This window comes from Canis lupus, chromosome 6, assembly GCF_048164855.1.
Source record: "Canis lupus baileyi chromosome 6, mCanLup2.hap1, whole genome shotgun sequence".
Classification (NCBI taxonomy): domain Eukaryota; kingdom Metazoa; phylum Chordata; class Mammalia; order Carnivora; family Canidae; genus Canis; species Canis lupus.
Genome location: NC_132843.1, coordinates 30111427 through 30172374, shown reverse-complemented (window position 1 = coordinate 30172374; position 60948 = coordinate 30111427). Strand labels below are relative to the sequence as shown.

General features: G+C 34.1%; 1 long non-coding RNA gene across 1 annotated transcript; it reads left to right on the top strand.

Annotated features, from left to right (window-relative positions):
- The first annotated feature begins 11239 nt into the window (after window positions 1–11239).
- On the top strand, window positions 11240–43897 carry LOC140635178 (uncharacterized). Its single transcript, XR_012032516.1, has 4 exons — window positions 11240–11308; window positions 30899–31069; window positions 38621–38806; window positions 43719–43897. It is a non-coding gene; the product is annotated as an uncharacterized lncRNA (long non-coding RNA).
- The last annotated feature ends 17051 nt before the right edge of the window (window positions 43898–60948 follow it).

Genomic DNA, 60948 nt, shown 5'->3' with positions numbered 1-60948 from the left:
ATACATATGAGGGAACATGCTGCTTAGACAATTCTGTAATTAGCTGCACACTATTCAAAGATAAACCACTAAATCCCCTATTTGTTAATAAATGTGATACTTATTGACAGATCTTAAATGTCTCCAACTTTGTTAGCCATTTATACATATATCACCTTATTTACTTCTCCAAGCAGACTTGAAGTTTGGTGTCTTATTTTCATGTTATATTTGATATAACAGGATCTTAGAAAAATTCTGAAAATTAATCAGAAATTTGATCAGAATAGTAAATGGTGGGTTGAACTTGAAGTCAAATCTATCAGAATTCATTGTGACACTATGTCACACAATATGCTACACCAAACGAATGAGAAGGAAAGGCTATTTCCTAAGTTTTTGAGAACTGTAGTGGGACAGATGTTTTAGATTCATAATGTTAGGTGCAGCTCCCATACCAAACCAAGGAAAAGAACATGATCTTCGAAATAAAAAAATGTGATCTTTGGATTTCCAAAAGAGGTTGTGCAAGAGTACAGAAATACTTATATAGTATTTTAGGCTTTACAGATCTTTTGCAGATAAGGTATCTTGTATTGTTTGTCCTATGTTATCACATTTGATGAATAAATATTTATTAACTTTCATAAGTCCCCAGTGGAGCAATAGGGATATGTAGTTAATTCAAGAGTGCTTCTGCTCAGTTTTATAGTTCTTCTGGATCCAGGGCTTTTATTTCTACCAAGAACATATCAAAGCAATTAATGACTTGATATAAAACATGACTCTTCTCCATTGACTTTCATGCCAAAGAGAGAAGTCTGTATCACTAGCAACTCAAATACAGAGTTAGACATATTTGTGTACACCTCTATATTTTAAGCTTTCTTTACAATTTACATTTTTTTCTCCTTTTTCAAGAGATGGGAACAATAAGTTTTTTTTTTTTTTTTGAACAATAAGTTTCAAGAGATGGGAACTAACTTGGTAAAATGGCACTTCCATTTATTTACACTGAAAGTTCCTCAATCAAACTTCAAGTCTTCACAGGATAGAAATAGCCTTCTTTCCCTTCAGTTATATGTATTCCCTGCAATTCTGTTGCCTATTTTGAAATATAGTCCTATTTTTGCGTACTAAGTTCTATTATCCTCTATTTTTCCCTGCCTCCTTCACAAATAGGGTGCCACTGTGCTTTCTCTGAAACTTCCTTACATTTGTCATTTCATTGATGTAAACGTACTATTAGTCAATTCAACATTCAAGGTGAGTTCATAACGCTGACTTACAGAAGAACATTATAGTATTTTCTATATCATTCTCAATCATATCCTCATTTTTTCCAACATTGTACATTGAAATACTCACAATGATGCATAGATCCTTTTCCTGAGAGGTTACAATGCAGAGTGAAATAAGAATACTTTCTGGTAATATATTACTTGTCACACAGTGATTTCAAAGCACTTTGTTAACAAAGAAAGATTATTACCATCAATTTAATGGGAACTGAAACACATAAGTTAAATTACTTTTTCAAAGTTGAACAGAAAGTAAGTTACTACCTTATGAACATAATTCATGTTCCTGTCATTACAGTGTTTAATTCTATCTAGTGGAACACACTTCCTTTCAGGCTGTCTTCTACATAACAATTTACTGCCCACTTGGCAGAGCGGAGGCTCAAATTCATGGATATGAGAATCCACTGTATCTAGGCAGAATTTGGTTTTATCTAATCATATAGCATCATGACTGGCTAGGTGGAGCCAAAGTGGAACTGCTTCACAACGTGTGGAACAGCTCACACTCTCTAATGTCCATAGTTTTCAGAAAACAGACTGAATACAGGGCCATTTGAGAAATTTGGGGTAAAGAGAATAGTCAAAAACTACATAAGAAACTAAACAAAGTCAAAAACTAAATTAGAATGAGTGCTTGCTAAAGCACTCATTCCATTGCCTGCAAATCAACACTAAACTAATTTTGATATTACTTTCTTCTGTTATGTGTATAAATATATGCATGTGGATTTTAAACATTAGGATTATAGCTGATTTACAATATATATCTTTTACATTTTTATTTAGTATTATTTTTTGAACATTTAAAAAATATTGAGCCAAACAAAACAAAACAAAAATAAATAAATAAAATAAAAAATATTGAGCCTTTTTCACAATGTACAAAGGGCTCTTAATTTTCCTATGTATGTGTATATGTGCATATGTATACATGCAAATATATACATAATTTACTTAAGCATTCTGCTATTATTGGCCATTTTTGTCAATTTTTTTTTTACCATTTATAAAAAAAACTTTAAAAATCCTCATATATATGTCAAATTATCTCTTCTTTTGGATTGTTCCATTTTTAAAATATTGCTTAAAATGCAAGCTATTTTGAGATAATGGAGACATTTTCCTAAATTTTTTTTTCTAAAAAAAGAGAGTAAGAGAAAGAAAGAAGGAGAGAGAAAAGTTTATACTTTTAAAATTTATTTTACTTGGATTTTATTTTTATTGATGTACAGTTACATGAATCCAAATCTCTAGAATTGGAAACCAGGTGTTAACATTTCTTACATATTTTCTTTTCAGGTATTAACATTTTTCAAAACATTCTGAGTTGATTCTAGTATGCAAGCAGCATTGAGCACAAATACTTTATATAAAACCATAAAATAAAGTTACATATACACAAAAAAGTAGCTGTGTAATTTATTTTCATTTTTAAAACATTATTGATATTAGTATATAAATTTTCTTCTGTTGTATACTTTTTTGGGCCAGTATCATTGTGTATAAATAGGTTTTCTTTTTCAGTTTTTATTTCCCCATTGGCATAAGTCTTGTTTAAGAGAAGGCTCCTTTCTCACTGGTAGTTTTTGTAATTGATTTCTGATTGTGTAATCGATTATCTGTACCTCCACTCTGGTAACCATTAGTCTTTTTTATAGTTCATAGTCTGTTTCTTGGTTTGTCTCTCACAATTTTTTTTTAACTTTTTCCCATATGGGTGAAATTATATGGTATTTATCTTTCTCTCACTGACTTATTTCACTGAGCATTATACTCTCTAGCTCTATCCATGTCATTGCAAATAGGAAGATTTCATTTCTTTTTATGGCTAAATAATATTCCATTCTGTATATACACCACATCTTCTTTATCCATTAATCTATCAATGGACACTTGGGTTGCTTCTATAATTTGGCTATCACAAGCAATGCTGGTATAAACATAGGGGTACATGTATCCATGTGAATTAGTGTTTTTGTATTTTTTGATAAATACTTAGTGTGGTTACTGGATCATAGGGTAGTATTGTTAAATTGTCTATATTACCCAAAGAAATCTACACATTTAATGCAATCTCTGTCAAAATACCAACAGCATTTTTCACAGAATTAGAACAAAAAAATCTTAAAATTTATATAAAACCTCAAAAACCTCAAATAGTCAAAGCATTCTGAAAAGAAAAGCAAAGGTATTTTTAGAGGTATTATTATACCAGACTTCAAGTTATACAATTTTAGAGGTATTATTATACCAGACTTCAAGTTATACAGTCAAAATAGTATGATACTGGTACAAAAATAGACATATAGACCAATGGAACAAAATAGAAAGCCCAGAATAAACCCACAATTAAATAGTGAATTAATCTTTGATAAAGCAGGGAAAAATATCCAATGGGAAAAACAATGTCTCTTCAACAAAGTGTTGGGAAAACTGGATAGCAACATGCAAAAGAATGAAACTAGATCGCTTTCTTATACCATACGCAAAAATAAATTCAAAATAGGTTAAAGACCTAAATATGTGAGTTTTTAAACCATAAAAATCCTAGAAGAAAGCATAGGCAGTAATATCTATGACATCAGCTGTAGCAACATTTTTTCTAGTTATGTCTCCTGAGGCAAGGAAATTAAAGGCAAAAATATACTACTAGGACTACATCAAAATAAGGACAGGAGAGGAAACAAACAACAGAACGAAAAGGTAGAAGATATTCACAATGACATATCTAAGATATTCACAAATGACATATCTAATAAAGGGTTAGTATCCACAATATATAAAGAATTTATAAAATTCAACACCTAAGAACCAAATAATCCAATTAAAAACAGGCAAAAGAAATGAACAGACATTTCTCCAGAGAAGACATCCATACGGCCAAAAAACACATGAAAAGATGTTCAACATCACTCATCATCAGGGAAATGCAAATCAAAACTACAATGAGATATCATCTCACACTTGTTGTAATGGCTAAAGTCAACAAAACAGGAAACAATAGGTGTTGGTGAGGATGTGGGGGAAAAGGAACCCTCTTGCATTGATGTTGGGAATTCTAGCTGGTGCAGCCACTGTGGAAAATAGTATGGAGTTTCCTCAAAAAGTTAAAAACAGAACTATGCTTTCATATTCTTAATTATTATTTTTATTTTCTTTATAATTTTACTTTAAGAATGACTCTTATTCTACAATGCCAACTGGCATTTTGCTTAGTGATTCAATAAAAAAAATCTTTAAAAGAGATACGGTATAAGAACAAAAATATATATATCTATTTTCATGTATTGATAAGACAAAAGTTCTTTCCTCTTACATTTATTATTAAAGATATTTAATATCTTTATTATTAAATACATTAAATTAAAGATATTTAATTCTATCATTGTGAGTCTGTAATTTATTTTGAAATTTAGAGAGATCTGTCTAGCGGTGACTATAATATAATGCCCTTAGCTTTCTCTTTCTTTAGACACTACCCTTTGGTTCCTTAGAATAAATAATGCAAAATGTGCTTTATTCTCTTCACACTCTAATTCTCTCCTTTTCAACTCAATCTTAGTAAATAAAATATTTTTCTTAGTCTTTAACTCTGTATTTTTAAATAGGCTTAAAAGTCTACTACTTATCAGCTTCTACTGGTATTTTTGACTTTCAGCTATTATAAATGAGGCAATGGAAAATCTTAATTCTACTTTCCATTTTTCCTACTCTTTCCCTCATTTTATTACCTGTGTAATTTCTACTGGCTGTTTCTGACATGACCCCAATCAAAAACTTCTTCCTTTCTTCCCTTGTCTCCATATAGATGTAACTTTCTGCCTAAATCCACCTATCTTTTTTTTTTTAAGATTTTATTTATTTATTCATGAGAGGCACAGAGAGAGAGAAAGAGAGGCAGAGACACAGGCAGAGGGAGAAGCAGGCTCCATGCAGGGAGCCCGACGTGGGACTTGATCCCCAGTCTCCAGGATCAGGCCCTGGGCTGAAGGTGGCACTAACCGGCTGAGCCACCCGGGCTGCCCTAAATCCAGCTATCTAGAGTTATTTTTGACCCTAAATATACACAATTAGTAGAACATGCTTAGTTTCTTTGTTTTTACTTTCTGTCATCTAGATTTAAACCTAGGTTAAAAGTCAAATTGGCACATTTAGCATATTGTTGTGTATTAGCACAAATTATTTTTTTAACTAACTCAAATGTACTGGCAACAAATACAGAATGAAAGTAATATGCTGAAATTTCTCACACAATGAGTGTCTTTGTTGTTGTTTTGTTTTCTTAAGTGGGATAAGATCTATTTGGCAATAAAATATTACCAACTCCTCAATATACGGGAGGTAGTAGAATTTTACAAAATCTTTCTGTATTTTGAAACAAAAGAGAATCATTCTAAAGAGAAATTAATTATCTTCTTTTGAAGTTTATTTAGGACCTTAAATTTATCATTAAAATTAAGCAAATAAAATTAAAATATAACAATAAAATGTATTTATAACATCACTAAAATTGATTGTTACATCACACATGAAGGAGAGACTCATTTCTGAAGTAACTCTAATGTACTGACATTAAAATGTTTGTTACATAGGCTACTTTGATAATATTATTAATAGGATAGTCTGACAATACAATTCAGCACAGAATCAAGTATGTACATGCAACTATTTGTGAACTAGCAAAAGGCAGGGATTATGGGAGATCTCTACATCCTGCTCGGAGAGACTAACGCTAAGAATGTTTACATTTTGCTTTACTTTTATTTGGTATGCACATGTGGGAAAATCAAGGAAAACCCATAGTTAAGAAAGAATCTGACACATACGCCAGGAAAAAAAAATGTTACGCATTTAGATTTGTTTTCATGTTATCATGAAATACATCAACAAAGATAAGTTTATATTGACACTTAAAGCTGAAAGCTATGACAGAAACACACACACGTACACACACACTCATACAGAAATGATGGCTCCTGCAGAAGCTTTTGCCAGTCTCACATTCCTGATAACAGGAAAAAATCATGAGTTGCTGGCTTCCTCTAAAATCAACCTTGAGGGGCAGCCTGGGTGGCTCAGCGGTTTAGTGCCACCTTCAGCCCAGGGTGTGATCCTGTTGACCAGGGATGGAGTCCCATGTCAGGCTCCCTGCATGGAGCCTGCTTCTCCCTCTGCCTGTGTCTGTGTCTCTCTCTCTTTCCCTCTCTCTCTCTGTGTCTCTCTTGAATAAATAAATAAAATCTTAAAAAAAATAAATAAAATCAACCTTGAAATTGCACAGAAGAAAGTTGATTTTGAGATATGAGAAGGGAAATATGAAATTTGTGTGTAGGGTAAGGTGGTTGCTTGCCACTGAGAGATGGAAGGAAAGGAGGTGACAAATGTGAAGTCCATCAATGAAAACTTTGGTCAAAGAATAAGAAAAGGAAGAGCTTTATAGCTGTGCTTATGTCTTCCCCCCAGGCTGCTGTTAGTGTGTCACCACTTGCCTCAATAGCCTAGAAAGAGGAGCATCAACTTGGATCAGGTCAGGGATGTCCTCAGAGCCTGGTTGGATTAGGGTACAGATTTCCATAGATTCAGAAATGCATTCTAGTTCTTGAGAGTTATCTTGTCCCCAGATAACAATTCTTGCAAGGCAGGAATTTTTGCTTATTTTTACTTTTATTTTTTGGAAAAATGAGTACTCTTAACTTCCTAAAGGCCAGCATTATGTGGTATGTTAGGAGAAGGAGACTAGAGTGTGTTGCTAAATGTGTAATGGTAAACCTCACACTCTAGAACCCAAGAGATGTATTTCCAGCCACTGGAGTTGATATATTCAGGGAACATGTTAAGATAGCTGAAAGATGCAATTGCTGGGTAAGAATAACATCAAATTGAATAACTATGCCATTTAAAGTACAATTAATGGGATGAATAAATAAAAATTTGAATAGTCGTTATCTATAAGAAGATAGAGAAGGCTACACAAATATGAATTAAGCCAAGAAGCAAGGTAGAAAGAAAAATCTACTGGAGATACTGGATACTCATAAAATTAAAAGAAACAAACAACTGAAGCAAACTCACAGAAGCTTTGAACATTGAATAGTTACTCTCAAGAAATGAATTTGGTTTGTTCAGTGAAAAAAAAAATAGAAGAAAGAAGCATATTTAATATTTATCATAAATAAGAAGGTAGAAATAAGTCCTAGTATAACAATAATGCCATTAAATAAAAATAATGTCTGGGTCCCAAATAAAAGCTAGAGAACTATATTTGCATTAATAGGAAAAATCTGAAAGTTTGAGAATTACTGAGAAATATTTGAAATAAAAAATACTATAGAAAACCAAAAATTATATATTGGAATAAAATACAAAAAGCAAACAACAAAGTACACTAATTTGTATTAAAAATGAAAAAGATTTGATTAAAAATATAACCATGAAAGGGTACTATATAGAGTAATATGAAAAATATAATCAGAATGACATCATCATTATGAACATATAAACATCTAACAAAATAACTTAAAAATGTAAAAAAAAATCTGACAGAGTTATAGAGGAAACAGACAAATCAGCAATTCTAGTTTGTTATTTTGTCATAAAATTTTTAGAACCTGATAGATTAAAGAGAAAACATTAAGTACACATTATTGGAATAATATGTTAAGAAGCACATACATTCTGCATATGTGTTGGGAACAAAGTAATATAATTTTACCGAACTGTATTTATGTAGGTATGTTTTATACATATATAATTTTTACCTAAGAGATTGCTCATTATGCCCAAGAATACATTGATCATTTATGAACATCAATCATGTCTTCAGTCATAAATGATACAGCAAATATACCAAAAATTAAAGTATGTTCTCTAACCAGCATGCAATGGCATTATTAGTTAGTAAGCATAATCTACCATTTAATATGTAAATGAACTTAAACTGAAATGTCACTACTAAATAATATGTGAGTGAAAGAAGAATTTAAAACTAAATTGTGAGGAACGCTTGCTTGGATGGTTCAGTCAACTGAGCATCAGACTCTTGATTTTAGCTTAGGTCATGATCCCTGGATCTTGGGATTCATGCATCCCCACCCCTCCACCCCTGCAACCCTTCGGGCTCCAGGCTCAGAGGGAGTCTGATTGAGGATTCTCTCCCTTTTCCTCTGCTTGCATATGCTCATACTCTGTCTCTCAAATAAATAAAGGAATCTTTTAAAAAAATAAAAAGTAAATTATGAAAATCTTAGAGTCAATGACAAAATTGGTAATGGTTAAAATCTATGAAAACATAGCTAAACCAGTAGTACTTATAGGGACACCTCAAATTTAGTTACAGATAAACAAAAAAGATTTAAAAATAAGCTAAAATTAAAAAAAAAAAAACTAAAATACTTAGGAAGAGAGAATGTAAATAAAACCGAATAGGAAGAAAGGAGATCATAAAGATAAAGGCAGAAATCAACAAAGAAGAAAACAAAAGGCTGATAATTTCCAAAGCCAAACTAGTCATTAAAAATAATTTAGAAAATCTAAAGGCAATGCTGCCAAGTATAAAGAGGAAAAAAAAAAAGAAATGATGCAAATGAAACTAATTCAAAATAAAATGCGAAATAACTTCTTCATATGCCATCAATAACAGATAATTGAAATACTATAATGACAATACATTTTCATACTGAGAAAAATTAGATAAATTTGTCAGAAAGTATAAAATGTTAACTTTAAAGAAGGAGGAACAATAAAACTTAGATATATCAAAAATTAAAGAAATTAAAATTTTAATCTATTACATTTCTTCAGTAAAAGCCATGCCCCAGGATTGAAGTCTACCAATTTAAGGAATAATAATTTTTTCCTCAGACAAGTTGTTCCCAAAGAAGCAAAGGGTTGTTCATCCTTTTGGTGAGGCTAATATAACTTTGTTTACAAAATTAGATAACAATAATTCAGAGAAAGAAGATTAAAAACTTGTTTTACTCCTGTATGTCAAAAATTCCTAAATAATATATTCCCTAAAATAATGCAATTTTGTACTAAAAATAATATACCAAGATGAAATGCATTATAGTCTAAAAACATGTATATAATAAAATAATAAAAAATCAATATTTATTTAGCTTTATAAAGATGTATATTTATTTATCTCTATGTACATGTGTATATACATGCATGAATCTATATTTCTATCTATATAAATCCATGTATATACTTATATCTCTTTCTCTTAATAGATAAATATTGATTCAGATATAGCTATCTACAGATCTATCTCTCTCTATATAAGTATTTATCTATCTATATGCATATATATTACACATACAGAAACATATATAGGATGGATAGAATGGATAAATTTACGATCTTTTTAAAATAGTGAGGTGTATTTATATACATTTTTGGTGTATATACATACACTGTTTATATATTTATATATATATCCATTAATGATTGTAAAAGAAAAAAATACATTATTTTTAAATGATATCATCATTTACTTATAAGATATGGTGAAATAAAAAACCTATTAGAACTAAGAAAAACCTATATTAAGGTAGTTGATTTCAAGATCAATTTGCAAAAGGGTATAGAATGTATCTACACAAGGAATAGCTAACTAGATAGATAATATAATAGAAAATAAAGTTGCTGAAAATAGTTAACAAATAATGCATAGACTTTTTATGGGGAACATATTAAAATACATTAAAGGATGTAAAAGACATGAATAAATAAGACTTAGAAATGATAACTTAAGATCATAAAGATATTAATGTATAAATTTAATACTTCTCAAAAGAAATTACAACTGACTTTTGAAGAATTTGAGAAACTTATACTAACTTTATGTGAAAGAAAAAGGTCCGTGAATAGCTAAGCCAATTTTAAAATAGATGAGAATGAAAGTAGACTTTATTCTATCCTATCAATATTAAGATAATATACAAAGCTACTGTAAAAAAGCAGACAGTGCAAAAATGATTCATCAGTTATAGAATCAAAGAGAAAATGTGGTATGTGTGTATGTATGTGTATATGTACGCACTGGGATGTTTAATGGGTGTCGTTGGAATTACTGTCATGATGTATGTGTAAAAATCAATATGGATTTCTCCTTTTTTATTAAGCTCAAATTCAGTTTAATTAAGTCCTATATGTAAAAGATAAAATTCAAAATATAATTAAAAAATGGTATAGTATCTCTAATTCGGGGGTAGATAAAGACATAAATCAGATCATAAACCATGAGTGAAAAATTCAATGGATTTAACTATATTAGACATATTGGATTTAGTGGATAAAATATTCAGAATCAACATACAATTGGTAGACTGAAAGAAGGTATTTCCAATGCATAAACTCAACAAAGCATCCATATGTGAAAAATAAAATGAACAGCTGCAAATGAATCAGAAAAAAGAAGGGAAAACAAACAAAATCAAAAAACTATTTGACATCCTTCAGATTGTTCTACATTGGGTCCCCAGATGATATCAATTTGGCCTTCTTCTAGAGCGAAAGGGAATCTCATGTGCTGCTGGTAGGAGAATAACATGCTTCCATTTAAGTTAGTCAACCAGCCATGCTTAGTGAAATATAGATTGCGGGTACTCAGCATTCTGCTTTTCATTTCCTGGAAGTATGCCCTAGAAAATCCCCTGCAGGGAGGCTATATATGAATTTATTACAACACAACTTGTGGTTACATGGAGTTGGTTACAATTGGAGTGACTATTATTATTAGAGCAGAAGAGGAGATATGAGTACCATTAGATAGGTGTTTGTGTATATATATATACGTAGAATCCATACATATAATGAAATATCACATGTTTCTATTTCCTAGAGCTGCCACAACAAAACATCACACACTGAGTGGCTTAAACAGAACTTTACTGTCTCACAATTCTGGAACCTAGAAGTTCAAAGTGCCAGCAGGGTTGGTTTCTCCAAGGTCTCTCTCCTTGGATTGCAAACAGCCACCCTCTTGCTGCTTCTTCATGTAGCTCTGTGTCTACATGCCCCTGGTATTTCTTCCTCTTCTTATAAGATCACTAGTCATACTGGATAAGGACTCCATCCTAACGGTCTCATTTTAACTTACTAATCACTTTAGAGACTTTTAATGACCATAATTAATAATTCTGTATTGTATAATTGAAAGTTACTAAGGGAATAGATCTTAAAAGTTCTTATCACAAGAAGAAAAAGAAATTGTAACCATGTATGGTGATGTTTGTTACTTAGACTTATTGTGGTGATCATCTCACAATACGTACATATATTGATTCATTACACTGTACAACTGAAACTAATATACATGCCAATTATATCACAATTAAAAATACCCTCTCCAAATATGGTTACATTCTGAGATACTAGGGGTGGAGACTTCAAAAGATACATGTTTATTTGGGGACACAATTCAGTCCATAATACATTAGAACAGTTAACATTAAATCCCTAAAAATATATTTGGCAACCTGGACAGAATTTGAATAGTGTTGAATAGTAAAAAAGTAAGAAACATAGGAAACATAATTCTATCAATAGTTAAATAAAAATTTTTATGAATTAAATATATACATAAAGAATTAGTATATATTTGGAAGGTATATTATATATATTAGTATATAGTTGGAAGGCATATATATATATACATGCATACATATATACATATATGCATACACACATATAAAACAGTGAGAGAGAATAGAATGAAAATGAAGATTAGGTAAAAAGACAATGGAAGTAAAACGTAGACCAATAGTGACTGCGTATCATAAAAAAGGAAGTTGATAAAATCAGCTCTCAAACTGGAGATGAAAAGTTGAAAGCTAACGATCAAAGGTGTACAGACATTTCTATTATGTTGTAGAGACATGCATTCGATTTAAAGGCTTGCACTTTTTAAAACTGAGTTGACATTGTCATAAACATTGTTAATTTTATTACTACAGGATCATTAGGCTGAACACAAAATTATTGGCATTATGTGAGGGGACAAAAACAGGAAGAACATAAGTTTTTTAAAAAGAATACTGAACTGAAGGAATGAAATACAGCCCACAGTAAATGCTAGAGTACTAGATTAAAAAGGTGGCTCTAGAAAAGCTAAGTTGACGTTAAATTCTATCAATTCAGGGATAAAAATTCTTGCAAGAAGCATAGGAACAGAACTTGGAGCTGGACATGTTTTCATCTGAGGGCTGGGACTGGGCGGTAAGGCAGAGTGTTACTTACAGGTAATACCAAGAACAGTGATATTCTCACCTGAATTGTTTTCTGATATCCTGGCCAAACTAAACGCATTAAATGGACCCAGGGGATGATCCTGAGCAATGTTAGACATGGTTTCATATCTGTTCTCTCCTGATGGATACTTACAGGTTGTAAATAAGGATAAATCCACACAAGCCTTTACCTTAAAGTGACCTTATTTTTAAGACAGATTTCTTTTCTATCCCTTTTCTTTCTACAATTAGACACAGAAAATATACCCATTGAGAGTCTCACCTAAACATCTGATTCTTTATGACCATGTGGAACAGTAAAACATATATAATAATATTTACTATTTACTCATTTATGAAATAAATATTTACTGATTACCCACTACATCCTTGGCAGTATACTAAGAACAAAGTTTAAAGACAAATAAAACTAGAATCCTGCCTTTGGTTTGGCTCATACTCTTTTAGAAATCTAAACAAACATAACGTTACACAAGTGTGAGAAACAAATAATGATGATTACCTAAATTATGGAATCACAAAAGAAGGAAACCTAACTCACAGTCGACAGAAGGGATGAACAGGGAAATCTGATGACATGGATGCAGGATTGTGTTTTGAAAGTCAAGTAAACATTTGTCCACAAAACAGAAAGAAAATGCTTGTGTATTCATAGAAGGGCAGCACATGGGAGTCACATCATAAACACATTTAATGTATATGCAATCAAAATACATGTGCAGCAAAAGTCAACAAAAGATTTGTTTCAACTATTGAGGGAAATCTGGCTGCACTGGATTTGTGGAGATAAATACAGTGTACATAAAATATGAATGTTGTACTTCATGGCAATTTTCAGAGGAGATTTTGGCAATGCATCAATTGTTGCTAAGTGTGCTGCATTTTGAGTGTCATATTTTGCGTAACGCCTATCTACACTGTATTTCAAAATGCCGAGAGCATGATGGGCAAGTGTATTGATGGAATTTAAGGAACAAAATTCAAGAGAGGCATATTCAGGGGTTTCATGGGCCCTGCTAATTGCTTAAGTTTCTTTGCTAATATTCAATGACAATTTTAATCGGTGTAGTGACAGAATCATAGGCATTGAAGAGAAACAAGCATGGATCTGTAAGTGGACAACAGATCACACAAAGGAAGGCATAAAGAAGGCATGAGGAGCAGTTAGATTTCAGTAACTCAGGAGGAAATCAGGAGGAGTTGAAACTAGGAAGGAGCCAAGGGGTTGGGCAAAGGAGACAGATTCAATAGGGGAATTTGAAAACACAATGACCAAGCATAAGGGGAGGGCAAGGCAGGCCAGGGAGGGTGAGTTTTTGGTGGCTGGCTTAGGAAATTCTGAATGTAGTATCATTCACAGCACTGAGGAGGATGCATTTTATTTGGGATATTGGTGGGAATCTAACTGGAGAAGTATCAGGATCTTAAAGTTTAGCCAAAATATAAATTTTAAGCTGTTTCATCTATACAGTGGTTGAAGCCACAAAAGCAAATGATATTGCCTAGAGAGAGTTTGCGGAATACTACATTTACATTAATTCTTATTTGATTTGAGAATAACTTGGTTATAGATAATCAATTTTATAATGTATTGTTCATGAAACAATCTTATCTCTCCATGACTCAAACATCTATGAAGTGTACTTTTTGTTTGTACTTTCTTATTATTCTAATTAGAAGCAGTATTGTGCAATAGAAATAGCTGTCTTTCCAGACATGTAGACGGGGGTTGAAATCTAGTCTGACACTTGATCTTTGGATGGGTAAAATGAGGTTAACATTATAAAACACACAGTACACAGTCTGATTAAAGTGAACACTCTATTAAATAGCAGCACACTTTGTTCTGGGTATTTTTGCCAATGCTATGGCCATGGGCCAATAACTGATACAGAATCAATAGTTATAGATTATTGAAGGATGCTGACTGCCTTAACAGGATGCAAGGACTTTAATGAATTCCAATATAAAGGAAAGACCAAGGGGTAAAAAAGGCAAATAAGGAAGAGAGTTGCAAATTTCCACTTACATGAAGCATTATTGTTTCTTCTTTTTCTTTGAACTTTGGGTTATTACTCAGAAGCAAAGTCAAAAAGCCTCTGATTAAAGCTTTCAGTGCCTCTGGAGTCTAGTAGGAAAAAATTATGCCAGGTTCAGTGGAAAGAAAATGGGTTTAGGAATCAAATCCTACTTCAGATTCTAAACTCATGTTAATACACTATAAACTAAGTGTCATAATTTCATTTTGGGGAGCCTCAGTTTCACTATCTGTGAAAGGGGTAATATACACTTCCTCTGCATATATAATTGGGTCCTGATGAGAATAAAAAATAAATTAATGCAAAAATGTTGAAAATTATAATATTATAAGTATATTTATATTTAAAGGACATATTAGCATGTGATGCTTAGTATCTTAAGGCAAAGTAAGAATGTCAACCTCTCATTTTATTTCATGCTATTAAATGTATTGAATCGTACTGTACTTGCCAAGAAATGAGACTGGCTGTACTTACATGTTATGTGCTCATTTCAATTTTTTTTTTTTTTTTTGGCTTCTTATCCTATGGTTTCTAAATAGGAATACTTTTTCATTCAGTTTTTATACACTTCTTTCATGAGAAACTGCACATTGAAATACCAGAATTCGTAAGAAATATATCTTTTTAAAGATTTTATTAGTAATTTATTTAGAGGGCATGCTCCTGTATGGACAAGTAGGGGTAGGGGCCAAGGAAAAGGGAGGGAGAGTCTTAAGCAGACTCTGTGCTGAGCTCTGAGCCCAACTTGGGGCTCAGTCCACGACCCTGAGATCATGACCTGAGCCAAAACCAACAGTCAGACACTTAATCAATTAAGCCACTCATGTGACCCTAATAAATACATATTCTTTTCAATGATTCAAAGATACTACTAATTGCAAGGTGCATTATTATTTCACGCTATACCAAGAAGAGGGGTGGGAAGCACTGCTACTTAAACTCCAATACATCTTAATCTTAACTTCAGAGTTCCTGCAATGTTAAGAAATATATACATAGGGTCTGTGATAAATAATAATAGTGTCTTGAACTTGTTCAATCATTATTATTTAAAAATTACTATTTTACATGCATTATCTCATTTCATCATCACAAGATATTGGTATTTCCCTTAATACCGAGGAGTGGAACTATAGTTTACCAAAAAAATGATTTTTTTTTGCATACTGTCACAGGGTATAGGATATTTTGAGAACAGAAACCCAAGCTTCTCCTAAGGAACTTTGTTTTTCTCTTGTACCATGCCATATAAAGGAAAAGAGAAAAAAATAAAATTTGAGAAATTATATAAACTTGGAGGTCGCAGAAATAGAATTTCTAATCCAACCTCTCCAATAATACAGAGGTCCATTCTACTTAATAGTTTATTTGCTGGCTTAGATTCAGCACTTCTACCAAAATCTATTTGACTTGGAAAATTGATATGACTCAGTGAATAGAGAGATTTAGGATCCCATAAGCCATGATGAGATCAGAATGCTAATAGAAACACACACACACACATGCACATATATCAATGTCTTTGTTCAGATGCATTTAATCATACTTTCTACACCTAACCATTAAAAGAAAAAGAAGTTGAAATGATGACAACATGTGACTCAAGAAATTAAGACCTAAAGGCATCATACAAATAAGACAAACTCAAATTATTTATATTTTGCTCACAGAAGAATTTTAGTCCTACCTCATAGTTTCTTTCGATACCTAGCTTGACCCTTCCTTCATTTAATAGAATATTAAAATTCCCATTGTTTCAATTTCAGAGGAAGAATGAAGTTAATAGATACCATGTTTCTAATTTAGTTTGTAGTAGTGGTAGATCTTCCCTGGGTAGTCAATGATGAGCTGGAACATCAAAGAGAACTGTCCCCTTGTAAAGTCTCTGTGAATACAAAATACATCAGGAGACCATGGTCTCTATTCTGCAGTATAACTCACGGTGTATCATGGTGGGTCTGACTCAAGTAAACCTCCAGGAATGCCTGGAGAGACTCATATCATACTTGTAAGTTTTTCTTACAAATAGCACTAATGTAGTATTTATGGTTTTATACTCACTGCATGGATAATCAATATAGATCACAATGTAGAACTTCCAAAAACAAGTAGGAGGTCCAATAAGATCAGTGCTTTTCAAAATTTAATGTGGATGATAGGGTTATTGCACTAATGGGTCTCATTCTTGTACCTCTCAGTATGCACATCCTTTGGTAGTACCCTCCTACTCTGATTCTGTGATTTGGTGTAGGGATTTTTTTGGTCAAAGCATCAGTACAAAAACTGATGCAAAAAAGACACTTGAACGTTTCTTCTCTCCCTGTTTTCTTCAACATTTACCATTAGATAAGCATCCTTGTCTTTTAGAGAATGAGATACCATGTTAAGCAAGGAAGTTTTATAGATTTTTGGTTTGTGAGACTGGGTGGCACAAATAGGCATCATGTAAGTAATAAGGAAACTGAGGGAAGAAAAATTGTAGATAACAAAGTGTGGTTGAATCATGTAAGGTTGAGATACTTATAGTATATCAAAGTACAGTCCTATAAAAAGTTGGTGACACAGATTTCCAGTTTCAGTTAGAAATGTAAAGAGCTGGAAAAAGCAGTACTTCTATTTTGTAAGCAAAAATAAAGACTGGACAACTTGCACATTCATAAGTTTTTTTTAGCCTATCAAGAACTGAGATTACAGGATAACTAAGTAAACTGAAATTTGGAGTAAGAGGGACTCTTACCAGGTGAAAAAGACCTGTTCATTCACTGGGTTGGGAAAAAACATTAGATGATATAAAAATAGGTAACAAGTTATAGTTAATAGTAAAAAAAAATTGCTAAAGGCTGAATGTGAGCTAGTATGAAAGTATAAAGTAATGGGCACCAAAGATATAGGTAGAAGGTAAGTTGCACTATTTTGCACACTTTTTTTTTTCCCATAAATCCAACGAGGTCTCACAGAGAATATAGGGAAAATGCTAAGTAGAAGCTCCTGCAGGGCAGGCACAGTTAGGAGGACAGTAACCACTGTCAACTAAACTCATCCACTCTGCCTCTCCTAAAGAACAAATATCTTAATAAACACAGTAGAGCAACAAAATCTCCTGTCTTAGGGTATATTTCTCATTGTAGTAGTTACAGAAAGTTACAGTTTTCTGTAGTTACAGAAAAAGAAAAGAAAAACAAACAAGCAAACAAAACAAGCACAATCTCTAGAGGAGGTTCAAGGGTAATTGTGAAGTCTTTAGTATCTCTATGATCCAGGGCAGAGTGACTTAGTAAGACCAAAACATAATCAGGACATCAGAAAAGGTCTTCTTTCTAGCTTTCTAGCTTTCCTAGGCAAGCTAACATGCATAACAACAGTTGAATATAGTTCAAGAAAACTACAAGAGACAGATTCTTTCTGGAGCATAGCTAAGACAAAAACCAAAGGAAAAGAGGGCAGATACTGAGGAAATAATGTTGGGAAAACAAACCCACAGCCTAAACACAAGTTCTTATCAGTGCAAGGTTTCTCACCCTCAGCACTACTGGTATTTTGAGCTGAATAATTCTTTGCTGTGTGTATGTGGGAGGGGGGATGTCTTGTGGATTACAGGATGTTGAACAGCATTCCTGGCCTCCTCTTACTAGATGTTAATAGCACCCGCAAACCCAGAGTAAAATCAAAAGTGTCTCCACACATTGCCAATGTACCCTGGGCATGTGTGTGGGGTTGGGGTTGGAGGGGGGGTGGACAGAATTCTTCCCCAGTTGAGATTCACTGCACTAGAGGACTTGGAAATATGTAATAGACTGAAGACAATCACAGCAACATTAAATATAAAATCCAACCAAGTTTCTAACTTGATTAACACAAAGATTTACATTGAACGGCTAGCAGAAGGAAAAGTGTGTTCTCCTCCAAATACCTATGATCCTAATAAGATGTCCAGCTTTCAACAAACCAGGAAGCACAGAAATAAGGTCATAACAAATTCACTCAAAACATGAAACAATTAGAAGAAGACGACTCATCTTGGAACTAAAGCATGAGTTCATCTTGTTCATCTTGTTAAAACAACAGGAGAAGACATTTAAACCTAACATTGATATTATAACACTGAAAAAATTTCTTCAATGTGATTATCACTAGATTCATCCGTTAAGGAAAGAATTAGTGAACTTGAAGGTAGGTCAATAAAAATAACCCAAATTATATCACAATGAGATAGAAGACTTAAGATACTATAATAACATAGCCCCCAAGAGGTATGGGACAATGCCAGATGTTAAAACAGATGTATAGTAACAGCCAGAAAGTGGGGCAAGAAAGAGAATGAGGAAAATTAATTGCTGAAAAATAACATCCAAAGATTTACCAAAATTAATTATAATCAGTAAACCAGAAATTGAACTAGCTTAGAGAATATCAAGAAGATAAAAACCAAAATGAAACAAAGGTGAGCAAACTATCACACTGAAAAAAAAATATTAGCTGTATCAAATTCAAACTGCTGGAAGTCACAAACAGAAAATCTTGAGAACTGATAGAGTAAAAATACTTATTGCAAAAGGAACAAAGATAAGAATTATAACAAATTCTCATGAAAACCCATGCAAGCTGGGGATGATGGAGGTACATCTTTAATGTGTTAAAGGAAAAATAAACAAAGAAACCAAACCAAAACAAAACAAAACAGAACAACAAATAACTTGTTAATCCAGAATTCTATAATCAAAAAACTATCCTTAAAATAATGATAAATACTTGCTTTTTTATTGATCTACTCTTATGTCAAGGTTAAAGGATACTTATTATGACACTGATCAGAAATTTAGTCCATAATTTAAAACAATGAGCATTGAGAAAAGAATAAGTTAATGTAAAATGAGTATAAAATTCATTCTTCTATTTTTAATTGATTTAATAGAGAAATGGGCTTTTCTGCATACTGTAAGCAATACTCTAAGAAGGTATTGTGTGAATTTTATAACATAGATGAAAGTTAAAAAAAATAACAACTGCACCAAGGTAGACAGAATTATGAATATACAGTGTAAAGTCCTTACATTACCTGTGAAGTGGTATAATGTTAGTTTAAAGTGGATATGTTAATTAAAATGTATGCTATAATCCCTAAGTGAACAATGAAAGAGTTTATTTTAAATAGATGTATAATAAATAAGGAAAGAAAGGAGATGAATTGTAATAAAAAAAAGTATTCAAATAACCCAGGATGAAGTAGAAAGAAAAAACAACAAATTCTTTTTGAACCTAAGATTTAATTCAAACATATTAATAATGACTTTGAATGTGAACTGTCTAAACATACAAGTTAAGAGATAGCTATTGTCATCTTAAAAAAATAAACCAAGCCCCAATATACACAGTCTGTGGAAACATGCATTATATATAAAATACCTATTTCATTTCATATCCATTTCATATATACTTTAACACTCCTCTCAAAATATAAAAGAAGTAGTTACAATCACTAAGCATATGGTGGTAAGAATAATTCTAAAATGGCCATGAATATCTCAATCTTTAAGTGTACAAATTCTGCATAGTCCCCAAGAATATGAATATGATAGATTTTGATTCCAAGGTTCAGTTATTTTATAAGGAACAGTAGACTTTAAGAAATGTAAATAGGCAGCCCTACTTAATAAAAGAAGTCCTTTAAATTTGAGAGTACCAGTCAGAAACAGAAAAGGTTAGACATGAGAATCATAAGCATGATTTGATGCAAGAGATGTTCTCCATTGCTGGCTTTAAAAATAGCAGGGAGATGGAAAAACATTCCATGCTCATGGATTTGAAGAATAAATACTGTGGAAATGTCTATGCTACCCAGAGCAATCTACATATTCAATGCAATCCCTATCAAAATACTATGGACATTTTTCACAGAGTTGGAACAAATAATCCTAAGATTTGTATGGAACCAGAAGAAACTCTGAATAGCCAGAGGAATGTTGAAAAAGAAAACCAAAGCTGAGTGCATCGCAATGCTTTTCAAGCTATATTACAAAGCTATGATCCACAAGACAGCATGGTACTGGCACAAAAACAGGCATAGATAAGTGGAACATAATAGAGAACCCTGAAATGGATTCTCAACTCTGTGGTCAACTAATCTTTGACAAAACAGGAAAGAGTATCCAATGGAAAAAAGATAGTCTTTTCAATAAAGGTCTTGGGAAAACTGGACAGCAAAGTGCAGAAGAATGAAACTAGACCATTCTCTTATACCATACACAAAAATTAACTCAAAATGGATGAAAGACCTAAATGTAAGATAAGAATCCATCAAAATCCTAGGCACAGGCAGCAACCTTTTTGACCTCTGCCATAGCAACTTTTTGTAAGACATTTCATCTCTAAAGGAAAGGGAAACAAAAGCAAAAATGATCTATTGGAATTTTGTTAAGATAAAAAGAAAGCTTCTGCACAACAAAACAAAAACAAAAAACAAACAAACCAAACAGTCATAAAAACTAAAAGGCAACCTACAGAATGGGAGAAGACATTTGCAAATTACATATCAGATAAAGGGCTAGTATCCAAGATCAATAAATAACTTATCAAACCGAACACCCAGAAAAACAAACAACTCAAGAAATGGGCAGAAGACATGAAAGACATTTCTCCCAAAGAAGACCTACACATGGCCAATAGGCATGTGAAAAAATGTTTCACATCACTTGTCATTAGGGAAATACAAATCCAAACCACAATGAGACACGCTTTACACTGGTGAGAATGGCTAAAATTAACAAGATGGGAAACAACAAATGTTGGCGAGGATGTGAAGAAAGGGTAACCCTCTTACAGTGTTGGTGGGAATGTAAGCTGATGCAACCACTCTGAAAAATGGTATGGAGGTTCTTCAAGAAGTTGAAAAAATAGAGTTACCCTATGACCCAATAATTGCACTCCTGGGTATTTACCTCAAAGATACAGATGTAATGGAAACAATGGGTCACAGTACCCCAATGTTCATAGCAGCAATGTCCATAATAGCCAAACTGTGGAAGGAGCTGAGATGTCCTTTGAACAGATGAATGGATAAAGAACAGATGAATGGATAATACCTCTTTATATATTTGTATATATATATATATATATATATATATACACACACACACAATGGAATATTACTCAGCCATCAGAAAGGATGAATACCTACCATTTACATCAATGTAATGGAACTGGAGGGTATTATGCTAAATGAAATCAGTCAGTTGGAAAAGACAATTTTCATATGGTTTCATTCATATGTGGAATATAAGAAATAGTGTTAAGAGATCATAAGAGAAGGAGAAAGACAAACCATGAGAGACTCTTAACTCTGGGAAAGAAACCAAGGATTGCTGAAGGGGAGATGGTAGGGGGATGGGGTAATGGGGTGACAGGCCTTAAGAAGAGCACATGATGGGAGAAGAATGGGTGTATATGTTGGCAAATTGAATTTAAGCTTAAAAAATGGTAGGGAGTATATGGCAAGGTATGTGGGTGGCCCTGTGATCTGAAAGTGGTCCTTAGCTGGCAGCCAACAATGAAATAGGGACTTCAGTTCAACAAGTACAAGTACCTAAATTCTGCTAACAACCTGAAAGAACATGTAAGTAGGTTTTTCCCCAGAGAGAGATAGAAAAATTACTCCAAGGAATAGTAACCAAAACTTCTATAATTTGATGAAAAACATTAGTCTAATACAAAAGAAGTTTAATGGATTCCAAGTAGGGTAAACACAAAGATACTCACACATAGATACATCATAATTAAAGCATTGAAAGACAAAGACAAAGAGAAAATATTGCAACCAGCCACAGCAAAATGGCTTATATACAAGGAAGAACCATAATAATATTAACATCTGATTTCTCATCAAAACTAGTGATCAATGCAAAGGTAAAGACCAAGTATTGAAAGAAAGGAAAAATAAAGTTAATCGACAATTCTATTACAGAAAAAAAACTATATTTCAAAAATGAAGGCAAAGGCAACCTAGGTGGCTTAGTCTGTTAAGCATCTGACTCTTGACTTCAGCTCAGGTCATAATCTCGGCTGTGAGACTGAGCTCTGTGTCTGGCTCTGAGCTGGGCATGGAGCCTGTTTAAGATTCTCTAACTCTCCCTCTGCCCTTTCCCAATCTTCCCTCTCTAAAGAACAAAACAAGACAGAAGGCAAAATAACATTTCCATATAAAAAAGATTTAGAGAATTTGTTACTAGAAGCCAAATACTAGATGTAGTTCTCTAAGGAAAAGTTATATAGTAATTAATACTAGATAATAACTTAAATCTGTAAAGAATATAAAACATTAGGAAAAGTGACTATTTAGACAATTATAAAGGATACATCCATATAGTTTTTTCTGTTTTCTTATTTTATTTAAATAACTTTGTATAAAACAACATATTTTTTTTAATTTTTACTGCAGGATTTATATAAAGATTTAATGAACATACATGTCTTAACTTGGATTAGTTTCAAATTAAGGCAAAGTAAAAAGATTACATACTGTAGGATCCATCTATATAACATTCTTATAGAGATAGATAATAAGTACTAGAGGACCATCATTCATTCCCAGGGTCCAGGGTAAGAGAGACAGTGACTATAAGGTGATCCTATGATGGAGTTTTTTTGGGCAGTTGAACTCTTTTGCATCTTAATTGTGATGGTAATGTGTGAATCTATACATGTGTAAATATTCTTAGAAGCATCCTAAGAGTAAATTTTATGGTATAATATAGAATATAAATTTTAAATTAACAAAAATATCTTCCAATAAGCATTATGCAGAGATGAATGTTATGGGTGCATATCTGAAAGGCCATCATCTGACACAAGTGAACAAAAGAATAGCAGTTTACTTCTAACGGGTAAACAAAGTCATCCAATTGAATCGTCAAGGATGGGGAGGGAAAGGAAAGATAGTCTTGACTTAAATAGCTTCATGCATGTGAAAGGCATGAAATAAAGATCTTAGGATATCCATGGAACTGTGAGTAGCTGGAAGGAGATGACAATGAATAAATAGGAGAGCAGCAAACAAGTGACAGCAAGCAAAGGTCAACTCAGAACATGAAAGGTCATTCAAAAGATCTCGTTTTATCATGAAAGCAATGTAGAAGTACTGAAAGGTTTGAAAGTCAGGGAGGAGCCTGAGGAAATCAATGTTACAAAATGACCAATTTGGTAAGAAACGAGAGTAATGAGGCATCAAATGGAGGGGGAAGATGTCAAGACAGAACTTTTTGTGATGATGTGAATGTTCTGTATCTTGAGGAGGGTGGAGATCACATGAGAGCATACATATGTCGAAACTCAAACTGTATGTTTAAAAATAGGTGCATTTCATTGTAAACTATACAATTTTTTTAAATTTTTATTTATTTATTTATTTATGATAGTCACAGAGAGAGAGAGAGAGAGGCAGAGACATAGGCAGAGGGAGAAGCAGGCTCCATGCACCGGGAGCCCTACGTGGGATTCGATCCCGGGTCTCCAGGATCGCGCCCTGGGCCAAAGGCAGGCGCCAAACCACTGCGCCACCCAGGGATCCCTCATTGTGAACTATATCTCAATAAAATTGATTAAAGAATACTATAGGGAAACTAAAAAGAACTAGCTACTCAAACGCATCACAGCATGAATGGATTATATAAATATAATACTGAGAAAAAAAAGAAATGTACAGCATATTCAAAAACACACAAAGCTCTCTTGCTATCTTTGTCACTATCTCTCTCAAATAAATAAATCAAAAATATTTTATTTATTTTTAAAGACTATTTATTCATGAGAGACACAAAGAGAGAGGCAAAGACATAGGCAGAGGGAGAAGGAGGTTCCTTGTGGGGAGCCTGATGTGGGACTCAATCCCAGGACCCTGGGATCACAACCAAGGCAGGTGCTCAACCACTGAGCCACACAGGTATCCCTCAAAATTTTTTTTAAAAGGGGTGGGCATAATCAGTCAAGCACCTGCCTCAGGTCATGATCTCAAGGTTTTAGGATTGAAGACTGCATTTGGTTCCCTGCTTAGCAGAGAGTCTGCTTCTCCCTCTCCTCCACATTTATGCTCTCTCTTGCTGTCTGTGTCACTATATCTGCCTCTCTCTCTCTCAAATAAATACGAAATCTTCACATACACACACACACACACACACATACATACACACACACAAAGCTAACCCATGGTTACAGAAGTGGAAAAAAAAAATTACTTTTGTTAAGTAGTGACTGGAAGAGTCCTACAGGGGACTGTGTGTGTGTGCCAGTGATATTTTATATCTCGAACTGACTGAAATTATATCTATGTATACAGTGTAAAAAAGTCATTGAGATGTACTCATAATTTATACATTTTATATAAATCTGCTATACATAAATCTTTTAAAAAATAGAAAGGCTAAAACAACAAGGATGGTAGGAGAACTCAAGAGGAAATATACAGATTGTGAAGAAGGAATCTAACTATATTACAGCTTTATAACATATGCACACCAAAAAAGATGGGAAAGGAATAATCTAACCTAAAAAATTTGTAAAACAGTGTTTTGACTAAATACTGTTATGCTAAAAAGAAAAAAAAAAGAAAACTGTACACAAGCAATTTACTCTGATTGGTACATTTTTTTTCCACAGAAGTCCAAGTCAGCAATTCTGACTACTTTATATGTATAAAAGTTTGGACAAGCAAATATGTTATAGATAATGAGAGCCAGGTTTCTCCTTGTAAAGAAAAAAGTTAAATATAAGTGAAGTAGAAAAGGCTAGAATCCATACTGAAGTGGTATGTCAGAGTGAGAGATATCAGAATGAACTCATATTTATCTTGATTGATAGACTAGATAGATGATAGATAACGTAAATACAGATTTATGTATGTACATGGTTAGTATGAATAAGTTTCCTAGCATGTCTAAAATCAGTATAACTTCAGTAGCAATGAGTATATCTCTTATACTCTAAATACCATTTACCAAGAAGAATCTAGGGCTCCTTGAAGAAATATTTAAATCTTGAATTTGAGCAGGCTCTAGAGAATCTTATGTGGCTAGAAAGTAGAGAAAAAGAAAGGATGGATACATGTTGAAAAGACACCAGGAAACAACAATGGAAGAACCCCCAATGGCCAAAGCTGAAACAATTTGAGCAATAGAATGATCACAGCATTAAATTATTACCTAAACTATATATCTACAAAACTACCTCAATATACACAACTGAAAATTGAATGAATAAATGAGTGAATAAATAACTAAAATATGATAATTCTTCCTCACAGAATTACAGTTAGTTAATAAAAAAAAGGTGGGAAGTAATTATTATTTAAAAAATAATCATTACAACACTACAGTAATAATTGTTGCAGGCAAGATCCACTGTGAAAGCTAAAATTAGTGGGTAAAACTTAAAAGACAAAACAGAATATCTTCATAGCTTCAGAGTATCTTCCCCCAAGTATTTTTAATTACTGTGGTGCTTTTAACATACATTCAGGGATGCCTGGGCAGCTCAGTGGGTGAGTGTCTGCCTTGGGCTCAGGGCATGATCTTGGGGTCCCAGGATTGATTCTCACATTGGGCTCCTTGTGTGGAGCCTACTTATCCCTCTGCCTGTGTCTCTGCCTCTCTCTCTCTCTCTCCTTCTCTCTCTCACGAATAAATAAGTAAAATCTTAAAAAAAAAAAGAAACATATATTCAAAACTTCTTTCAGAGTTCTCCCTTCAGGAATTGAAGCTTAATTCCTCTCCCCTTAAGTGGTCTGAGGAACTCACTTCTGAAAAACAATACATGGAAAGAGAAAAATAGTAACTTCATAGTGGAGAAAGCTGAAAGACACTCCCTTCATCAAGTGATCAAGGTGAACTTCATGAATAATAAGACATAAAATGAGACAAGAAAGGCACTTCATTTCCATGCTATTTTTTCCAAATGTCCATAAGCCCCTTTCAACCATGAGAAAATACCAGGCAAAAAAAAAAAACAAAAACAAAAACAAAACAAAACAAAAAACCCAAAAAAACAAAAAACAGGCATTCTATACAATAATGATCAAAAGTATGGAGGTTATGATAAGCAAATAGAGGTTGAGTAACTGGTCTAGAGTGTTGTGTCCTCAATTAGATTCTTATAGAGAAAGGACACTAGTGAGAACCTGCTGAAATACAAATAAAATCAGTGTTGAATTACCAATGCTTATTTCTCAATTGTGGTCATTTAACTACAGATCCATACAATGCCAACATCAAGGAAAACTGGGTAAGTGGTACCTGGGGCCTCTTTGTGCTATCTTTAAAACTCTTCTGTAAGTTTAATTTCAAAATAAAAAAAAAAGTTTAAAAAACCCAAAAGATAAAAATAAAATTGGCAACATAATTCTGGAAGGCAGAAGAAAGATCAGAGCTAGAAATATAAATTTGGGAGTTGCAATTGAAAGACAGAAGTTGAAGCTTGAAGGAGAAAGTAGACCACCTGGGGAAAGGATGCATGGTTTTGAGAAAGAAGAATTAGAAGTCTACTCTCCTGGAACTGTCAGGTCCTTTTAAGATTTTAGCACACTGGTGTTACACTATATGTTGGCAAATTGAACCTCAATAAAAAAATATATATTAAAAGTAAAAAAAAAAAAGAAATAAAAGTGCTAAAAAAAAGAAAAATAAATTCCAAAAAACTATATGTTTGAGAACATCACAGTCATGGTGCAGCTTTAAAGACTGCAGATACATTAACTAAATTTGACCTCAATTTCAGATCCAGAGAGTAACTTAAACTGTCATACTTAATTTATTTATATTTAAAATAAAGTGATTATTTTCCTATTTTAAGGGACTTTTGCCAAGGATATTGTAAATAAAGTGCTTAGCAGAGTGCCTAGACCTAATAGTCACAGAATAAATAATAGCCATTTTTAATATTCATTTTAAAAGACAGAAGTGTAGAGAAAGTAAAAGATATTTGACTTTGATTCCTTTGATAACTACTCTTGATTAATTTTGATGATAAAAATTGAGTAGGTTAATTTGAAGAATTCCAGGGGAACCAGAATCAGCATTCAAGGGTCATTAAAATAGATGTCTGTTGAGATGCCTCCTATCTCCTTAGCCATTTCTACTTGAGTTCTGTAGACTCTGTTCTTAGAGATACAAATCCTACTGATGTGGTTATGAGGAAGCAAAGCAATGAGGCCCTAAATATGAGTCAATGTCTCTCAAGGAATTTTGTTCTATTTGGACCCATTGCCTGATCGCTCCACTTATCTCACCTCTGAAATTACTACTTTGAGCAAGCACAGTTTAATGTTGGAGTGTCTCCAAATCACCAAAGCTTCAAGCCTCAAATAACATATTTGCCCTTCTTTAATTATAGATTTTTAAATTAAAGGTTTATAATAGCAATAGGGCCTCTGTGTAGTTGTCTTGAACCTGACAGATGTAGTATATATAATGACAAGATTTATTGCCTAAATAAACAGTCAAGAAAGCCTATAATGAACTGCAGCAATCTAGCCAAGATATAATGGGGACATGAATTAGTGCCTCATTCTCCCCCTGAAGGCAGCATTGGTTTTGTGCTCCACAGAAGAAGGTGGTGAGAATTATTATTGTTATTTAAAATGGAGTAGTAATGACTATTGATAGAACTAGAATTTGACACTGAAATTTTTAATGAAAATTCTTTTTAAGTATTTATTTCAAGTTTAGTGAGTAGCTGAAAATACATTCATCTGTGTACTAAAGTTACTTAGAAGATGGGTAAAAGGAAAAAAAAATCTTCCCTACTTTCAATGTCATGTTCTAATAATTTAACTGTAAGACATTCAGACACTCAAGACTGAGTGTCAATTGACTGGAAAGAGCTTCCTTTTGGTCAGGGAAAATAATTCATACATCAATGTTATCTTAAGTGATTCCTTTGAGTGATGATATGTAACCACCTGGGAACAAAGATGTGAACCCTATCCGACTATGCTGCACATTTATAACTATTAGGAGAGCTGAGCCATGATTGCATATTGTGTGCCCTGCATAAAATAAGTCCCCAAACTTTTCTGAAAGTGGCCTAATTCAGTAACATAAAGTTCCACATACCTTAAAAGTCCTCAAGAATCACAATGGCAGAAAATAATACTTTTTGATTATAATTCATTCTATTATAAATTTGTAAGTTTCTACCAGGTACAAGTATGAAGACCAAACAGACTGCAGTTCTCCTATTCCCCTGAGTTCTCTACCACAGTATCTCCTATATCAGAACTGTGCAGAAATTTACTCACAGATTGACTGGATAGAAGCTAGGGCAGCAAACACTAGAATTTTTAAGTTCTAAAGTTTCATATTCCATTCATAGGCAAACTATGTTATTGTGGAATCTTTGAATACAATCAGAAGAAAATTATTCTCTCTTCTTGCCACCATGGACTTCTTCCATTTCACTTTAGTTTCCACTAGCCTATCTCTGTTTTAAGGTCAATTTCCATTTTTCATTCAGTCTCTCTTTTCCTGGTTTCCACATTCTCACAAAGAAGGCATGATGGAGGCAAAGCTGGCACAGTTAAAACTAATCAAAATGCTCCTGAATTTCATTTACCTATATAAATATTCTTGCCCCTTGAGTATAGGTTGTTTAGAGTTTTGCCATTAAAAAAAACCTCCTAAACAGAACCTTTATTGCATAATACAAAGTATGGTTTCTGTTGGCAGACTGTAATTGAATACTGGCTCCTCCCTTCACTAATTGTGTGACTTGGAGCAATTGCATCTGGAATCTTTCATCTTTAATCTGAGAATACACATAGTATCTATCTCAGCTATACTGTATAAGAGGATCACATTTATAAAGATATAAAAGTCTTATGCGAATGTCTAAAAATACACAGGAACACTCAAAAGATTAGCTTTTCAAAAAAACTATATTTTGTTTCTGTATTTGTGTTACGTTGTTTGCAAATGACAGAATAGCATTAAAATTGACTTAGAGGAAGGAAGGATATTTATAGGGTCATATAACTGAAGAGTTATATAGGATAGGGAGTCACAGCTTGACATAGGGTTTTAAATAATCTCATCAAAATCTGCTTTTGTCTCCTGTATGCCAGGTCTGCATCCTCTGTGAAGACTTTATTCTCAGTGTATTGTATATAGTCACAAGATGGCTGCTGGCGGTTCTCAGGGCTCAATCCAGGACTCGATCCTTCCCAGTAGAGATCAAGTGAAAAAAAAAGAGTAGGAGACTGTGTTCCAATACTTCCAGCTAAACCTGTCCCTAAGGCCAACCTCTGAATCAATATTGGAAGCCAAATAAATGCACGCTTATACATACACTTCATGTAATCTGCCCCGAAGGTAGAGTTTAGGCCTTTGGAAACATATGGGGAAGAAAAGCATGGTCCTAGACAGAAATTAGGGAGGGATTACCCAGAGGAGGATGAAAGCTGCTAGGGTGCAGAAAGAGTTGATGTCCATGACAGCCTGGAAGTAAGAACATAACCACCTAGATATAAGATCATAGTCTCAGTATATGTGTGTAGTTCATTAGCACAAGATAACAGAAATTTAAAACACTATAAAAATGATGACCAAAATAATAACACAATAAATGCTGACTATATTTTGCTTTTACATTCAAAAGTGCTTCACTTTTCTAAGAATTCCACACATGTGACCTCATCTTTTCTGTGTAATATCCTGTAAAATACCTGTGGGTTCATCTTCAGCTTTGTACTTTGCAAGAAACTGAGGCTCAGTTTCATTAAGCAATTTTCCCTAAGGCTATGCAAACAGCTTGAAGCAAAACTATGATTAGAATCAGCGTCTACCAGCTTTTAATCTTGTATCACTTTAATGACATCACATGACTGTATCCCAGAGATCTAACCAGTGGTTCATGTCCTGGGCAAACATCAGGAGGAAGGGGTACCATGTTAGGGGTCAGTATCTTTACAAGATATATGAAGAGGGTAGCAACTGGTAAGCACTGCCCATCTGATGCTTTCAAATTCTGCATGATCCTGCTATAAAAATTGTACCACTCTCTCTAGAGTGGGCAAAAAACTTAGTTAATGGAAAAAATGATTAGAGGTAGAAGCTGCTCAGCAGCTCTAATGGTCTCAATTTTGTTCACAAAATAACTTCTAAACCATTCATAGTATTCTACCGGTACCTCCTTCTCTTGATTTATAATCTCTTTTTTATGGGTTCAGAATGGAATCAATGGTCTGGAAGAGCACAGGAGGGTAATGTTTCCCAGAAGAGATGATATTAGGGAAAAAAATGTGCTGCCTTTGCAGCTTTTGATGCACTTTCTCATTGGTCTACAGGTTGTTTTCTTTCTCAACTGTGATCTGGAAATGTACAACTAGAGGATCTCAATAAATGCTTCAATGTGTGACCGGCTAATTTTATTAACATCAGTTCTCTCTGAAATGATGCTGCATTTACTTGGTAACAGAAAGAAGTGGCGTGAGTGAAGAAGCTGTGGGTACAACCTGGTGAGTGAGAGAAAAGAGCTGCTGCCCATAAGAACTGGGCATCTAGGCTCCATATTTCTCTCTAAGTGGCAGTTTCAATAGGACTAAATATTAATTCATCTATCTTCCCCTAAAGGTACCACCTTCATGAAGAAAACACCCTCAATATTTGTGATTTGTCTTGTGTTTGTCAGGGACCATCATTTCCTCTGCCTTGCTAATGAGAAAATAATTTTCTGTCATTCATGGCCTCTGTTCTAGTCTTCCTTTGAAGTAGTAAAATGTATTTTAAAAAAAATTTGGAATTAAAAGTGCCCTTGTAGTCCTTGACAAAGAAAAACTAACCTTTACCTCATGAACATTTAATAGATTAGTATCCAGCTATCCCAAAGAGCCACTCACCCATCCATTGAGCCCATAATTTTCAAGCCTTAAGAAACATAATTACTTAGAATTTGAAAGATCATGTCCCCACTGCTCCTACCAAAGTCTAGCACCTCAGATTTCACTTGGCAGGTTACTGTCTCCCTTACTTGAGAGAGCTATTTGTCATGAAAAAGAAGTGCATCCCCACTCTATTCCAGAGAGTCCAACTGTTTGTCAAAATCCATCATATATTTGTCACTCCTTCTATGGGACACGGCAATGTAAAACAATCATAAGTGTTGTTTCAAATATGTGATTTCTATCAGCTTTTGCCTAAGGGTAATTTAAATAATTTATGGTAAAACAGCTAATTTTCTCCTTGACTTTTGTCTGGTGGCTATAAAAAAAGTTTAAAAAAAAAAAGTTTAAAAATATGAATTAATTATCAGGTAGTAAGCTATTTTATGGTGCTATGATTGTGTTCTAAGGATTAAGAATTTACACCATTTAGTGAATTCTAAACGCAAAGATAAAGCTTAATGCTTATGATGACATTTGAGGTAATGATATATAAGATGGTCAGAATTTTTGGTTATGGTGCTGAATCATAGTTAATTAAGGGATTAAGGGATGGTAAAAAGAAGACCTCCGAAAAACTTTACTTTTAGACAGCAATGCCCTAACTGCCATAGAAGTCTATGATGGCCAAGGGGAAACATACTCTCTACGGATTGAAACTAATCCCTGCCATGCTTCAGGAATGACCATCAAATGAAGTCAGAGGTATCTATTGTATTATTGTAGGAAGAAGAACAAAAATTCATGCTTGACTAAGCAAAGGCACAACAAGATCTATAAATCAATGTGAGTTGGGTCTCTGTTCTTCCAGAATATGAACACGGGTTGCTGGAAACTCTTATGGTTTTTGGAAGCTATCCTTTTGCTCTACCCATTAGTGTAGGAAAACAGATTTTCATTAACTGCATGGGGACGTGAACATCTCTTTTTCTGCCTGTACCCCTGCAGTCCTCTCCATGGCATCTGAAGTAATAGACATTAAGGCTGGCTGCCTTCCAGTCCAAAAGTTCTGATCTATCTGAGGCTGCATGCAAAATGATTGTGAATTTGTGCTTATGCATTTTTTCCTGTAGGAAGGATCCATTTTTCACTGCATTCTCACAATCCTCACCAAAAAAGACTGGTCAAATCCAAGACTATTGTATTGCAAAGAGAAGGAGAGAGAAAAAGAGAGAGGGGGGTGGAAATAGGTCTCAACAGATACTTTAGGTGTCCACTGATGATTACAGGCAGAGGCAGAACTATAGCCCAACTAACTGCTCCTCCTACAAGAGGACTGGTCTTTCCTGAATACTGTGCAAGTAGCACCTGGCACCCACCCGACCCCCCAAAAAAGAAGAAAAGGAAAGAGAAAGAGAAAGAGAAAGAGAAAGAAAGGGAAAGGAGAGAGAAAGGGCTGGAAAGAAATACAAGAGACTCAATGCTTCCAATTCTTCAAAAGTCTGCATCCTTTATTATTAATAAAATTGTTTATCATTTGCAAATTTTGTGTTTAGAATTATTATTTAAGTTAAATCCCTCCTTTCTTTACAGAGGCAAATATTACAAATTAGCTTTTTTGAAGTTAGTTCTAAAGCAAATCCAATATTAAGTTATATAATAAAAACCTAGTTCTATTGAAAATCTATAGATAAAAATGTATCTATTTATATTGGCTGACTAGAGAGAAATATGATGATCTTTTTTAAATTCACCTTCTAATTTTTAGAACCCATCACTGTGAAATGCGAGATGATTTGCAAAGAATTAACATAATCCTATTTAATAAGAGCTTAAGTAACAAAAATTGCTAAAATTCGGACTGCCTACTCATTCCTTTTTATTACAAAGACATAAAGGTTTACACAATTTGGTAGAAAAGGCAAAAACTGTTACTTTCCCTCATTCACTTAGCATTTGTAAGCATATTTCACATTGTTTACTTCTTCCTCAATTAAAATATAGTTGCTTGGGAAAATTTATAAGGTCATCCCACTGGTGCTAAACACATGAAACATATCATCTGTTTAAAACCACTTTAATGGGTGGGCAGTCTCTGTAAAAGTCTGTAAAATTATAACCCTAGTCATGAATATATAGCACAAAGTAGTGTAAGTCAACTGGTTCAATTATCAACCACATAAGGACCTAGTATTTGATTATTTCACGACTAGGGTCATGAGCAAGCACTACAGTTTAGAATCATGGATAATTTGTTTTGTGTGCATATGTGTAAATGCATACATGTGCATTTTGTATAAGCATCTACTTGTCAAGTCCCAACGTCAGTTTTCAGTCTTATTTTATTTGACTTTTCAGTGTCATTTTACATATTTAACTATACTTTTATGCCTGAAATATTTTTTCCAGGAGCTGTGAGAGCATACTCATTTAGTGCTCCTCCTAATTTATTGGTGATTTTGACTTAGTCAACTTAACTTGCTGCATTTTCTCATTCTCATCTCTATGCCCTTTATTTACATACATTTCCTAGGTGAGCTCACCCAATCTCATATTATTTAGCCTCCAAAATATGTTCTGAATACAAATTTCTATTGCTGATGTTTAGCTCTCCCCTGAACTCTAATCATTTCTAGTCAGCTATATAAGAACCTCAAATTTCACATGTAAGTAAATAATAAACAAAAAGATATTTTCTTCAAATACACTTTCTCTTCTTCAGACTTCCGTTTCAAGTAGTCGCTCAGGCCAAAAACCTAAGTGCTATCCTTAATTCTTCTCTTTCCTCACACTTCCCTCATTATCTTAGCCATCAGGAAAATCTGGTTAATACTGGCTTCAGAATTGTCATTATATTCACAAAACTTTTCCATTTTCACCACTATCACTTCTGAATAATACACTAGCACTGCTCAGGGACTATGTGATAGCCTTCTCTTTAATTTATAGAGTCTATATTTGCACCTGAGTGGTCTATTCTACACCCAACAGCCAGACTGATTTCTTTTTACTTAAGGTCATGCTATTTTCATGCTCAAAATTCGTCTATGGCTTCCATTCATGCTTAGAATAAATCTAAACTTCTTGCCATGGCCTTAGTGGCTATATAGGATTTTATCCTTGCCCACTTCTCCAACATAATTTCCTAAGGCTATGTTCCTTATTGGCAATGTTCTAGTTCAGAGACATCTGTACTGACTCTTACTTTGTACATGTGTAACATTATCATTTACATATCCTGGGCTCTCTGTCTGGAATCCTCCTCCCTAGATCTCCGCCCCCATCATTAGAGTTTAATACAAATTGCACCTGTATTGGCTGTAGGGGCAAATCATTCATTATCACCCCATATCACTTACTATTTTATTCTACTCTATTATTTTCTGACTTCATTGCTCTCTAAACCCACAGCATTTATTTTTGATCAACCTCCACAACCCAACTTTAACAGTGCCCACCATGAGAACAGAGACTTTTCTTTTGTTCAACATTGAATCGCCATCACCCAGATTAGTGCCTGTATACAACAGGTGCTCAATAAATAATTACTGAATATATATATGGTTTTGCATATTGAGATATCATATTTACATATTAATAATTCAGTAACTTACTGAATAAGGAATTTCCTTGGTGAACCAGTTATAACAAAACCTGACTTAATTAAAACTCTGAATTAAGTAAAAACATAGATGAATTAAGAAAATAATTTAATTCTATGTGTTTGGTTTAGTTGATTTATCTATATATTCTCCATCTCTTCCTGTTAAAATCTAGAAATGTCCACAATGATGACCCTGATCCTTTGTGAAATTCAAAATGAGGAAACACTTTTGCTTTGATCTTTTGGTCTCTCTGATATAAAGAAATGTATTTAGGAACTTAGAAATGGTTTTGATGGTCAAAAGTAAAACAAATATACTTACAATAATTTTATGATTTTACTGTAGTAAGCTTACCAATTATTAATTGTTCTCTAAATGATTTTAATAATTGTTTAAAGTAACTATAACTAACATGTAAGGTCATTTTTTTACCTTCTAAACTGAAAAAATAAATCCAGGAACCCCAGCAGCAATAAAAATGGACTTGAAGGAGGTGTCTCTGGCAAATTTACCCCACACTTATTTGGAATCAATATCAGGTTTATCAATATTAGGTTTATCGGACAGGTAGGTGGTCAGAGACTTAGAAAAATCAGAATTCAGCCAGCTATAGGATAGCTATAATGGACTGGAACCACTTCAAGATCCAATTCTTGACCAATATGTAAAGTACCTTTATTTTTATGGGGGGGAAGTAACTCAAATAAATAAAAATTGCTTTTTCCACTTACTTTGCTAACCTTACTCAAAGATGATTTTCAAAATAGCGAAAGAATATGTCTTTGTCTTCTAAACAAACATTTCCAAAAATTTGGTATAAGAAGTTAAGGTTACAGGGTCATTCAAGGTCTCATTCTGAGAGGATATAAAAGTATGGGGGGAGGAGAACTTTGTAAATCATGTTGATTATAGAAGTGAAAAGAAAATCCTTTGAAGAATAGGTCATTGGTTTTGATATTAGGGAATAAGGTATGAGATGCACTTTGAGGAACTGTAACCTAACCAAGCAGCTCACACATAGTGGTTTTCATTAAAAAAGTTGCCATTTATCTTATCACGGCAAGTTTATCTTACCATGAGCTGTCATTGAAAGGATAGGGAAATACTGTGACTTACTGCAGCACAGCAGATATCAAAAAAAGACAGATGGCAACTTTTTAATGACAGACACTGTTCTCCAGGACTTATGCATGTCTTCAGATTTAGGAGCAGCCACCATCAATACCAACCTCTGGGGCTGAGCTGAAAGAAGACATTAATAGAGTAAATTCTACATTAGTATTAAAATGCTGATATATTTGGGAAAATTTTATTTCTTATGGAATCTCCTGTTCATACTGGAAAAAGAGTACATGATGATAAGAGACAAATTTTTACTTTAATATTTTAATCTTAGCTTTTTAAGCAATGTATATTATTTATAATATTTGCAAATTTTCTGAATCGAATCTAATAGTTAAAAACCTGTGGTTTTGAGTCACACATTCTTGGAATCTATCTGCTTTTCTCTCTTTCTCTCATCCATAGTGTGTGTTTAGGAAAAACTGTTCCCAACTCACAAGGCTGTATTACATAGTCAAGAAGATAAAGAACAGAATAATAGTGTTATGCTTACTGTTCTTACTATTAACTAATGATGTCCACTGTATTTGATGTTCTATTCAATAAATCAAAATCAAACTCTTTAAATAAGGAAAGCAGCTCTAGTGATTGCTCGCCAAAAGACAATTTAAAAAATATTCTACATTTAAAACAATTAGTTAAACATACCCATAAATCCCAATTCTGTAACCAATGGCAGACATCCTTGTGTCCTTTTGTATCATCAAGTGCTGACTGGCCATGAAGAGAAAACTGTCCTTCCTACTGAATCATCTCAGTTGGGCTACGCCCAAGCCACCTCTCTTTCTCTCTCTCTCTCTCTCTCTCTCTCTCTGGGCTATTGAGAACACTTATCACCCACACCACATGTTTTGGTACTTCTTCATATAATGCATACTATCATTTTGTTTATGTACCATTCTCTCCCAACTAAATACAAATTCCTTCAGTGAGAACATATGCTGCACATTTTTTCATAGGCTTCTAAAGCAACCTAGTCCAGTGTGAAGCAAGAAATTAAAACTCGTTTATGATATTTTACTTTAAAACAATATAAATTAATTTACATAGGCTAAATTTACAATATCATCATTCTATTTGTCTTACCTACACCCTTAAATTTAACAGTGTGATGGAATGGAAATATACTAAGCTCAAAAAAATCTTCAAACTTGCAATTTAGAATGAACTTCTAGAAAAAACATTTATTCTCTCTGGACCTTAGTTTCATCACCTGTTAAATAATAAAATTTAACAGGTGATTTTAAAATCCATTCCAAACTGAGTGTTATTGATTATTATTTTATTAAATTTGACAATGTTTGTAACGTATTCACTAATTTCAATATACATTTCAAAATACTGGCCTAGCATATGTTCTAACCACATATAATGACACTGGTCATAGTCTTCACAATTTTAAACAAAGAAACGAAAACAGCAAATGAAATCTGATCACTAGGTATTTGGTATTTTACATTCAAACACAGAATTATGCTAAAATATATAAAACCTGGAAGTCATTTCTTTTTAGACTGCTTTTAATTCCCTTCAGTGCTTCACTTGAAGTATTTTGCTTTATTTTGTCATTTATCAGATGCTTAAAAACTCTGAAGAATGAAGTTAACTAATTGTCCATTAGATGCCATGGATCTTTCATCTATTTAAGAATGTCTCCTTGATGCAGTTCCTCTCATTAGACAAAGCTATGAGCTTTGCTGTGCACTCACAGATGGTATCCTGGCTTCTGCAGCAATGGGCACTTAAGCTCCAGGAAGCCCTGTTTAGACGGGGATGCTTTAATAGAGCAGTCCACATCCAACCTCTCACTCTTGTCTAAGTACCTGCTGGTGATGATCACTTTGCTTCCTGCTGCTCTAAGTGGAGTCATTAAAAGAAATGCAACTTTCAGCACTATTGGGAAAGGGTGGAAACTTCATCTGAAGGTCAGCTCCACCAAACATTTTCCCTGTCTACTTCCATCAATTTAATCATTATGAAGAAATCCAGTAATTCTTATCGTTAAAGAGTCCTAAGAGACCATTAAATATTATTTTTTCCTCCCAACACTTGGGGAAGGGGAAATAATAAACTAAATTTTAGAAAATTAACAGCTGTTCCTACCTTTTTTTAGATATACTAAGAGTATATAGTATTTCCCAGAATGTACTTTGGTACTTACTATAATTAAATATTGGGGACCAGTTTCTCCAGTACCTCCTTAACCTTCTGTTTTGTGGTAACAGAGGAGATAGTGATAAATTATCAGTTTGAGATTATCTTTATTAGAACAAAAATACAAGAAATAAAACTTGGGCAAAATGTGGCAAAGAGGTTGAAGTGAGGATAGAAGACTGACCATTATCTATGCTAATGACCAGGTTACTGAAGAATAAGAAACATGAATTTAATGGTGAATGAATAACTTAAGTTTTTAAAAAATATATTATGTTTATTCACTGGTTTGCTGTTAATCCCATAGGTGTTTATCAAAGTTACAGGAATTGGGTTATATCACTTCCTGGGGAATGTATCAAAGATGCATCTGATATGACATCTCAGGAAATCTGTTCTGAAATCTATTTGGATAAAAGGAGACAATACATATAAAGAATAAAATATATACTGGATTGTGAAACAGAGGAACTATAAGCCAGCATAAAGGCAGGTACTACCTTTAATATAGTGAAGTACAAAAATAAAGTATAAAGTTTGTATTTGCAATATATAGTCAAGATATTCAAGAGGTTACTACTACTATTCATATTAATGCCCCATATGTAATTTTAGATTTGAAATGATTGTTGAAGAAGCAGGAGAAAGAAATTTTAGATGAAAAAGTACAATGAACAAAAGGTAAACCTACTTCTTTAACTCAGGGAGTCCTAGGTAAAAACATTTATCTGGGAAGAACCCTACCTCTTTATCTAGCTCCTGAAGAACTTTATCACTTTATTACCCACTTGGTCTCCATGCCCATCTGTTTTATTTTTCCTTATTTCAATTGTATATTTATAAAATTGCACCCTCCACTTTCAATAGCCTCAGGGTACAAGTACCAATAAAATTCCCATTGATTAAAGTATTAAAATACATGAAAAGGAACAATAGCCAGCAGCAATAATGATTAAACACGTAAGTATCAAACAAAACAAAATTGTATTAAAAACAACAGCCTCCTCAAATCTATCCCTTAAAATGTAGCAGGCCAGCTCAGAATGTAGGAAAAAATTGGGTGAGTTGTAAGCATACACAACAATCTTGCCTATGAAATAGAGTAAAACTTTCATATTACTGTTTGGCTCAGCTTCTTCATAGTCTCAGTATAATTTTCTTTCCCTTCTGTGTGCCTCTGTTTCTCTAGCTGTCAAATGGGAAGGATATGCTCATCATAGAAAAAAGAGTGCTGGCTCCTAGGAATATTGTGATAAAGAATGAAATAAAATTCAAATTACCTAAATATGTATAAATACTAATTGTTCTTAACATTATTTAGCATTCTAACATTTTAAAAATATTTAATACCTGACTATGTCCTTACTCTAATAATAGAATCTGCATTTTTAGAGGTAAAGTCTGTGGTTGGAGATGCTAAATATCAAATACTGAAATAACACATAAATATTGTACTTATTGCTTTATTAGTTTGTTAATACAGCTGATGACAGTGTAAGAGGTAAAATGACCCTGTCTTCTATGGTACATTTTAGACATTACTAGGCACACTTCTAAAGACCTTATTGAAATAAAAGAGACTAAAGGAGGGCACCTGGGTGGCTCAGTGGTTGAGTGTCTGCCTTTGGCTCAGGTCATGATCCCAGGGTTCTGGGATCAAATCCCACATCAGCTTCCCCACAGGGAGCCTGCTTCTCCCTCTGCATGTGTCTCTGCCCCTCTCTGTGTGTCTCTCATGAATAAATAAATACGAATCTTTAAAAGAAGAGAGAGAGAGACAGAGACTAAAGGATACCAATTTTGTGTTAAGACTTCAGAAGCCACAAGTGTGTCTGCACGGCTACTTTTCTACCTACACCAGTAAATACAACATTACAAGATAAATTTATCCCCCAAGAAGAACAGTCTTATTTTCTTTTAAGCCTTCATTTACAAGTTAAACTCTAGAAAACTATCTTTACCATAATATTCACAAAGTCTATTCCAAACATATTTAGCAGACACTCTGTGCACACATATACACATAGCATCTGCCATTCTGACTGCTCTGGATGCCATGTTATCCTTATTCTCATTTTCTTGAAAAGAGCAGACACCATTGGTCCTTATCCTCATTTCAAAAATATAGGGATCCCTGGGTGGCGCAGTGGTTTGGCGCCTGCCTTTGGCCCAGGGCGCGATCCTGGAGACCCGGGATCGAATCCCACATCAGGCTCCCGGTGCATGGAGCCTGCTTCTCCCTCTGCCTATGTCTCTGCCTCTCTCTCTCTCTCTGTATGACTATCATAAATAAATAAATTAATTAATTAATTAATTAATTAATTAATTAATTAAAAAAAATATGTTGGGTAATAATTTAATAAAAATCAAACCACCTATGCACACTACCCAAAACAACAATAATGATAACAAGAACAATTGATAGGCATGCATTGTTCCCATGCTTCATTGTGTTCTTTGGAAATTACTTAATACCTAACTTTAGGTAAGATCTTTACTTGCCTGCCTTGTTAGGCCATTCATGTCAGAAATGGAAAGAAAAATCACAGTATCTCTTTCTTTCCTAAATTTGAACAAATAGTTGACCTCCCTATTTTCTCCCACATTGCAAACTATCAAAAAGAAACTCAGTGAAATTCTTTAAGAAGCGAAAATATACACAGTGGTGTTTTTACACAAAGTTTCCAGTTCTACAGATACAATAATGCTAAACAAGACAAAGAAAGTTTAGTGACCGAGCACAAAGATTAATGATACATAACTCATTCACCATAAGAGCAATGGTTTGAGTTCTCTTTCTTATCTGGGCACTGGTGAGATGGTACTGACAACCACAGAACAATATGAGAATATGATGCCATAAGAATGGCTTATATACTGAAAGTACTATAAACTCACACATATCTCTACTAATGCTTATGACTTACCTTCTGGTTGAAACAAATATATAATTGGATATGCATGACTCTTTTAGCAGCTACTCTCTATATGGTAAATTTTCCTTAGACATTTCACAGATCTTTCTCAAACTGTGAGTTCTTCTGGAAGGAACATAAGTATGCATTGCTACTAAAGGAAAGAGGTCAAACATCTATGGATCTAAGGCAACCCTGCATGTTGCCGGAGCAAGCACTTTGCTAAAGAATGTTTGTAGGCTCCAATGGGCATAAAACTAGATTTTCTTCCACAGTAATAAAACTAAAATTTTAATTTTTGTACTACAGTGACCCTTTTGGATTATCATTACTTTTTGTTATACTATGAATGTATCATTATATATTTTATCTACTAGATATATTTGTTAAATGTTTATTAATGAAATTCATTATTATAGACAAAGATGTAGGGCAATAATAAACAAAAATCAAGTTTGGGAGACTAAATGTAGAAACACAGGTAATATAATACATCATCATCTGAATGATGGAAAATAAAGGAAGGAAAATAAAGCATGACAAGTGAATGGAGTGTAGCGAATATAGGAAAAACTTAGATATAAGTTGGGACAACTTTGTGCAGAGACCTAGAGAAAGCAAGTAGATATCTGCGAAGAGTATTTTGTATTTTGTAAAAAAAAAAGGAAAAAAATAAAATAACAAAAAATGAACAAACAACACTCCTCAGGACTCTAACAGTATTCTTGGGACTTGTGTAAAATAGGAAGATGGTGAGCAAAATTTATTATTTCAGGCAAATTCTTATAACTCATTACATATTATGAAGAATTTTCATCTCATTTGATTTGTTTATTATAATCTAGTGTCATACATATCATAGATACTGTCCTCCATTTTCAGATGTAAAAACCTGGATTCAGATATTTAGTTCTGTTGTCCAAGCTATTGGTGGGGAATTGGTAAAGCTCAAAGTGAAGTTTACTTAGTACTTTTCCCCATACTCTACGTACTCTGTTCAGAAGGTCATTTTAGCATTATTACTTGATAGATTCCTCCCAACTTTTGAAGACCATATCTTTAAGAATTTATTTTCAAACAATATACATAAAATACACATATATGTTCGTGAAAATAGTCACACATTAACACATAAATGCAGAAAAAAATCTTAGATATTTAAAAGAGCCCTCAAAAGCAGGGCTTTCATAGAATAATATATGGAAAAAATAAAAATAAATAAAAAAAAAGAATAATATATGGATTGGAAAGAACTCAAAGAAAAGAAAAGTCCTAATGAAAACAAATAAGTTTTAAGGAAAAGATGACTTCAGTTTATTTATTTATCACTTCAAATGGTACAAAACAAAGAGTCCTACAAAAGAAGCTTGATGGGGTAGAGAGCCAAGGACCAATGGATACTTTGGAAGGACTGCATTACAAAATGTCTAGGACTTCTGGTGAAAACATTTACTCCAGAGAGACCATTTGTAGCAATATAACAGCTCTTACATAGTGAGAGGATTCACATTCAGAAGATGTCCTGAAACAGAGGAAAGGACAATGCAATAAAAAGTACAATTAGTTACTACATTCTGTGTTGTTAGGAATTAGTTACTACATTCTGTATTCTTGAGAAGGTGGCAGCCCAATCAATCACTCCACTAGCACATCACTGGTGACAGTAAATACTATCTGCACTCCTCATCATGGTCTGCCATGCCCACTCCTTGGTAAACTGAGCCAATTCACAGCAAAATGTAAAACTCGTCATATTTGTCTGTATCAACTTCAGCTTTATATATGACTTTTTTAACATATATGTGGGCACACACACACTTGCACACACATTTATCTCTGTAATGCATTTTAGATTATATATTCTTTGTTATCTGTTCACTTGTCTTTCTCAATGTAATTTCAGAATAAAAGTAATAATGGCTAATGGGTTAAAAACATACACTTTTACATATAAATATGTCTTTCAAATGTGAAGTTGCTTTGTTCCCAAGTAACTTAAATTGGGATCTAGCAGTGAGGAGATGATGGGTCTGTGTATTTGTATGTGTCTGAGTGTTTTTTTATGACCCTTAATAATAAATATATTGTTTATAAAGCAACGACTTGTTGCTTTTTTGGAAAGATGTAGGTTTGTTCTTTTAGGCAATCCTCTAAAAGGGGGGGCGAGGGGAACTTTTTTTCCTGATGAAATATGCTGCACTAAACAAATCCAAGAAACTTCAGAGAAGATTATATACTCCTGACAGCCCAAATGTGATAAGTATATCAAGATTTAGTGTCCCTTTATTAGTTTCTCTTACAAGAGACCACAGCTGCCAAATCTGAATCATTACCCTCATTTTTCCTGATATAATCAGTATGAAAATGGTGACTACCTGGATATTGCCTCAACATGAGCTTTTCTAACTAAATAAGGTGAGATCAACCTTATTGTATCCCTCACTGATTAGAGTTCTGATTAATGCTTCTTCTTTTATTTCCATTCCCCAGGTGGAGATAATGCATATGCTCTTGAGTTACTGGGCCTGGCACCTGTTTCTGAATCAGATCCGTTCTAATATGTTTGCTGAGAGTTTGAGGAACCCACAGGCTTCTGGGAAAGTTTAATTACTGCCAGAGTCTGCCCTTTCCTCTCTCTTTTATTTTCCATAACTTCAGACTAAAAACTATGCCCCAAAGCTGTATAGTGTGTTTATTTCAGTATATTGAACAACATCCTGGTCCAAAACAGCACTGGACCAGCAACTCTAACTACAGATACTTTACATTTCCTGCTAAAACACTTTTGAAGTTAGAAGACAGAAAAGCATTAAAAACTCACCACCCCCAAAAATTCAACTGACAGAAAATCTTTTGCTATTATCTGAAGAGATTTGACATTAAGTATAAAGACAATGGAGCTGGGTTGAGAAAATAATAGGTGGCTCTCCTGCTGTTCACTTCCTTGAGGAGAGCAGCCTATTCCCCTGGCAACAAAATGGGGAGACAGTATCTTTTCCCAAACACCAGGAAATGTAACAGTAAGAGAACAAAGCAGCTTCTGTCCACTGCCAGGGCACTGCTTTTTTTAATGGACATATTTAAATGTCCCCTTCCCAGACCATAATATCACTTTCATCTTCTGCCCATTTTAATACTGCTACATGTATTTGAAAAAGAGTAGGAAGTAGGGCAGAAAAGGCAGAGTGAGTGCCTGGGAAGGATACATCACGGGACGTACACTTTCCACAAAGACACTGAAAGTTTTTCTCTAAGTCAAACATCTTATGGAGGCAAATGGAATATGTCCAATCCTCACTAAAGAAAAAGACAATTTATTATTTTATAGCAAGGATCAGCAAACTACGGCCTACAGTCACTATTTTTATAAATGAAGTTTTACTGGCACAAAGTCACAATCATTCCTTTATGTATTGACTGTTAGTGTTTTTACACTATAATAGCTGAACTCAGGATTTGAGAAGGCACTATCTGGCTCTCAATACCTAAAATATTTACTATCTGGTCATTTATAGAAATGCCACCCCGACCCCCTCCACCTGACAGAATTAATTTATCCAGAGACGATTCTAACTTCCAGGATGTTTATTGTTTAGGGTCTCTCTCTCTTTCTGGCCCACTTCTCTCTCTCAGAATTACAGTCCAGTATGTTCATTTCATTCCCATGCAGGCTTTCTCTAAATGCAGGCTTTCTCTAAAGAATGTCACTGGTAGTTTCAAGGTCATATTATCATGTTGACAACATCTGAGAAAGCATAATATTTTTCAAGTAGGTGGAGCACAAGCCTGTGGAGGCTTCTGTCCTGAATGGTTAGTGTTCTCATCCTTGAAACTATTCAGCTAGATTGGGCAGGACTGTGTTTCTCTGGTAGGGACAGGAGCATGGTGAGGCTAACTCAAATCCATGTAGAAGACATGGCTGCTACTGATTTATGGAAGATGGGCAGATTAATGAGTAGGCAGACATAAAACATGGCCACTTCAATGGCAATGAAGAGGGAAGGAAGAGTGCTCATAGCCCAGCATAATTAGATCTGTAGTTTTTGCTTACTATACAAAGGGTTAAAGCATGAGGCCATGTATTTAAGTCCCTCAAACCATCAGATACTCCAGTTGAATGGACGTTTGATACTATCAATTTGACCTACTATGACTCTAAGAGAAAGTTTAAGCAGAAACAAAATGGACAACGTGACATTAAAAAAAAAAAAAAGGCGTTCACACATTCTATATATTGACAGACATAAGATGTGTATTTTTTCTAATTTTGTATATTTATCCAAAAAAATACTGAGTCCTAAATATGTCCTAATTATGTTTCTAGCTATTGTTTTTAGATATTGGGTATAAGGTGAGAAGACACTAAGAAACAAATTACTAGACTATAAATAAATTCTTAGAGAACTTATCATGACTTATACCTCTTTAAAGTTCCCTACAAATAGCTCTCTGTTAAGGAGAAAAATATCCATTCTGAAACCTCAAAATAAAAGCATATTTATATTTTTTTAAATTATCAAAGAAAATTTTTGAGGTCTGTTTCCGTAACAGCACATATTATATAAAGATATTAATTAGAGAATAAAATCTCATGGACAGAATGGATTAAGGTACAGAAACCTATATGGAAAGAAAATGAAATGAATGCAAAGATGATCAATAAAAATGAGACAGGAGACCACTGACAAGAAAGTTTAATATACTGCTTAAGAGAATGGGCTTTGGGATTTAATAAACCTCATATCATTTCCAGGTTTTTGTGTTATTTAAATCCATAAAGCTTTAGTAAATTAATATGTTAGTAGTATCTACTTTATCATTTTTAATGGCTAAGAATTAATTTAAAAAATACATAAATATATATAGAGAATGTAAAAGCTGACCAAATATCGCAAAAGAGTAATAGATTATAAATAAACAGAATATTTAGGAATATAATCACAAAAAAAGATCAAATAGACTAATTATCAAAATAAATGTAAATTAATTAAAATCTACTTATAAAAATACCAAGTATGAAATTGGAGGAAAAATTAACACTAAGAAGAAACATTTTTAAAGAGATGACAGAATGAATAAAAATAAATTAAATGAATAATATTCATTGGGCAGTACTGAAGAAGATTATAAGGATAAAGTGGGAACGTTATTTTTTAGACAAAGTAAAATTAAGGCAAGTTCCTTCAAAGAGTAATAAAGTTTATTCACAGTATATATACCTTTCATACAGAATAATCACACAATTTTCCATACCAATTTATTTATCAACTATATATATTTAACTGTCTAAAGTGGAAGAAGACTGAGAAACTCACAATGTTTATGAAGCCTCCAAAATACATCTATCGACATTGGACATATAAAGTAAGTGCAATCAATATTCAGTGTAGAAATAATTTAATATGTAATTAAAAAAGAATGAAAAGATTTATAGACATGACAGTCAGAAGTACTAGCCTTGACTACTCAAATATAAACAACTGGAGAAATGGACAAAATGTATGAAATTATTTTAAGTACTGGACAGTATACAACATAGCACTGAGATCATGGATGGAGGAAAAAAAATGTGGTGAGCTCAGTAGTCACCTCGGCTTTCTCTGTGGAGGAAATTTTCAAACCATGGAGGAACTCCCATTTCCAAAAGGAAGAAGGACTCACAATGAACCTTGTGACTGCTGAGTTGAGGAGATGGATTCGGAGTTCAAGGAGGCTAAGGCAGTTGCAAGTTGTGGAGAAGAAATACAGAAAGGATGGACTACTCAAAGAAAGACCTCCAAAAATCACTACGTGGTACCCTTGAGTCTTTGCTAAGTACAAGGACATGAATAAATAAAGTGAAACTCCACAAAGTTGGTTAAATAATATCCAAGGGTAATATACTTGGTAAAAGAATGAATATTTTCCATTTAAAACTGAAGGAAGCAATTTCTACACAACACTGTATTTGAATCCTATTAAGGGAAATAGGGCAAAAATTTTTTAAAAAATTATATATATATATATATATATAAATCATTTGAGCGATGCAGCTAAAGCAGTTATAAGAAATTTCTATTTTAAAATGCTTTTATTAGGAAGTTCTACAATTAATGATCTAAGCTTCCAACTTGAAAAACTAGAAAATTAAAAAAAAAAAGAAAAACTAGAAAATTTTGCACAATAAACCTAAAGTAAAAAATGATAAATAATAAAAATAAGAGAAAAGGGGAGGAGCAAGATGGCGGAAGAGTAGGGTCTCCAAATCACCTGTCTCCACCAAACTACCTAGAAAACCTTCAAATTATCCTGAAAATCTATGAATTCGGCCTGAGATTTAAAGAGAGACCAGCTGGAATGCAACAGTGAGAAGAGTTCGCGCTTCTATCAAGGTAGGAAGACGGGGAAAAGGAAATAAAGGAACAAAGGCCTCCAAGGGGGAGGGGCCCCGCGAGGAGCCGGGCTGAGGCCGGGGCGAGTGTCCCCAGGAAAGGAGAGCCCCGTCCCGGAGACGCAGGAGCTGCACCGACCTTCCCGGCGGAAAGGGGCTCGCAGGGAGGTGGAGCAGGACCCAGGAGGGAGGGGATGCCCTCGGGCTCCCCGGGACAGTAACAGCAACTCCGCGCCCAGGAGAGTGCGCCGAGCTCCCCAAGGGCTGCAGCGCGCACGGCGGACCCGGCGGGACCCGGAGCAGCTCGGAGGGGCTCGGGCGGCGGCTCCGCGGAGGGGGCTGCGCGGCCCCGGGAGCAGCTCGGAGGGGCTCGGGCAGAGGAAGAGGCTCCGTGCGGAGGGGGCTGCGCGGTTCCAGGAGCAGCTCGGAGGGGCTTGGGCGGCGGCTCCGCGGAGGGGGCTGCGGGGCGGGAGCGCGAATCCACCAGCGCAGGCTCCGGAGCACAGGGCGCCGGGACACAGCCCAGGATCCCGCCTCCCCCGGGACAGGCAGAGGCCGGGAGGGCCCAGGACCGCAAGGACGCTCCTGCCCCAGCTGAGCAGATCAGCGGCCCCGCCCCGGAGCCTCCAGGCCCTGCAGACGGAGTTCCTGCCGGAGCTGAATCCAGGTTTCCAGAGCTGGCCCCGCCACTGGGGCTGTTCCTCCTGCGGCCTCACGGGGTAAACAACCCCCACTGAGCCCTGCACCAGGCAGGGGCACAGCAGCTCCCCCAACTGCTAACACCTGAAAATCAGCACAACAGGCCCCTCCCCCCGAAGACCAGCGAGACGGACAAGTTCCAGGGGAAGTCAAGGGACTTAAAGAACACAGAATCAGAAGATACTCCCCTGTGGTTCTTTTTTTTTTTTTTTTTTTTTTTTTTGGTTTTTTTTGTTTTGTTTTATTTTTTTTTGCTTTGTTTTGGTTTGGTTTTTGATTTGTTTCCTTCCCCCACCCCCCCCCCCTTTTTTTTTCTCCTTTCTTTTTCTCTTTTTCTTTTTTTTTCTTTTTTCTTTCGTTTTTTTTTCTCTTCCCTTTTTTTTCTCTTTCTCTTTTCTTTCCTTCTTTCTCTCCTCTCTTTTTCTCTTTTTCCCAATACAACTTGCTTTTGGCCACTCTGCACTGAGCAAAATGACTAGAAGGAAAACCTCACCTCAAAAGAAAGAATCAGAAACAGTCCTCTCTCCCACAGAGTTACAAAATCTGGATTACAATTCAATGTCAGAAAGCCAATTCAGAAGCACTATTATACAGCTACTGGTGGCTCTAGAAAAAAGTATAAAGGACTCAAGAGACTTCATGACTGCAGAATTTAGAGCTAATCAGGCAGAAATTAAAAATCAATTGAATGAGATGCAATCCAAACTAGAAGTCCTAACGACGAGGGTTAACGAGGTGGAAGAACGAGTGAGTGACATAGAAGACAAGTTGATAGCAAAGAGGGAAACTGAGGAAAAAAGAGACAAACAATTAAAAGACCATGAAGATAGATTAAGAGAAATAAACGACAGCCTGAGGAAGAAAAACCTACGTTTAATTGGGGTTCCCGAGGGCGCCGAAAGGGACAGAGGGCCAGAATATGTATTTGAACAAATTCTAGCTGAAAACTTTCCTAATCTGGGAAGGGAAACAGGCATTCAGATCCAGGAAATAGAGAGATCCCCCCCTAAAATCAATAAAAACCGTTCAACACCTCGACATTTAATTGTGAAGCTTGCAAATTCCAAAGATAAGGAGAAGATCCTTAAAGCAGCAAGAGACAAGAAATCCCTGACTTTTATGGGGAGGAGTATTAGGGTAACAGCAGACCTCTCCACAGAGACCTGGCAGGCCAGAAAGGGCTGGCAGGATATATTCAGGGTCCTAAATGAGAAGAACATGCAACCAAGAATACTTTACCCAGCAAGGCTCTCATTCAAAATGGAAGGAGAGATAAAGAGCTTCCAAGACAGGCAGCAACTAAAAGAATATGTGACCTCCAAACCAGCTCTGCAAGAAATTTTAAGGGGGACTCTTAAAATTCCCCTTTAAGAAGAAATTCAGTGGAACAGTCCACAAAAACAAAGACTGAATAGATATCATGATGACACTAAACTCATATCTCTCAATAGTAACTCTGAATGTGAACGGGCTTAATGACCCCATCAAAAGGCGCAGGGTTTCAGACTGGATAAAAAAGCAGGACCCATCTATTTGCTGTCTACAAGAGACTCATTTTAGACAGAAGGACACCTACAGCCTGAAAATAAAAGGTTGGAGAACCATTTACCATTCGAATGGTCCTCAAAAGAAAGCAGGGGTAGCCATCCTTATATTAGATAAACTAAAATTTACCCCAAAGACTGTAGTGAGAGATGAAGAGGGACACTATATCATACTTAAAGGATCTATTCAACAAGAGGACTTAACAATCCTCAATATATATGCTCCGAATGTGGGAGCTGCCAAATATATAAATCAATTATTAACCAAAGTGAAGAAATACTTAGATAATAATACACTTATACTTGGTGACTTCAATCTAGCTCTTTCTATACTCGATAGGTCTTCTAAGCACAACATCTCCAAAGAAACGAGAGCTTTAAATGATACACTGGACCAGATGGATTTCACAGATATCTACAGAACTTTACATCCAAACTCAACTGAATACACATTCTTCTCAAGCGCACATGGAACTTTCTCCAGAATAGACCACATATTGGGACACAAATCGGGTCTGAACCGATAGCAAAAGATTGGGATTGTCCCCTGCATATTCTCGGACCATAATGCCTTGAAATTAGAACTAAATCACAACAAGAAGTTTGGAAGGACCTCAAACACGTGGAGGTTAAGGACCATCCTGCTAAAAGATAAAAGGGTCAACCAGGAAATTAAGGAAGAATTAAAAAGATTCATGGAAACTAATGAGAATGAAGATACAACCGTTCAAAATCTTTGGGATGCAGCAAAAGCAGTCCTAAGGGGGAAATACATCGCAATACAAGCATCCATTCAAAAACTGGAAAGAACTCAAATACAAAAGCTAACCTTACACATAAAGGAGCTAGAGAAAAAACAGCAAATAGATCCTACACCCAAGAGAAGAAGGGAGTTAATAAAGATTCGAGCAGAACTCAACGAAATCGAGACCAGAAGAACTGTGGAACAGATCAACAGAACCAGGAGTTGGTTCTTTGAAAGAATTAATAAGATAGATAAACCATTAGCCAGCCTTATTAAAAAGAAGAGAGAGAAGACTCAAATTAATAAAATCATGAATGAGAAAGGAGAGATCACTACCAACACCAAGGAAATACAAACGATTTTAAAAACATATTATGAACAGCTATATGCCAATAAATTAGGCAATCTGGAAGAAATGGACGCATTCCTGGAAAGCCACAAACTACCAAAACTGGAACAGGAAGAAATAGAAAACCTGAACAGGCCAATAACCAGGGAGGAAATTGAAACAGTCATCAAAAACCACCCAAGACACAAGAGTCCAGGGCCAGATGGCTTCCCAGGGGAATTTTATCAAACGTTTAAAGAAGAAATCATACCTATTCTCCTAAAGCTGTTTGGAAAGATAGAAAGAGATGGAGTACTTCCAAATTCGTCCTATGAAGCCAGCATCACCTTAATTCCAAAGCCAGACAAAGACCCCGCCAAAAAGGAGAATTACAGACCAATATCCCTGATGAACATGGATGCAAAAATTCTCAACAAGATACTGGCCAATAGGATCCAACAGTACATTAAGAAAATTATTCACCATGACCAAGTAGGATTTATCCCTGGGACACAAGGCTGGTTCAACACCCGTAAAACAATCAATGTGATTCATCATATCAGCAAGAGAAAAACCAAGAACCATAGGATCCTCTCATTGGATGCAGAGAAAGCATTTGACAAAATACAGCATCCATTCCTGATCAAAACTCTTCAGAGTGTAGGGATAGAGGGAACATTCCTCGACATCTTAAAAGCCATCTATGAAAAGCCCACAGCAAATATCATTCTCAATGGGGAAGCACTGGGAGCCTTTCCCCTAAGATCAGGAACAAGACAGGGATGTCCACTCTCACCACTGCTGTTCAACATAGTACTGGAAGTCCTAGCCTCGGCAATCAGACAACAAAAAGACATTAAAGGCATTCAAATTGGCAAAGAAGAAGTCAAACTCTCCCTCTTCGCCGATGACATGATACTCTACATAGAAAACCCAAAAGTCTCCACCCCAAGATTCCTAGAACTCATACAGAATTTCGGTAGCGTGGCAGGATACAAAATCAATGCCCAGAAGTCAGTGGCATTTCTAGACACTAACAATGAGACTGAAGAAAGAGAAATTAAGGAGTCAATCCCATTTACAATTGCACACAAAAGCATAAGATACCTAGGAATAAACCTAACCAAAGATGTAAAGGATCTATACCCTCAAAACTATAGAACACTTCTGAAAGAAATTGAGGAAGACACAAAGAGATGGAAAAACATTCCATGCTCATGGATTGGCAGAATTAATATTGTGAAAATGTCAATGTTACCCAGGGCAATATACACGTTTAATGCAATCCCTGTCAAAATACCATGGACTTTCTTCAGAGAGTTAGAACAAATTATTTTAAGATTTGTGTGGAATCAGAAAAGACCCCGAATAGCCAGGGGAATTTTAAAAAAGAAAACCATATCTGGGGGCATCACAATGCCAGATTTCAGGTTGTACTACAAAGCTGTGGTCATCAAGACAGTGTGGTACTGGCACAAAAACAGACACATAGATCAGTGGAACAGAATAGAGAATCCAGAAGTGGACCCTGAACTTTATGGGCAACTAATATTCGATAAAGGGGGAAAGACTATCCATTGGAAGAAAGACAGTCTCTTCAATAAATGGTGCTGGGAAAATTGGACATCCACATGCAGAAGAATGAAACTAGACCACTCTCTTTAACCATACACAAAGATAAACTCAAAATGGATGAAAGATCTAAATGTGAGACAAGATTCCATCAAAATCCTAGAGAACACAGGCAACACCCTTTTTGAACTCGGCCACAGTAACTTCTTGCAAGATACATCCACGAAGGCAAAAGAAACAAAAGCAAAAATGAACTATTGGGACTTCATCAAGATAAGAAGCTTTTGCACAGCAAAGGATACAGTCAACAAAACTAAAAGACAACTTACAGAATGGGAGAAGATATTTGCAAATGACATATCAGATAAAGGGCTAGTTTCCAAGATCTATAAAGAACTTATTAAACTCAACACCAAAGAAACAAACAATCCAATCATGAAATGGGCAAAAGACATGAACAGAAATCTCACAGAGGAAGACATAGACATGGCCAACATGCATATGAGAAAATGTTCTGCATCACTTGCCATCAGGGAAATACAAATCAAAACTACAATGAGATACCACCTCACACCAGTGAGAATGGGGAAAATTAACAAGGCAGGAAACCACAAATGTTGGAGAGGATGCGGAGAAAAGGGAACCCTCTTACACTGTTGGTGGGAATGTGAACTGGTGCAGCCACTCTGGAAAACTGTGTGGAGGTTCCTCAAAGAGTTAAAAATATACCTGCCCTACGACCCAGCAATTGCACTGTTGGGGATTTACCCCAAAGATACAAATGCAATGAAACGCCGGGACACCTGCACCCCGATGTTTATAGCAGCAATGGCCACGATAGCCAAACTGTGGAAGGAGCCTCGGTGTCCAACGAAAGATGAATGGATAAAGAAGATGTGGTTTATGTATACAATGGAATATTACTCAGCTATTAGAAATGACAAATACCCACCATTTGCTTCAACGTGGATGGAACTGGAGGGTATTATGCTGAGTGAAGTAAGTCAGTCGGAGAAGGACAAACATTATATGTTCTCATTCATTTGGGGAATATAAATAATAGTGAAAGGGAATATAAGGGAAGGGAGAAGAAATGTGTGGGAAATATCAGAAAGGGAGACAGAACGTAAAGACTGCTAACTCTGGGAAACGAACTAGGGGTTGTAGAAGGGGAGGAGGGCGGGGGTGGGAGTGAATGGGTGACGGGCACTGGGTGTTATTCTGTATGTTAGTAAATTGAACACCAATAAAAAATAAATTAAAAAAAAAAAATAAAAAAAAAAAATAAAAATAAGAGAAAAAATCCATGTAACCAAAAATGGAAAGACAATAGGAAAAGCAACAAAAGCCAAGTAATTTTCATATATATTAAGAAAGTTGATAAAACCAGGAAGGATGATAAAGAATAGAAGAGAGAAAATAAAGACTTTCAAAATTAGAAATGAAAGTGGAAGTATTAGCAAAAATCTGTTAAGTATAAGAAAATTATATTTAACACCAATAAGCTTCATGAATACAATTAATCTCAACAAACATTTGCAAACTAATCCATGTCTTTATTTGACTAAGCTTTGTTAATTTTTTAACAAAGGTATCAAGGCAAGTACCTGGAGAGAAAAACAAAGTTTTAACACAGGATGCTGGAAAAACGGAGTATCTGATTGAAAGGAAAAAAGCAAAAACAAAAACAAAAAACAAATCCCCTCAACATTCTGGCTGACATACACAAATAAAAGCTAAAGTATAAGAAATAGGGGCACCTGGTGACTTAATGGTTGAGCATCTGCCTTTGGCTCAAGTCACAATCCTGGGGTCCTCGGATCAAGTCCTGCATCAGGCTCCCTTTGGGGAGCCTGCTTCTCCCTCTGACTATGTCTCTGTCTCTCTCTGTGTGTCTCTCATGAATGAATAAATAAAATCTTTAAGAAATGAAATGAAACAAATTAAAATTAAAAATTAAAAAAAATTAAAATTTTAAAAAAGAAATAAAGTAGAGGAAAATATTAAGTAACTCTGGATTAAATGGATTTTTTAAATAAGACAAAAAATGACAAGAAAAAACAATAGACTAAACTATATTATAACTAAATACAACTGGTCTTCCGAATAAATCATTAAAGAAAAAAAAATCTATAAGCCAGATTGAGGAAAAAATACCTCCCTAAATATATCCGATGAACTTTATCAAAATATATTGATAACCTCTACAAATTAATAAAAAGGTAACAATCCAAACACACAAAACACTTATGACTTCACAAACTAAAACAAAATAATAACCAACAAGGCAATCTAAAAGTGATTGCCGTCATTAGATATTGGAAAATAGCAAATTCAAAATATGAAATACCACTTCACAACCACTAATATGAATACTGAAATTTCATTACCAAATACTGTTGAAGAACAACAACTGAAATCTCATAATTTTTCGGTGCAAGTTACAAGTACAGCAATCACTTTGGAAATCAGGTATTTTTATAAAGTTAAAAACAGACCTGTAATGTAGCAATTTTGCTCTTAGATAGTTACCCCCCAAAAATAAAAACTTATGTCCTAAAACAGAATGCTTTTAGCTGAAGTTCAGAAGTTAAAAATAAAGAACTGCAGCTAAATGCAACCAAATGTAGGAATGTCAGTTTTTAAGTTCGGCTAAGGAAGCCAGGCATATAAAAAATACTCAGTTATGTGAAGTCTTAGAACAGATAAAATTCTATGCTGATAAAAATCAGCACAGTGTTTGAGGGGTGTGAATTGCCAGAAAAGTGTCCAAGTGTTCCATCTGGGTTGACAGAAACTTCTGTATTTCCATCATGGTTGGTTGGGTCTGTGGTTACACTTATTTATGCATTTGTCGGAACTCATCAAACAGCATGCTTAAAATGCATTCATTTTAAATTCTGTTTAATTTGCAATAAACAAACAAATAACTAATGGACAAACAAATAAACAAAGTAACAATTACTTCTGGGTGACTGGTCTTTTTCTAAAAGAGAGAATTCTGGGTAAGTACATGTAAACTGCTTAGTTTAAAATTCCAGGAATATCACTTGGCAGAGTTATGCAACTTTTCTTCATCTAAATTCTCTTATCATCTCTAAAATGGGATTATTGACTGATTAAAATACATTGAGCACACACAACAAAACCTAGAACATAATCCAAATAAAATGCATAATAAATATTACTAATTTTTAAATGTTAAACAAAACTGAAGATAAACATAGATCAAAATGTATAGGGTTTTGCCAAAGTACATTTATAGCTTCACATGTTTTCATTATTAAAAACAGAAAAAGTACTGAAATATATCTTTACACCAGGCAGCTTGGAAAATAATAGCCACATAAGGAAAACCATTCACAGGAAAAATAAAATAGCGAATGATTATGTAAAGTTAAAACAAAGACTATGTAAATTAAATTTTAAAAACCTCTTATTTAAAATAAAAATATACAAAATTATACTTTAATGTGAGACAAAAGAAAAATATCTAAGACACGGAGTTTAAAAGGGTTCTCCAAAACTTTATAATGCACTTACTGAAAATTTGATGTTTTTTTAAATACATAAATTTTCCGGAAAATATAAAAATAAATTACCACATGAACAAGAAAGGTGAGTAGCAAATAATTTCCAGAAGCTATAATTTGTTTAAGAAGGTAAGAAAATCTTAAACTTTCCAAATAATTTTTGAAAATTATATTAAAATGATCATTTTTGTTTTCATTTTTTCTGTAATATACTAAAAATCTTAAATAAAATATTTATTTAGTAATTTTAAGAATATATCAGTTGAATAATTCTAAAGAAAGAATCTTTATCTCAGAATTGTGATTTAATATTAGAAAATGTATACTTTAATTATGAGAAATTTTGTAAGCATATTGCACAAAAAGGGTCAATAAGAGAAATATGATACAATAGATTTCAAAGACATATTAGTATTCTAAATAGTATTTAAATACTTGTAAATAAAAATGGAAGCATGCTTCACAATGCAATAAAATACATATAAATCATTCCAGACTTAAAAGTAACTTTACAATATTAGAACTCTCAGTAAATTTGTGATAGCTATTTATTGTAAATTCTCTTTCAAGAAATTTTGATAAATTCAATAAGACATAAAAATATTTATTAAAGGTAGTAATTAGTGAAAGGAGACAGATCATAATTGCAAATATTTCTAAATTATATTTATAGAAAATAAAATATAATATACAGAAACAAGTATAAAATTAATAATATAGTGTCTTAATGGGCTGGTCTATGTACCATAAACAGCTAAAATATTTAACAATGCTGTGAAACAAATGTTTTGCAAAACCCTTAGTATAATTTATACTGTAATTAAGTCCGTCTCTCAAAATAAATGTATAGATCATCACGAAAATTATAGGATTAATATGTTTTAGAGTCAGTTATCTCAGGCAACAGAACAAGAATGGCAGTGGTAAATGTTGGATTTATTTTGATGAATTGATTTTATAATTTTCTAAAAACTAAATACAAAAATATTTTTAAGCACTAATAATGTGAGTATTTAGGACACCAAATGGGTCATAATTATTGCAATAAAATAAAATAAAAATTAGACCTGAAAATTCCCTAAGCAGACAAAACCAGTTAAGTCCCATAAAGCAAAACTTATTCTAGTTTATTTCATGAATATAAGCAAAACATAACTTAGTTATGTCTTGCAAATGGTTCTGATAATCATAATTGAAATTTAAGTCATCTTCCTAAAATGGCATAAGAATATCACTTATTCCCTGCCATCTGGAAGACCTCATGCAACAAGTAATGATTATAAAGGTTAAACACTTCCTCATTTTCACTTTATACGCCATCCTGTGACATCATGCCTTTTAGCTTCTTACCTGTTTCAAGTGTAAAGTATCCCTATTTGTGCACAGTTTCTTTCCTGTTCAATAAAATATCTGCATCAAGTAAAGCCCTCTGAATTTTCTTTTGACATAATAAATGAAATGTCAATAATAAAAAAATTAATGTAGAATAAAAGTGTTTTTTCCTAAAACATACATGTGTGTATTTATGTGTGTGTAGCATAATATACAATAAAGGTAACATTCCCTATGATTGAGAAACAGAATTTAAAAGTCAAGAAAAGTGTTCAGTTAAAAAGTCAAGTTAGAGTCTTAGCTTATATTATATTAGAAAATAAATCTGCAGTAGATTAATGAGTAAAAAACATCACAAAATCATATGGAAAATAAACACTTGAATTACAGGTAAAAACTGATTTTAAGATTGACAAATGTTAAGAACAAAAAGATAATTAAAGAAAATATTAATGTTTTACCACCTCATATTTTGTACTTTAAATTTGACAAAATAATTGAAGCATAAGTGAAACAATCTGGAAATATTTTAATATAATTGAGAAAAGGTTAATATCTTTCATAAGAGATTTTAAGAATTAGTGAGAAATTCTTAAGTTTAAGAAAGAAAAAAAATAGTAAATAGTGTAGATGTTTCAGGAACAAATGGAAATGCTTAATACAATATGAAAAATGTCTGCCAATGCTATTTAATCCCCTTCCAATGGAAGAGTAAATTAATACACTATTTCAAGATATCTATTTGTCAGGATGAATCAAGAAACTTAGAGATGATGATATCCTTTAAATTAGTTATTCCTTATCAGTATTATCTAAAAATAACAGAAACACATATAGGCAAAGATTAATGTACAGAAATAGCAAATTTGGTATTTATTAAAAATCGAAAAAGGAAACAAATGATGAACAATATTGAAGTGTTGATTAAATTGATATTTAAATCAGGGATTGCTGAACAGCCAATTAAAATCACACATGAGAACCATTTACAAACAAAAAACATGTTCAAAATATATTATGGGAAATCAATATATGAAAATTTAAATAGATTAAAGCCATTTGAAATTGTCAATATCTGTCTAGTTTTGATCTAAAAATGGTAATATAAAATTCAATTTAATAATAGCATGAAAAAAAAATAATAGCATGATTTACAGATCCATGAAGAAATTCCAAATTATTTAGAGCTATTTAAAATATAATTATTAGGATATTTCTATATTTCAAATTGTTCAAAAATACATTTATTATTTTTACACTAGAAAAATAATTTAAAATATATACCCTGTTTCAAAAATGAACTCATTAACATTTCGACATCTGCCCTCTCTCTCTCCCTCCCTCACACATACACAACTCTCCCACACACACACATACACTATGCAAAAAACTCAGAATTCACTGAACAACTCCTATGTGTTCTAAGTTAGGTTAGATTTTTTAGGAAATTCAAAGAGGAACCCTAAAACAGAAGTTACAATTGTAATAATTTACTAGAAAAAAATGAAGCATATTAAATTAATAATTTAAACTTTACATAGTTTCACATCAAAATGAGACATAAAGGTATCATCATAGAAAGGTTTTACTGAACTTTAGACTTAAGTTTGTCTCTGAAAAATAGGATTTGGATAAGTAGAGATTCTAAAGACTTTCTAAAACAAGTACTTGGTTAGTTCCCTTAAGAAACTAAGAAAGAGGGGATCCCTAGGTGGCTCAGCGGTTTAGAGCCTGCCTTTGGCCCAGGGCGCGATCCTGGAGTCCCGGGATCGAGTCCTGTGTCGGGCTCCTGGCATGGAGCCTGCTTCTCCCTCTGCCTGTGTCTCTGCCTCTCTCTCTCTCTCTCTCTCTCTGTTTCTCTCATGAATAAATAAATAAATAAAATCTTAAAAAAAAAAAAAAAGAAACTAAGCAAGATAATTTGGACACCGACATAAAACCCATTCTCTAGTCCATATGCGTTGCCAATGGAGGGTCAACAGAATCATGGTTTGCTGTGAAAGATGGCATAGTAATTGTGGGCCCTTCAATAAGTAACATAAAATGCAATCATGAAGCAGCCTCCAGAACCACTCAGCCAGGAAATGTTGAGATGCATTCTGCACCAGAAAATAGCAGCTGTCTTAAAAACAGTTTCTTATTGATTAGAGAGTAAGGCAGGCCATTTTTAAGACTCACTCCCTGGAAACTTTACCATGTTGTTTGTCACCATGAAAATATGTGTAGTTTGTTCCAGAAAAATACATGTAACAATGGAAGAAAAGTTAAGACTAAGAATCCAGACACTTGCTTTTGTTCTAGCCTCATATCAACAATAAACTTATTGCATAACACCCATCAGGTCTCTGTAAGATAAATTCTCTCCTATGGCTGAAAACCATATCTATATGGTGAAGACTCCGAAATCTGTATGTACATGCTCAGTGACCTCCTGAATCAGGAAGCAGCATCTATTCGATTTATCTTTAATGACCTCTAATATACCTATCATACATACTCAAAAGACAGCTCTAGGTTTATATACTATAAGCTTGTACCCCACATATATCTTCCCCCATCTCAGTAAATAGACATCATGTCATTGCCCAAGACAAAAATCTAAACATTATCCTTCTTTCCACAACCAATCCATCAGGAGATTGTGTCAATTTTACCTCTTAAACATTACAAATGAATTCACTTCTCTCAACCTTTACTATTCCTTTTGAAAACAACCCATCTCCTAAAAGATTTCAATTGCCTCCTGCTGGCTTCCTCCTTTTTTTTTTTTTTCTTACCTAATACTCATTTTCCATATCCCATACATACTGATCCTTTAAAGATGAAAATCAGATCATGTGACCATTGTAAAGCATGCAATAGCATCCAATTGCACCTTGAATAAAATCCAAACAACTTACTGTTGGCTTAGAAAATCCTTTAAAAACCCGGACCTCTATTTCTAACCTCATCTCACAAGACTTTCTCCTTATTTCTACATTCTGGCACTGTACACTTTACTGTGTTCTGCACATTTTGCAAGCTGTTTCCTACCTGGGAGAGATAGAATAGTCTCCCCCTATCTGAAGGGGATACATTCCAAGATTCCCAGTGGAAGCCTGAAACTAGATAGTATGGAAACCTATGTATACTATATTTTTTCTACACATGTTATACCTACGATTAAGTTTAATTTATAAGTTAGGCACAGTAAGAGACTAACAACATAATAATAAAATGGAATGATTAAAACAGCATACTGTAATAAAAGTTACATGAGTATGGTCTCTCCCTCTTTCTCAAAATATTTTATTACACTGTATGGACCCTTCTTCTTGTGATGATAAAATGCCTAAGTGATGAGATGAAGAGAGGTGAATGATGTAAGCACTCAGTGCACCATTAGGCTACTATAGACCTTCTGACAACTCTTCAGAAGGAGGATCATCTACTACCAGACAGAATGATCACAGGTAACTGAAACCACAGAAGGCAAGGCTATAGATAAGAGGGGACTACTATATTAGCAGTTCTCTGACTCTAATCATGGGAAGTTTCACATCTATGGCCCTTCTTTCAATTGAGCAGGATGTTTGATAAGATCTGGTCAATACAGTG